This window comes from Sturnira hondurensis, unplaced genomic scaffold, assembly GCF_014824575.4.
Source record: "Sturnira hondurensis isolate 20B ecotype Veracruz unplaced genomic scaffold, ASM1482457v3 Scaffold0020374, whole genome shotgun sequence".
Taxonomy (NCBI): domain Eukaryota; kingdom Metazoa; phylum Chordata; class Mammalia; order Chiroptera; family Phyllostomidae; genus Sturnira; species Sturnira hondurensis.
Genome location: NW_028093005.1, coordinates 373,879 through 443,223, shown reverse-complemented (window position 1 = coordinate 443,223; position 69,345 = coordinate 373,879). Strand labels below are relative to the sequence as shown.

At 49.0% G+C, this 69,345-nt stretch overlaps 3 protein-coding genes across 6 annotated transcripts in view; all 3 read left to right on the top strand.

The window, feature by feature from the left end:
- The window catches only part of P2RX1 (purinergic receptor P2X 1), a 29,068-nt gene extending 19,957 nt beyond the window's left edge, over window positions 1-9,111 (top strand). Inside the window, exon 13 of one of the 2 annotated variants that reach the window (XR_005064095.1) lies at window positions 9,102-9,111. The gene's annotated coding sequence lies outside the window, so the exon portion shown is untranslated. Of the gene's footprint in view, window positions 1-9,045; window positions 9,062-9,101 lie in introns of those variants that run through there. The other variant, XR_005064094.1, reaches the window with a different exon arrangement.
- On the top strand, window positions 33-27,253 carry CAMKK1 (calcium/calmodulin dependent protein kinase kinase 1). 3 transcript variants are annotated; one of them, XM_037029571.1, is made up of 17 exons: window positions 33-147; window positions 6,610-6,697; window positions 6,962-7,364; window positions 8,222-8,269; window positions 8,687-8,740; window positions 9,149-9,200; window positions 9,464-9,597; window positions 10,172-10,208; window positions 11,004-11,025; window positions 12,300-12,388; window positions 15,515-15,714; window positions 17,810-17,863; window positions 18,548-18,621; window positions 20,325-20,412; window positions 20,593-20,721; window positions 23,063-23,166; window positions 25,225-27,253. In XM_037029571.1, exons 3-17 carry the CDS (start codon window positions 7,005-7,007, stop codon window positions 25,295-25,297), a joined length of 1,518 nt encoding a protein of 505 aa, XP_036885466.1. In that variant the 5' UTR covers window positions 33-147; window positions 6,610-6,697; window positions 6,962-7,004; the 3' UTR covers window positions 25,298-27,253. The 3 variants fall into 3 exon arrangements, with proteins under 3 accessions (XP_036885466.1, XP_036885467.1, XP_036885465.1); XM_037029570.1 differs by lacking the exon at window positions 33-147 and adding an exon at window positions 6,336-6,356; XM_037029572.1 differs by lacking the exon at window positions 6,610-6,697.
- Window positions 27,254-36,767: 9,514 nt separating this feature from the next.
- Window positions 36,768-67,549, top strand: NCBP3 (nuclear cap binding subunit 3). Its single transcript, XM_037029562.1, has 13 exons — window positions 36,768-36,979; window positions 39,005-39,070; window positions 41,423-41,528; window positions 50,252-50,377; window positions 53,326-53,454; window positions 53,682-53,758; window positions 54,506-54,614; window positions 57,452-57,551; window positions 58,025-58,128; window positions 59,868-60,159; window positions 62,087-62,241; window positions 65,646-65,801; window positions 66,648-67,549. The coding sequence occupies exons 1-13, from the start codon at window positions 36,797-36,799 to the stop codon at window positions 66,881-66,883; spliced, it is 1,839 nt and encodes a 612-aa protein (XP_036885457.1). The 5' UTR covers window positions 36,768-36,796; the 3' UTR covers window positions 66,884-67,549.
- The last annotated feature ends 1,796 nt before the right edge of the window (window positions 67,550-69,345 follow it).

Genomic DNA, 69,345 nt, shown 5'->3' with positions numbered 1-69,345 from the left:
GCGGGGGAGCGAGCGCGGCTCCGAGCCGCGGCGCCGGCGGTCTGAGTTGGGCGATCCCCGCCCGGACGCGGCGGGCGGGGTGGTGCGCGCGCGGGGGAGCGTGCCCGGCCGCCCGGCAGGCCACGGAGACTGTCACTCAGCGACGAGGTAGGGGTCTGTGGGGAGGGCACCTGGATCAGGGAGCCGAGGGGGACGAACTCCAGAACAGCGGAGACCAGGACCTCTACCGTTCGAGGAACCTCCCCCTTATATCTGCGGGTCCGGGTCTACGCGGTGCCTCTCGGAACCTGCTTCTGTCTGCGCTGGCAGCGGGGACAGTCTATGCGGGCACCCCGCCATTTGCGTCCTTCCCTCAGCCCAGGTCCGCCGGACTGCCTTCATACCCGGCGCACTACTCACCCCCACCCTAGCTCTTGGTGAGAGGCTGTGTCTTTTCGGAGTGGGCCCAGACGAGTGCACCCACGTGTAAATCTGCGCGGAGAGCATCTCCCATAGGCTCTCTTTTGAGTCTTCCTTCAAGAGCTGGGGTAGAAGGCGGGGGCTGAATGGGACTGATGAGGCGTGTGGCGTTAGCTGCGCCGTCCTCCCCTGGCTGGGGCCGGGTGGAAGGGGAAGGAGGGGGGCGGCGGAGGCGGGCGCTGCGGCTTCTGGGGCTAGACAGGCACAGAACTGGTAGCTGGGAGGGCGTGCACGTGTGTGGGGACCTGCGTGTGTGTGGTCTTTGGAGGCGGGTGTGTGTGTGTCACGTGGACACCAGAGTGTGCTTCTGTGTGTGTGTGGGTGCATTACTGGGATAGAGTGGTGTGTTAGGATGGGTCACTCGGACACTGGCACGCACCTGTCCCAGAGGGGTGTGTGTGTGTGTGTTTTGAGGGTATAGGGATGTGTGGAGAAGGTTATGTCCCAGGTCACAGGATTGCACCTGGCCATTGACTTGTATACCTGCCAAGTGGGCCCAGGAGGCCAGGAGGAGCACACAGCTTGTGTCCTTGAGGATCCTAGGGAAGATGCACTAGTCTCCCCCACAACCCTCACTCCCACACATACAGCACCCACTGTGTGCTCTATTGTGGACTGAACACCCACTACGTACCAGGGTGTGTCCTAGGCCCATAGACTCTGGTGACACCTACCTTTTCTTTGGTCTCTTACCCTCAATCCCCACAGCAGGCAGAAGTATCCTTTTAAAACTCATCGTTCTGAGTCATCCCCCTGCTCAAAATCCTCCTCTGGCTTTTCAAGCCCTTCTGGTTCCTGTCTATAATCCACCCCCCCCTCCGCCCCATGGCCCCAAAGCCAGTCCCTGAGTCCCAGCCAGGAAATGGCTCTCTGTCAAGCACAGTGTGAACTTCTGTCCTCTCCCCGCTCTGAAATCCTTACTGAGCAGCCATGAAAGAGCTTAAATGAAACCTCTTCCAGGGAGCCACCCTTGAGGCCAGGCACAGTGAATGGCAGGGCTTTCTCATCCAGGGGTAACTCTGATCACTATCAGGTACCTCTCCTGCTGAACAGCCCCCTCCAGCCACATTGGCCTCCTTGCTGTTCCTCAGAGTGAGCGCTGCTCGATGTCACAGCCTGTATAGGTGCTGGTTCCTCTGCTTGAAATGCCCTTTGCAGGTGTCCACATGCTTGCTCCCACACTTCCATCAGATTCTGCTCAAATAATGCATCAGAAAATCCTTTCCTTACCACACGGTATAAATAGCACCCCTACTCCAGCCCTTCACTCTTGGTCCCCCTGCACAATTGTCTTTTTCTCCATAACACATAGCACTTGACATATCATCTGTTAATTACAGGCTTTCTTGTTTGTTTCTTCTTGCCCCCAGTAGAAATTAAACTGCAAGAAAGCAGGAACTTGATCTTTTTGGTTCGTGGCTTTATCTCCCAGTACCCAGCACACGTAGCAGGTGTTCAGTGCGTATTTGTTGCATGAATGAACAACTCTGGATTTGCATCCCAGGAGTCTGTATCCCTGGCTGCTCCCCAGCCTCTGAGCCCCCAGTCTGAGGCTAGGTCTCTTGCCCTTCTCTCTTCCAGATTCCAAGTTCCTGGTCTGGGACAACTGTGACTGTATTTGCATGATAGAGATATTACCTCTAGTAACTGGTTTGGAGGATGGGATGGGGTGTGGTCGGGATGTGAGCCTAGAGGTAGGGAGACCTGTGTGACAGAAGCAATTGGGAGGGAAAACGGAGGCCTGAATCTGGACTTTGAGAGGCGATCCACTTGGTGACCTCCCCTGGCAGTGGGGAGATCTGGGAGGGACTCCAGAGGAGATGTCTGAGCTGTCCTCTGGCAACAAAGGAGAGGGAGGTGTGTTCCTGGCAGAAGGCACAGCTTGTACAAAGGTCTGCCAGCAGAACCCAGTCTGCAGTTCAGGAAGCTGTGAGTAGTGTGGTGTGGCCAGAGTGCAGAGTAAGTACAGGGTCGGGGAGCAAAGCTGGGAGAAAGGGCGAAGATGGCTGATGAGGAGGGCTCCTCGGTTTTTGTCCTGGGAGAACTGGGAGGATGGGGACGGAGGAGAAAGAGCAGACTTGAGGGGACATGCTGAGTTAAATCGGGGCCTGTTGAGTCTGAGCTGCCCAGGAATGGGAGGGAAGGAGACAGCCGGCTGGAAAGAGCTGGACTGGAGGCGCAGACCTGGTGTGGAGATGAGGAAGTGCAGAGGCAGAGGGTGAGTCCTAGAGACTGGCAGCCAAGATGCCCTGAGGGTGTGCTGAGGGCTGCCACGCAGAGCCAGGCAGAACCCATCTTGGTGCCTGGGGCCTCCCCAGGGGTAGTGGAAGGGGGTGTCCTTCCAGCAGGCATCCTCAAGCATGACTTGGCACCAGCCTCCTGGGCCTCCCTCGGGGGGGGGGGGGGGACTGAGTCATCCCAAGCAGAGGCGGGAGCCACCAAGGGCACCCGTTGCCTGGGCCATCCAGACACTTGTCGGGAGCAAACATGGCTCAGCAATGTCAGGCCACCGTCTGTGTCTGGCACGGTGGCTAGACCCACCTCCTTCAGCCTCCCTCTGCTAGCCCTCTGCCGGTCAGGGCTGTGTCCCGTCTGCCTGGATCATGGCTGGTCTCCTGCTCAGCCTGGCTCTGAGGTTCACAGCTACTTTCCAGAACTCTGAAGGAGGCCTGGTTGGTGTCTGAAGTCCCCCCAGCCAAGGCTGCTTGGACCAGCAGTGATGAGAGCAGGATCTGCCTGTTCTGTCCTGCTCTGAGGGACCCAGGTGGATGGGACACATCCTAAGGGGAAGGCCTGGCCAGACAGGATCTGGAGCCAGAGTCTGCATCCCGTGGGAGTAGCCAGACACTTGCGGGTGGGGGCCGTAGCCTGGGAGGATGAGCCTGAGGGGAATAATATGCCAGAGCCAGGGGGGCAGATTTGGGGTTGTAATTTGTACATTGAGGCTCTGGTTGGTGGCTTCCCAACACTGACACATCCCAGTCCCACATTGCTCAGGCATAGACTGCTTCATTGTCCACAGTCTTATCCACCTTGTAGCCCTGGGAGGTGGCAGGATGGTAGCCGTCTATCTGATGCACATATAAGGAGACAGAGGCTCCAAGAGACTCTAACTTGTTCAAGACAACACAGCCCCAGCCTGTGAAGACAGGACCCAGGTAGCCTTTCCCAGTGAGGGAAGGACTGAGTCTGACCATTCTCAGACTAGGACTAGGCTGAACTCTGGGAGGTGCGTCATGCCCAGAGGAGACCTTGCCCTGCCCTGGGCCTGGGTCTCAGCCTGTCCATCCTCTTCTTTGCCCATGTGGCCTATAGCTATCTGCTGAATCAGTTTCTACAAAGCTTCTACTGGGGCTTAGGCTTTGGGAGGACCCTGAGAGATGTCCCTGGGGGAGCCTCTGGAGAAGCCTGGGTTCTTCCCAAGACACATGGCCCAGCCCAGTAGGCAAGGCTAGTGGACAGGCGATGGTGTAGGACGTGCAAACTTGACCCATGTTCAGGTTCTCAGTGCACACCATCACATTTATACATCCCTATAGACCACACTGACAGATTTCTGTCTCCACACAGACACAGGGCTCTGGGTGAACCCCCTCCCACACACACATGTGCAGACACATGCCATCACCCCAGGCCCACAACCCTGCTCATACACATTCTGTCCCGTGTGGGCACATGCCCTCACATGCACAGCCTTGGGCGCCAGGCCTTGTCGCCTGGACTGGAGGCAGGAACCCGGGGCCTCCCGAACTGCCTACGGCACAGAACGTGCTTAGTCACCTGAATTTGATCCAGGCAGGAGGGAGGGTGGAGGACCTGACGTCAGCCCTCAAGGCAGCCCGGTGCCGCCCGCGCATCCATCTGGGCCACAGCTCGTGCCAGGCGATCACGGCGACAGCAGCATAACAACAGCTCGCTTTCCCCGAGCCTCCTTCAGGCAGCTGGTCCTGGGCCCCCACCTGGGCCTTCACTGCCTCACTCTTCACAGCTCCCGGCTCGAGCCGGCAAGCAGCCCCACTCCCGCAGGTGAGGAAAACCCAGTTGCACAGTGCAGTCACCTGCTCACCAGCCAGGCAGGTGCAGAGCCTACACCAGGTAACAGGGCCCCAGGCTGGAGCTGGAGTGGGAAGGCTCTGCCCTCACTTGCTGTGTGTCATCCCTGCCCCTTGCTGAGACTCTTACCCCTCGGAGAAAAGGGGAAGGGAGATAAAGCGGGATGGCCTCTGGTTGGGGTGACAGCCTCAGGAACATCATGCAAATTTGGTGATCTAGGGCAGCCTTTGCCCTCTACGGGTAGTGGCTCTGTCCCTTGGTGCCTGCCCTGGACCATAGGACAGGAGCTCCCAACACTGATTCATTCCCTCTTGTGGGCTGGGTCCTTGGGTTTGTTGGGGTCCCTTCTCTGAGGCTGCTTTCCCAGTGTCTAAAGGAACAGGGCTATAATGATCACTATGGCAACCACTCATTCATTCAACAAATACGTATCAAGCTCCTACTCTGTGCCAGGTGCTGCTGCAGACACCAGGGATCTTATGGAGACAAGGCAGCCAAGAGCCCTAATGTATGGAGCTTATATTCTGGTGGGAGAAAGAGGGCCTACAGAGTGAGGTAGCAACAGGGTCACCCACAAGGAGGAATGGGATGGGTGGGCCAGGCTTGGAGGGCTCCCTTCAGCTTTGGTTTCTTCCCTGCCAGGGGCCTGGTTTGCAAAGCCTCCCCAACACTCTAACCCCATTCACTGCCCCTTTCACCCACTTCAGGGAGGCCTCTCTTATGTTTCCACCCGATTCACTCCTCCCTCAGCCCTTTTAGGGAGACGTCCCTGATGCCCCAGCTCTACTCACTGCTCTCTCACCTCTTCCCGGGAGGTCTCCTTGATGCTCTAACCTCACCAACGCCCCCCACTGCCCCCCCCCCACAACACACACATGCTCCGCTAGGTGCATCCTCCACACCTTTTCCTGTTACCAATCTGGATTCCCTTCCCCCTTCCTTTCTGCATATCTGTATCAGCTCCACCACTTCCAGGCTTCCACTCCTTCAATACCTGTGTGCCAGGCACGGGGGTCTGGAACACACCTGTACCCATGATCCATCTCTAAGCCTTGCTCTGGCCCTAGGGAATCTGGGAAGGGATGGTTTGGAATCCATGGTACAGATGGAGAGACTGAAACTCAGGGTCAGGAAGGAGCCTGCCCAGGGTCCCACGTGGCTTGGCAGGGAGGATCAAAACCCAGGCCAGGCTGTGCGGTGGCCCGTGGACTCCAGCTGGCCCTGCCTTCTTGACATCTGTCAAAGCAAGATGATGGGGGAATGAGGGGTAAAACAGAGACCTGTGTTCCGTGTTCTCAAAGTCACTGTGTGGGGACAGAGGAAGTTGCCACCATACAGGAAGAGCAGAGGGTCAGGAGTCCACTCACTTCCTATTCTTGAGAAAATGTCTACTTTGGCCCAAGAAGGGGGAGGGGCATTGAGCTGGGGTGGGGCCACTGCTTGGCCTGGGGCAGAAATGGAGTCCAAGTCTGAGTGTCAGGATTCAGCTTGGGGTCAGAGTTCAGCCCGGGACAGTGGGCTGGAGATCGGGGGGTTGATGTGGGGTTCAAGTTCTTGGCCTCTGGCCTGGTCTGGGGCTCAGCCCACAGTAGGGCCAGGGATGGTGCAAAGCCAGGCCAGGGGAGCAGCTCAGCCTGAACAGATGTGGCGAACATTTTGGCCATACAAACTGGAAGGAAAAATAAGGAATGACCTTTTAGTACAGTGGAGTCTCTCTTGACAGTCACCAGTGCAGCAGCCCCCTCCCCTGATAGACCCTGTGCTGGGCTGCAGGCTCTGTTGGGGCAGAGAAGAGAGTAATGGGAGACTTGCCCTGTGGCCCTTCAGAGACCTCCCTGGAGGAGGTGAGAGAGGCTGAGGGAAATCTTCCAGGAAGCAGTGAGAGGGCTGGGGGTAGGGGGCTGGAATGTCAGAGAGGTTCCCCGGAGGAGGTGTGTGGGCCTGGAGCATCAGGGAGGCCTCTGCACCCCCAGTGCCCAGCTCAGCTTCCAGGCAGCAGTGCTGGAATGCTCTGCTGTCAAGGGGTGGGGTTGGTGAGTCACTGGGCTGTCTGCTGGATCCCGGCCTGGGCTGACCCTAGACTCTGTTTCTCCCTAGGCTGCCAGGTGTCCAGCGTTCTGCCCACGTCTGTCTGTCCTGACTCCAGAGTATCAGATTCTGCCCGTTTCCCTGTGAGGCCAGCAAGGTAGACATGAATGTGCCTGTTTTACAGATGCAAATACTGAGGTCTAGAGGGCTGGCGGGCAGTAGAGGCAGATGAGTTTCTGGAATTTCTCCAGTTAGTAGGGACAGGCCCAAGTTTGGATATTGGCAACCCAGGCAGAGGGAATAGTCAGGGCAGAAGCATGGAGGTGGGACCCATAGGGTTGTGGCTAGAATGGGAGAGGGCCTGGAAACCTGACCTTGCTCCATGGCCAGAATTGAAGCCTCTTCTGCCCTCATTTCTCAGGTTCTCAGTAAGGCTGCACAGAGGAACCCCCTTGACTGTGGCAATGGAGGGGGGCCCAGCGGTCTGCTGTCAGGACCCTCGGGCAGAGCTGGTGGAGCGAGTGGCAGCCATTGATGTGGCCCACTTGGAGGAGGCAGATGGCAGCCCAGGGCCTGCCAGGAACGGTGTGGAACCCCCGCCACGGGCCAGAGCTGCCTCCATGATCCCCCCCAGTGCTTCAAGACTCCCTGTAGCACGGCCCAGCCTCTCAACGAGGAAGTTCTCCCTGCAGGAGCGGCCAGCAGGAAGCTGCCTGGAGGCCCGGGCTGGGCCTTACACCACAGGGCCTACCAGCCAGATCTCCCCACGGGCCTGGCGGAGGCCCACCATCGAGTCCCACCACGTGGCCATCTCAGACGCAGAGGTTGGTGGGGAAGAGCTACGGGGCATTCATTAGCTTTTTAGCAGTTCTCAGTGAAGACCCATTCTATTCCTATGCCTGCCACACAGATGTCTAGCCTTTGGTTTGCACACCTCCAGAGTTGAGGAGCTCACTACCTCACAAAAAGGCCTCTTCCCACCCAGGGGAACTCGTCTGAGCCAACCTGGGGGTCCTCTAAGCCCCACCATTCCCACCCTCACCCAGTCCAGGTTTCCTAGTCCCCCCAAGAAGTCCTCTTAGAGATCTGAAGATAGAGATAGTATCCTTCCACTCCAAGACTTCCCCGACCTGAACCCCCAGCTCTAATCCTGCCTCCTTGAGTCTGCTCTGGCTCAGAAGCTGCCAGCAAGCTTCCAACCTCTGGGCTCCCCCTGGCTCTGTCATTGCCACTTAGATCTGAATGTAAACCCAAGTACTGAGCAGTTTACAGCCTTCAGAGGCTGAGCTTTTTACGGCTGAGCCAGGGCTCTGGTCTCTTGTCTCTTTTCCTTCTTGTCCATGTGCTCTGGACTTCACATTCAGCTGCTTCTGGGAACACTTGCCTCTGGGCTTCTTACAAACTTGGGTCTCCCAAACTCCAGCATCCAGGCAGAAATCAGTGCCGTTTTCCTTTACTGCTTCCACCAGAGCAAAGCAGAGCTATGGCTCCCCCTTCATGAGGCTTCTGTCACTGTCCTTGTGTTGGCGCCACCACGTTTCTCTGTCCCAAATTGGAAGGTTGATGAAGGGTGGAGCCTGGGAGTGAGGGGCCTGGGGCCAGGACTGATTCCTGAACAGGTTCCTGAGGCTGCCTCTGGATCAAGCTTTACCTGATACTTCCTCCCCGCTCCACCCCCCAGGACTGTGTGCAACTGAACCAGTACAAGCTGCAGAGTGAGATTGGCAAGGTAGGACTGGGGCAGGCCAGCCACAGTGCTGACTTCGTTTGGGGCTTTGTGTAGGCAGCCCGTCAGGATCCTCTGCTTTGTGCAGTCTCTTCTCCCCTCTGGGAATATGAGGCAGAGGCAGGAAGGCCCAGGCCTGGGAGGGAGGAAAATTTCCTCTTCCATAGGAAAGTAGGAAATAACTGGTGTGGGTGTGGCGGGTGGGAGATGAGTCTTGATTCCTGACTCCCCAGAGTTTTTGATGGAAGACAGGGAGGGATGGGGGGAGGGGGCGTGGGGCTGCATTGAGCCCATTGGTAGTGGGGGTGGAAGAGGGATTGCAGCAGGAAGGGGCCAGAGCTGTTCAGGTTCCTACGTTCCTGAACTAGCCCTGGGGGAGGTTGCTCTGTCCAGGCAGGCCTGACCAGTGCCTATTCGCAGGGTGCCTACGGAGTGGTGAGGCTGGCCTATAACGAAAGTGAAGACAGGCACTATGTGAGTCTGGGGACAGGAGGGAGGTATTGCCCAAGCTGGGCTCTAGGACCCTGGGGGATGGGCAGAAGCTGTGCTTGGAACCCAGAGGGCAGCACCGCCTCCTAAGGCAGTGAGCTCCCTCTCCCTGGGGGTATGCAAAGGAAGTGGGCTTCCTGATCCCAGGAATATGCAATTAGAGACTGGTACCTCTGAGGGAAGAGCTCCAAAAAGGCTTTCTGGAGAGTAGGGGTAAGGCCTAGACTCAGAAGTGGCTGCCTCCTCACCCAGCTTAACCACATCCAGCCACCCCCTTAGTTCCCATGTAGGGGCCCACCCAGGGTGCCTTTCTGGACTCAGTGCACATGTATCCAGCCTGTTCTAGGCCCTGGTGGCTGCACACATGTGACATTTCTGCCCCTCCCTCCTCAGGCAATGAAAGTTCTTTCCAAAAAGAAGTTACTGAAGCAGTATGGCTTTCCACGTAGGTATCTACTGGGTTCTGTGCTTGGGGGACCCCAGCCAGGGGGCAGAGGGGGAGGAAACCTCAGTCCCTAGCTAGCCTTCTTTAGGGATGGGGGTGGAGGGGAGACAACATGAGCAGAGGCCTGGCGCTGGGCAGGTGTGTGGTGGGTTGGGGACAAGACCATGCATGGTCTTGCGAGATTTTTGCTTGAGGCTGGTTGCAGGTCTACAGTGAAGCCCAGGCTCCTGCAACAGGGACTTGACTCCCCTTCCTGGCCACAGGTCGCCCTCCCCCAAGAGGGTCCCAGGCTGCCCTTGGAGGACCAGGCAAACAGCTGCTACCCCTGGAACGGGTGTACCAGGAGATCGCCATCCTGAAGAAGCTGGACCATGTGAATGTGGTCAAGCTGATTGAGGTAGGAGGTGGTGGTGAGCGGGTAGATACCTGTGCCCAAGTCCTGTAGATCAGTAGTCCCCCACCTTTTGGGCATCAGGGACTGGTTTCATGGAAAACAAATTTCCCACAGACAGGGGGTGCAGGGGATGGTTTGGGATGATTCTAGCGCGTTACATTCAGGCTCACCCCCTGCTATGTGTGCACCTGGTTCCTAATAGGCCTGGACTGGTACTGGTCCGTGGCCCAGAGGTTGGGGACCCCTGCTGTAGGGCACAGACCCAAGGATCCTGCCAAGAGAGCAGATGTGGCCCAGACCTCCAAGGACACAGCTGGACTTGGGGCAGGGACTGCGGTGGGGTTTTAGGGGTCAGTTCAGGCTGCTCTGGGATGTTCTCAAGGTCTCGCTGAGGGTGAGCATCAGTGATTCCTGAGGCCTCATCTATCTGTGCCTGCACAGTTCCTGCTCCATTGTCCCAGGTAGCTGCCAAGTGTACCGGGGGTCCTGGGGCAAGTGAGGACAAGTAGACCTGGCACTCTCACCCCACCTGAGAGGCCTCCTCAAGTCCTACCCTGTATCTGCTCCCTCTGACCAGGTCCTGGATGACCCTGCTGAGGACAATCTCTACTTGGGTGAGTGATGCCGCTCATTCCCAAATCAGCTTACCTGAGGTTGGTCCAAGGGCTCCTTGGGGATACACATGGCCTTCAATGGGGCAGGGAGGAGATACATGTTCTCCAGCCCTGGATTCCCTTGCCCAGCCTGTTGAATCAGGCTCAGAATATCCAGTTAGAATCAACAGGGGTTTCCAAGCCCCGACTCTGCTGACCAAACAGACAGTAAGTCAGGTAGATACAGGTAGCAGGCTACATGAAGTGGGGTCCCAGACCTTGTCTAATAGCTCCGTGCCTCAGTTTCCTCACCTGTAAAGTGGGGATAATAATAGCATCTACCCCACAGGGTTTATGTGAGGAGTGAATGAGTTGTATATGCAAGACGTATCAGCTATTAATACTAATGCTGTTAATGTAAGCTCATGGTGCCTGGTTCGCAGCTGGGCTTCAGAGGTGCTCAGGAAAAAGGGCAGAAGAAATGAACACTTGCTTACAGATTAAAGGTCAAGGCTGTAGTCTCCACTCCCTCTTCTACCTGCCTGTCTCCTATGATGTTTAGAAAAATTTCTGCCCCTCCTCTGAGTCTCATTTGCCCCACCTCTGCCACATAAAAGGGGTTCATGCTGAGTCAGATGAGGCAGATCCCTAGTAGACCCCACTCTTACCCATTTATCTCCGCTGATACCGTGGGAGCCCTCAAGTATGCCTGCATGCCTGCCCCCTGTCCCACCCTCCAGGAGAGGGGGGGCCCTGGCATCACCTGCTCTGCCAGCCTGGCTACACCTTACCTCCTCTTCTTTTCTTTTCTTTCAGTGTTTGACCTCCTGAGAAAGGGGTGAGTTCCCCATTCTGATCAGGCAGGTCAAGTCTCATTCAGACATTGCTTTCCCTTCCCGTGACCCGAGTCCTAGGGTGGGCTGCTCTAGGAGAAAGAAAAAGAGGCCCAGGCCTTGCCCTGGGGAAGCTGTGGTCGGGTGCGGGGTGGGGGGTGGGGTGGGGATGAGAGACCAAGAGGACCATTCTTTGTAGGCTGGTGGAGGTCAGTGAGGCGGGAATGGTCAGGGAGGCCTCTGGAAGAGGGGTGGGTTTTGAACCAGACCTCGAAGAACCGGAAGAAAGATTTTGGTGGAAGAGAGGGAGAAGGAAGGATTGTTTCTCGAGCAAAAGTGTAGAGAAGGGACTCGGCTCTTACTTGGATTCAGATTCTGAAGAGTTCTTTCAGCTGCGCAGGTTTGCGAGTTGGGTGGGCGGCACTCCGTTCACTCCCCTTTACAAGAGGGGAAGCAGAGGTTCAGAGGGGAGAAGAGGCTTGCCCAGCATCGCCGGCGAGTCCCCGATGAGGCCCAGGGCTCTAACTCACGTTTGCCGTATTAGGCCTTCGCAGGGCATCGGCAAAGCAGCAGACACGGAATAGTGGGCCTAGGCCTGGGTGGACCGGGGGCCCTGACAGCGGAGGCCATGAACTCAGGCGCTGGCTTGTGTTTCTGCTGAGGGACCTGTATGAGGAAGGGGCTGGGAGTGGTGTCCCTTTAAGACTCAGGGGCTTTTAAATGTTTTTGACCTCCATTCCAAGTGAGAAATATGAGTTTCACATTGGCCATCTATACCTGTAACTTAAACTAAAGTTTTACACAACAGCACACATCCTTATTATATATGGTGTAACTCTGCCATAGTCCACTTCATTAGGGAAAATGCGGGGTCAGGGTTCAGCCTGGGGCAGTCACCCACTGCACTGATTTCATGACCCTGCACTGGGTCTGGACCCACAATCTGGAAAACATTGCTCTATGTGACATCTATGCAACTGATTCATTATAGGTAATTAAGTACTTAGGAGAAGGAATATCAAGCCCAGCAGAAATTAAGATAAAGCTATTGAAATTATAGTGGTTGTAATAGGATATTTGTGTCTAGGTGTATTTTTAAGTTTTCATCACATATGGGAGGAAAAAGCTAGTGTCTTGGGTTCCAGATATCCATTTGAACATAGAAGGCTCCCAGGAGGTCCCGAGTGGCCTGAGGGTCTCAGCCCCTGTTCCCCTTTTCCTGCCACCTGCCTTTACTCAATCCCATTCAGTGGAACTTGCTTCTCCCCTCCCTCCATAGGCCGGTCATGGAGGTGCCCTGCGACAAGCCCTTCCCAGAGGAACAAGCTCGCCTCTACCTGAGGGACATCATTCTGGGCCTTGAGTACTGTGAGTGAGGGGGTTGCCTCACTGGGATTGCCTCACTGGGATTACAGGGGTTGCCTGCTGCCTGGGACTGGAGACGGGATGGGGGACACCGGAGGGGGAGGAGCCCAGGCCCAGAAGATTCTGAGCGGTTGTTGTCAGTCAGCACCGATCTGCCAATCAGCTTCAGTGGGGGCGGGGTCCTGGGCCCTGGCCAGATCTGCTCTCTGCTGAGTTCCTAGCCTAGCTTAGCCTCTCTACAGGGCTTCGAGAGATGTGGGAAGGAAGAGACTCATGTCCAGCTGCTCTAGAGTCTCTCCTGTCCTGGAGCCTGTGTGTAGTGGCCATGTAGATTTATTGCGAGGGGCCCAAAGGGGATAAGAACTCAGGAGGCAAGCTGTTAGCTTAGCCTGTGTCTCTGGATTTCCTTTATTCACTCACTTATACATTTTATTCATTCACTTATGAGTACCTACTAAGTGATGGCTAGGGGCAGAGAGATGACAAGGACCCAGATGTGACCTCGAGGGTCTCACAGCCTAGTGGGAGGGACCGTGGTCTGAGCAGGCAGGTGGTGCAGTGCAGTGCTGGGGAGTCACGGCCACCACAGCACGGAGGGGCTGCGGGAGGCTCCCTGGAGGATGCCACCTGTGACCAGGGTCCTGAAGGATGGGTAGGAGTTCCTTGGCCGGGCTTGAGGGGTGGTGGGAGAAAGTATGAGAGGCGGGGAGAACCGCCTGGTGGAGGCAGAGAGGAGGGGCAGTTCTCTTTGAGAATGGGGAGAAGTTCAGTCTGGCTGAGGCACCAGGGTGGGAGGGTGGTGGGAAAGGACGCTGTTCAGGCCACACCTGGAGGGCTGGGAATGCCTCCATAAGGCCGCTCCTGTCAGCGTTGTGAGCTCAAAGCAGAGAGAGGTGTGATAGGATTTGCCCCTTAGAAAGCTCTGTCTGGAAGCTGTGTGGTGGCTGGATAAAGGGCCGACTGGTTAGGGAGGAGGCTGTTTCTACAGCCAAGTGACAGATGGTGAGTCCTGGATTAGGACAGTGGCAGTGGGGAGGAGACATGAAGGAGGTGGGGTGGCCAGCACTAGTCATGGGGAGGGCCCCCAGACACTGAGGCCTCTGGCCTGGTTTGGGGAGCAGGAGTGGGGCCCACCTCTCCAAAATCCTAGCTTACCCTGGCTGGTGTGGCTCAGCGGACTGAGTGCTGGCCTGCAAACCAAAGGGTCACTGGTCGGATTCCCAGTCAGGGCACATGCCTGGGTTGCAGGCCAGGTCCCCAGTTGCGGGGGGTGTAAGAGGCAACCACACATTGATATTTGTCTCCCTCTCTTTCTCCCTCCTTTCCCCCCTCTCTAAAGATAAATAAATAGAATCTTTTTAAAAATTAAAAAATCTTAGCTTGGTTTGTCAGGAGCACATTCCTGCCCTGGGGGAAGAGGGTGGGGACCCAGCTGGGTGACAGAAGCCAGTACCGTCTCTGTCTCATTTGAACTGCTCCAGTGCCCTCAGATTAATATTCCCTTTGTATGTGTGGGGAAACTGAGGCACAGAGAAAAGAAGGCTTTGCAGAAAGTCCTTAGCAAGGGCCCTAAGGTAGAGGAAGGGGGCACTGTACTCTCGGTGTGGGCAGTGGCACGCACCACCCTGTATCAGCCTAGCCTCCACCCCTTCCCTACCCTGGGACTTTCTTCCCATTTGAGGGTCTATCTCCCATCCTCTATCCCCACCCCCCCCATACAAAACCCCAAACCAAAAAAACAAGCTAACCTCATCTGACTTTTGGGTAAAGCCGCATCAATACCCAGCTCATCAGGGCGGACTGGTGAGCAGCAGGGGCTGGACAGGCAGGTGAATGGGGACACCAGGAGCTGAGCACCTGCCTTGTGGTTCTGGCCCCTGGAAGGGGGAATCAGGGCAGCCCGGGGAAGGCTCCAGCTGGAGAGCCCAGGCCTGGTTCTTACAGACGGGGCAAGTGCAGTGACAGAGGTGTGAGGCGGGGTTGGACCTTAGAGGCTGGGTCTGTAGGGCTGGCTGATGAGTGGGATATGGGGTCCGAGACACTGAACAGGAAAGACTAGCGGAGGAGCAGGGCCTCCCGTCCTGTTTGTTTGGTGGTGGCGGTGGTGGGGATTACTGACAGAGAAGTCAAGGTCTGAATTAGACGGGTTCTTAGGAAATACTGAGCTATTTATTGAGATGTCTACTGGATACCCATGTAGATAGAGAGCCTGGAGTTCAGGGGGCAGACCGGGATTTGAGATAAGAACGGGAGACTGCTTTCCATGGTCAAGTTTCCATAGCCCTTGAAACTCTGCCCTGCTAGGTGTCTGTGTCAAATCCCTTGCTGTTCACTTGCAGTCACTCTAGGACAATCGGTTTTGTTGTTGTTATTAACACTCATTCCCTTGGCCCCAGCCTTCCTCTCCTCCTGCCCTCCCCTCTCCTGCTTCCCTTTCCATCTTTCCTCCTCTCCAACATCCTGGGGTGTGTTGGTCCAGGGGAAAGTATTTGCTGAGGGGGAACCTATAGTGGATGGCAGTGGGGTGGGGTCAGCGCCTTCTCTCAGCCTGAGCTGCTCATCGCTTCCCAGCAGTGCTGAGCCCAGCACGCAGCCTGAGCTCCCAGCCTGCTGGAGAAGGCTGGCCCTTGCCCAGCCTTGCTCATCCTAGCAGTCCCAAGGCCTGGGATGCCCTCCTGCTCTGAATCTCCTTCAGCCCACCCTGAGTCCAAGGAGCAGGAGCATCTGACCAGGCTGGGGGCGGGTGGGGCTGGGTGGTGACAGCTGATGGGCTTTGGGCCTGCAGACCGCAGTCTCGTGGGAGAGCGGGAAAGGGCTTGTGAAGACCTTCCCTCTGGAAGGTTTTTCTGACCTGCACCCTCAGCAACAGGTGCCTTGACTGCCATGGAGAGAGCGCTGGACTTGGAGTCCAAAGGCTCCTCAGAGTCTAGTCCTGGCTCTGCTGCTGACCTCCTGGGCTGACCTCCAGGCCTTCACTGCAGAGTGAGCGGAGGGCCCTGAAGTCCCCTCCCGAGGTCCTCGTGCAAGGAGTGTGTGTGGGCTCCTTCCCACCTGAAGCTCCAGACGGCTCCCCGGCGGGTGGGGCCTGGGCCGCAGCCCCGGCCGACGCTGTAGCCGCTCTCTCTGCAGTGCACTATCAGAAGATCGTCCACAGGGACATCAAGCCGTCCAACCTGCTCCTGGGGGACGACGGCCACGTGAAGATCGCCGACTTTGGCGTCAGCAACCAGTTTGAGGGAAATGATGCCCAGCTGTCCAGCACGGCCGGGACCCCGGCGTTCATGGCCCCTGAGGCCATTTCTGATTCTGGCCAGAGCTTCAGTGGAAAGGTAGCTTCCAGAACCTGGGCTGGGTTGGCTGGCGTTCAGGTGAAGGGATAGATAGCTTGCAGCGAGGCCTGATTTCCAACCTGGGGGTGCCAGGTCTTTGTGTCTTGGAGGCGAACACCAAACACAGCACCCTTCTGCATGTTTCTCTCTTTCTAGAGTCTGACAAACACCCCAGCTTTGATCTCCTCTCTTGTCCCAGCGAAAGGTCCCCAAGTCTCCCCTGTAGGTACTTCTGCCAGCTGCTCTGTGCTGAGTTCTGGACTGGGCGGGGAAACAGAGAGAGCCCAGACAGGCCAGCTCTCTGCCCTCCTGGACGTGGCAGAAGGTCGGGAGAGCCCATGTTCCGGAGTCGCAGGCCCTCCTCAGACGTCCCGGACGTGGAGGGCTGGAACTAGGCTTGGAAGAACGGGCAGGGTCTGAGGAGGAGGTGGGGCCCAGTGAACGTATAAGAGAACGTGGGGGCACAGGGCTGGGGCACGGTGGGGCTTGGGCAGGGTTAGGGCCTGGAAGTTTGGGCTTTCCCCTCAGTGACAGAGGCAGTGGGTACAGCCTCCTGGCAGGGGCTGCAGTCCGGTGTGTCCCCTGGCATGGGGCTGTGCTCTCCCCTGGAATGCCGGCACCCCTCCCCCCCCGCCCCCGGCAAGGAGGCCGTGGGCGAGAGGCATCTGGGTTCGCGTGTCGTGTGGAGCTCAAGAGAGAGGTCAGGGGTGTAGATAGAGATTTTTTTTTAACTTTTAATTTTGATACAACTCCAAATTTACTAAAAAGTTGCAAGAATAATACCAAAAAACTTTCCATATATCTTTTTACCCAAATTCGCCGATTATCGACATTTCAGCCTGCTTGCCTTTCATCAGCTCTCCATACGTTCGTGTGTGTGCATGTGACACTTTTCTGAACCATTCGAGTTTTGCCGGTGCCGCCACCCCCTGTACCATTAAATGCTCCAGAGAATATCTTTTGAGAACGAGGACGTTCTCTTACATAATCCCTGTACAATGCACAGAATCAGGAAATTTATCATTGATAAGAGATTAGTCTCTGCCCAGCCGTACTCAGATCTCACCCGTTGCCCCACTACTGGTTCCTTACAGCCTTGTCTTTCTCTGGGTCAGGGCCGCATCCAGAGTCCAGCGTGTAATTCACTTGTCACATCCCTGGTGCCCTTTAATCTGGAAGACTTCTCGGCTTCTCTCTCTTTCCTGACCTTAACATTTGAAGAGAACAGGCCTGTTATTTTGTAGAATGATGTCAGTTGTGTTTGGTATTCCCTGATTGGACTCAGATGAGGCATCTGTGGCAAGAGTATGTAGGTAGAGATTTGAGAATCACTCACGTGAGAGAGAAAGCAGCTACAAGGAGAGGGGGTGGAGTTCCCTGAGGGAAAATAGAGAGAGAGCACCTGTTAGAAGCAGAGCGTGGAGCGTCTGGGAGGAGTCACGGAGGCGGCCAAGGATGAGGGCCTTGGCATGGGCAGGGTCAGAAAGAAGGTGTATGCTGGCTTCTTCAGGGGATCAACAGGATAAGGGACGATGAGCTGGTTTGGCGAGTATATGTTCCATACAGCCATCATTTTGGGGGTGCATCTGTGTGGTGGGCACAGCAAATATGACCCTGTAGGACCAGGGGTGTCCAACCCATGGCCCTCATGCTGCATGTGACCCAGGGTGGCTATGAATGCAGCCCAACACAAAAATTTACTTAAAACCATTTTTTTCTCATCAGTTTTTGTTACTGTTTGTGTATTTTCTGTGTGGCCCAAGACAACGCTTCTTCTGGTGTGGCCCAGAGACACCAAAAGGCTGGGCACCCCAGCTAGAGGAAGGAAGTTTTGCATCTGTTGAGTTGAAAATGTCTTTGGTTTGGGCCTGTTACTCGGTGCCCCTGAAGGGCAGGGGCCCTGTTCCAGTCACCCCTGTGTCCCAGGGCTCAGCCAGGGCCAGCACAGGGCGAGGACCTGGAAGTGCTTGCTGAGCAAACGCATGGCTGAGGAAGGAGGTTCCCTCCCCGCTCTCCCCCACACCCACCGGCACTGGCTAGGCAAGGAGAGATGGTTCCTTTCGAGGGGGACTGATGTGAGCTGTCTCCTTTCTAGGCCTTGGACGTGTGGGCCACTGGGGTCACGCTGTACTGCTTTGTCTATGGGAAGGTGAGTCCTGGCTGGGCCCAGCTGAACCGGGATGGATTATAGGAGTGGCCTTTCCTTTGTGTCCTAAAGTAAAGGGGTACTTGCAAGAGGCCGCTTGCACAGAGAAGACCAAGAGAAGAGAGGCTTTTTCTGGTTTTCTCTTATTCCCTTGGGAGGGAATTCATGTGCAGGCGTCCTGGGCCAGCAGCCATCCCAGGGGCGGTGGCGTCACCCCTTCCCAGCCAGAGTGCCCCTCTCTGTCTGTCCCTTGATGCCATTTGTTTATTCATTCACACATTCACTCACTCCTTCATCCATGTAACAAGTTTTTTGACCCCTGCTCTCCGTCAGGCTGTGCCCTGGGGGCACCCCACACTGACTTGGCCAAGACCCCTGTCCTCAGGGGCTCCCACTCTAGTGACTGCACTGAGGAGCAGGAGGGAGCCTCAGTGTACATGCGCCCCAATTCCAGCCCCTAGAAGTGGAGGCCTTTCTGCGGGTGGCTCACGGTTTCCTCAGGGACATCTTTGCTTGGTCTGTGTTGGTTCAGAACCTACAGTGAGCCAGGCCCTGAACAAGTTCAATGAGGTTCCTCTCCACTAATGGGGTCCCAGAGCTGCCCCCCAGCCCTGGAGAGATGGGGCTGGTCTCTAGCATGAGTTAAGGCCCTGGGCCCACCTCTTTTGTCTGCTTCCTCACCCTCAGTGCCCCTTCATCGATGATTACATCCTGGCCCTGCACAGGAAGATCAAGAACGAGGAGGTGGTGTTTCCCGAGGAGTGAGTCGTCCACCAGGGGCTCCCGCCCACCCCCAGGGAGGCGTGCTGTTAGCAGAGCTCTTTCCCTTTGAGGTCCCACCTCCACAGGTGGGGTTGTGTTCCCTGGGAGGGGCCGCTGAGCAGACAGAGGGTGAGACTGTGGAGCTGGGTCACTGAGACACCTGGGTGAATGGTCTCATCGTGCAGACGGAGCTCTGAGACTGGGAGTTGGGCACACACCACACTGCTCCTTCACTGAAGGCCTGCGGGGGACAGTGGCACCATTCCCATGCAGACCCGGGACCCGGGGGAGCTTCTGCTGCCCCACAAGGGGTGGGCAGGGGCTTCGAGATGCCAGTGTGCTGCCCCACTTCACAGATGGATAAGTGGAGTCTCTGGAGGAGGGGTCTGGGATTTGAAGCCAGTCCCTCCTCCCTCCCTCCCTTCCTTGGTGACGGAGGTCTCTGAGCCCAGAGGGGCGGGGCAGAGAGGCCTTCCTGCACCCCCAGCGCTCTTCTGACAATGACTTTGGCTTCCATGGCTTCCCATTTTCCAGGACCCTTCTGCTGTTCACTCAGAATGCCCAAGGCAGGTCACAAACTGACCTGGGAGTTATCCTCAATGACCCCTGCTCCCTGTGCCCACTTCCTGTGTGCCCACTTCCTGTCTGGTTCCCAAGCCCTCTCAGGTCCACCTCTTGGGTGTCTCTTGGCTGCATCGCCACCTGGGCACCTGCCTAGTTCAGGCCTCAGCCTCGTCCAGCCGCCGTCTCTGTGCTCTACCTGCCGGCAGCCTACGTTCAGTCCAGCACCACGGTCAGGCTGACCCTGAAAAGCAGATAAATCTCAACTTATCTTCTGCTTAAAGTTTTTATGGGCCCTCCCAAAGGCCGCTGAAGGAGGCCACTTCTGCCACCACGTTGCTCCCTTGCCCTGCAGCGCCGGCCAGCCTGGCGCCCACCCCTTCCTGCAGCGGCCTGTCTCCTGGGCCTTTCCTCCCACAGGACCCCTGCCCGGGCTGTCTCTCCCAGCCCAGGCGTGTTAAAGGGATTCAGTATCTAGGATGGCAGGGAAACCAAGGCCTGTGGTCCCGGGAGTGGGTTTCTTCTTTGCTGGCTTGGAGGGGTGGGCTCCCCAAGAATGTTGGTAGCAAAGAAGCCTCGAGCCTGGGCAGAGGCTTCTTTGTCCAGGTGGATGTGGGGCCGAGAGTTGTGGTCTCCTCCCTGTGGTCTCTCCTCCCCGCCCTCACCCCTCTGGGCAGCAGTGTGTGTGTGGGAACGCACCCGCCTCTCTGGGACTCAGACTCCTCCGTCAAGGAGACTCTTTCCTGGCCACCTCCCAGGTGGGGGAGTGATAAGAGGGTGTGTGGCAGGTGTCCTGGTGTTCCATGAAGTGACTCTTTTCATATTATTTTCAGCATCTCTGCCACACAAGGGGGTGTCTGGTACCCCTGGACCTCTGTTCATGTTTGTGGCCTCAGCTTCCTGAGGGAGATTGCCTTCCTTCCTTCTCAAGGAAGAAGGATATCCACACACTTGTTCTGAAATTGTCCTTCTACCCTGGCACCCTGGGGGTGTCTTGCCTGCTTTCTGAGATGAGGGTTGGGTGTATCTCTGCCCTGGGGTGCCAATCAGGGGACCCCCCGAAACAGGGTGGGGAGGGAGGGGTGCGAAGGAAAGAATCATCATCAACCATCTCCTCTTCATCTCTTCCTTTCCTCTTTAGGCCAGAGGTGAGTGCGGAGCTCAAGGACCTCATCCTGAAGATGCTAGACAAGAATCCGGAGACAAGAATCGGGGTGCCAGACATCAAGGTGGGGGGACCATAGGTCTTAGGCTGGGACGCAGCAAACAGACCTCAGTTTCTAGCCCTACCCCAGGACATATGTGGCTTGGGTTTGAGTCTGTTGCTGGTGGAATGCCCATGGGCCTTTGCTCACGCGGTGTCTGTCTGCCTGTGGCCCTGACCTCTCCCTGCCCTCCCGACTCCACAGTTGCATCCCTGGGTGACCAAGAATGGGGAAGAGCCCCTTCCCTCAGAGGAGGAGCACTGTAGCATGGTGGAGGTGACCGAGGAGGAGGTGAAGAACTCGGTCAAGCTCATCCCCAGCTGGACCACAGTGGTAAGGGGAGGGGCTTTCTTGTCCTAGGAGGGTCTGGCCACTGCCCGAGACTCACCCTGGGCTGGACCTTGTGTTTAGGAGGCCGCTTGAGCAGCCAGCCTCAATGTCAGGCCACTGAAGGAGGCCCACTGTTCTGCTGGAGGCTTGGTCAGGAGAGTGAATGATTTTTTTTTAATCGTATTTATTTGTAGAGAGAGGGAAGGGAAGGAGAAAGAGAGGGAGAGAAACATCAATATGGGGTTGCTACTTGCATGCCCCCTACTGGGGATCTGCCATGAAACCCAGGCATGTGCCCTGACAGGGAATCAAATCTGCAACCCTTTGGTTTGCAGGCCAGTACTCAGTCCACTGAGCCACACCAGCCGGGGTGAGGATGAATGATTTTATGAAATCATTCAAGGGCAAGATTGCCCTTGCCGAGTCCAGCATTCACCATGGCTAGAAGTGGCATTTCCTTCCCCCCTTCCTCCCCAACCCCCTGCCTTCCTTCTCCCCTTCCTCCCTAACATTTATTGCACTGCTGTGTTCCAGGTACTGTATTAGGTGCCAAGGCCTAGAAAGCCTTTGAATTGGAGAAGTGGCCCCAGAGCCCCCTGACATGTTAGTTAGGCACCACCTGTATGCCCCCCTCCTTCCCCTCTCTCGTTGTAGTTTTTCTCATCTTCCTCTGGACCTCTTCCATATTCACAGTTGGAAGTTTCTAATGTAGCCCCTTAATGGCCATTTGGGGGTTTTGGGAAACTAAGAGCCATGGTCTACCCTTCACTGTGGCACCACAGCGAGTCCAGGCGAGCGCAGGGCCAGGAGAGAGCCCGGCTGTGCTGTGGGTGGGTCAGCCTGCTGGGTCTGGGCCTGGCTGGCCATCTGGCTACAGTCCTGTGCTCTGTAGAGCTCCTGGGCTCTGTGCGTTTCCTGGAGCCAGTCAGCTCCCACAGGGTCCCTACGGCCACTTCCCTGCTCTTAGCCATGTCCCCCCTCTCCTAAACCACTGAAATAGCCTCCCAAACTGTCCCCTGGTTTCCACCCTCACCTTCACCCTTAGCCAGGGTGGTCCTGGTGACCTGACCATGCCATGTCTCACCTTAGACCCTGCTCTCTCAGGCTTCCATGTCACTTAGAGTAAGAGCCACAGCCTGGCTGTCCTGCCCACCTCATATTCCCTAATGACCACGGCTCCAACCACATGCGATGTAAGCGGCTGCCTACAAAGTCCAGGGCCTACTTTGAACGTCTGTTCCCTGCCCGGGTGCTCCAGCCCAGCCATCCACAGGGCTTGCCTCCTCACTCCCTTCAGGTCTTTACTCCACAGTCAGCTTGTCAGTGAGGGGTGAGCCTCTTCTGGTGCCTTACCTAAAATTCTAGCCTCTTGGTCATACCTTATCCCCATCCTTGTTTTGTTGTTTTCTCCTTAGCCCTCAGCTTTAACTACCATGTATTTTACTGATTTGTCTTATATTCGGCCTGTCCCACCAATTAGAATATAAGCTTTGTGAGAGCAAGAACTTTTGCCTCAGCAGTATCACTGGTGCTTAGAATAGTGTCTGGCGTATGGTAGGCACTCAGTAAATACCGAACACCAGTCACTGTGTTGATTGACAGACTGAGTGGATGAACGAGCGAGTGCACCCCGATGCTGGCATGCGTGTGTGAGTTGGTGTGTGTGCAGGCGGGGGCATGGAGTCGTCCTTGTTGCAGGAGGAGGGACAAAGTCAGAGAGCAAGGGTACAGCAGCCCCTCCTGACGTGTTCCTCAGGCCACCACGCAGCGTCCTCTGCGCTGCCTGGCACAGCCCATCTCTGAAGTCTTCCCACCTCAGCTGCAAGGCATTTCCCATGCCCTCAGGATAAAGGCCCCACTTTCAGCCTGGCGTCCCTGACCCCTCATTTTCTCCCCCAGCCTCTTAGCCCCCCATGCACCAGGCATACCGGGTTTCTCCCCATTCCCAGAATTCACCCCAACCCTCACCTTCCATGCTCCTGTCATTTTCTTTCCTGGAATACTCTTCCTTCCTCTGCCAATTGGCCTCAGCCTTGGCCTGTGGCTCCATTGGTTGGAGCATCATCCCATATATCAAAAGGTTGCGGGTTTGATTCCTAGTCAGGGCATGTATGGGAGGCAACTGATTGATGTCTTTGTCTATCTATCTCTCTGTCCTTCTCTCCCGTCCTCCCTTTAAAATCAGGAAATGTATCTTCAGGTGAGAATTAAAAACTAATAATAATTTAAAAAAAGAAAGGGAGCCAACTGAACAGCTGCCCCCAGGGAGTCAGAGCAGAGGCTGCCGGTGTGTTTGGGAGCCTGGGGGCCGTGTTCCTTGTGCTGACTGATGTGTCCTCCCTAGATCCTGGTTAAGTCTATGCTGAGAAAGCGTTCCTTTGGGAACCCCTTTGAGCCCCAAGCACGGAAGGAAGAGCGATCCATGTCTGCGCCAGGAAATTTACTGTTGTAAGTACTGGTGACTGAGACCTGCAGGTACTCCCCAGGGTGGGGCGGGGGTGGTAGCACAGCCCCCCTCTCACTGTCATTGGGCTGTGCAGGCTGAGCCCGGAGCCTGGGGACTCGGTTGGGTCTCAGAGCAGGGTCCCATCTATACCTCCTCCCTTGGCCTGTGGCAGCTTGGTAGAGGTTTACAGCTAGGCCTCATGGCTGCTCCTTGTAGGAGGATGACTCAGCTCAGAGGGAAGGTACTTCTGCCGACTCTTCCCTGTGTGGGGCAGTGCTAGCTGCTTTCCTGAGTGGCCTGTGCTACCTCCAGCCATTGCTCAGCGCCTTGTAAACACTTGTGCAGCAAGTAAGCATGGACAGGCCAGCCAACTGGGCCAGGGAAGAGGAACCCCCATTTGCTGAAGGCTTCCTACTATGAACAGGCATGTGTGCCCAGCACCTGCTAGAAGAAGTCAGAAAAGCAGTTCCCCAGACCTCTGAGAGCCTGGTCTTCAGCATGTCCATCTTCCCCCACTAACATAAGGCCAGTTTGGGATGCTCACAAGGTCTGCTGGACTTTGTGCATGGTTCTGCAGGCAGAAGGCCATGAGAGGGCTCTGGACCTGCACATGGCCCTGGGCAGTCAGCTGCCCTCCCCCGGCCTATGGGGGAAGCCACAGGGAGGAGGCTCAGTGTCTCCAGCCCAGGTTCGGAGATGGCGTGCTCTCCAGAGCGGGTATGCCAGACACGGCCCAGGTACCTTGGCCTCTCTGGAAGGAGCACTTTGACGGGCACCATCCAGCAGCCCAGACACTGGTGCTCTGTGAGGGTGTCCTCTTCTAAGCGGGCTCTGTAGCAGGGCCAGGTCCTGTTATCATGCACCAGCTGGTGTCTGCTCCCTTCCAGAGGCAGCTTACCCACAGGGCTGTCCCTATACTAACTTCTTACCCTCTTCTTGACAAACTCTGGTCAGTGAGGGGTGAGGCCTGGGAGCAGCCTTGATGTCACTGAACTTCCTGGTCCCTGTCTCTTTTGTAAGTTGGCCAGGGCTGGGGGAGGGGCTTCCTTGGTCTCCTCTATGTCTGCAGGCCTTGATGCTGCAATTGGGCTTAGTGGAGGGGATCACGTATTTAGCATCCAAATGGAGTCACTTCTGAGAGGGAAAGAAGGAGCTATGGCTAACTATGCAAGGACCATATGCCTAGCCAAAACCATGACTAACAAGCCTGGACAACTGGTCACAGTTGCTCAGTGCCTATGACTCTGTGCCCCCTGGTGGTGGGACAGGCCCATCACTGGTTAAAGATGCATCCAGTGCCTACCTAGCTTACCTTACATTGGGCACAGGGCTTGGCTGGATTTAAAGTGAGGAAGATGGTCATTGTCCTTTCATAGGCATATCCATGGGGAGACAGGCCAGTTTTCTTGTGTTAAGCACTGGACCTAATACTTCCTAGCTCCAAAAGTCTATAATTCTGTGACCCAAGTTTAATTTTGAGAAGTACGTTATATGTCGTAACAGAGTCCCAAATTTGTCCTTGATGTGTTTTACGTTTTGGGATAATTGTTGAAGCCCTACAGTGGAGTTAAGTGGGACTGATTCTTTTTTAAGACATTGAAACCCATTCATTCTTCCTTTTAAGAAGAAAAGTCTTAGGAGAAACATCAGATGCTGGAATCTGTTGAATATGTTGATATCACCCTAGGAGAGACAGGCAGACTTTACCGTGTGCATAGGACAAAGAAAATGTAAAGCCCCCCTGCTCGGGGCTGTGGGGGCTGATGAAGGTCAAGGTGGGAGGCCTGCAAGGTGCTCGAGGACGTAGGGAAGTCATCGGAGTCAGATGGTGAGAGACTCCAGAAGGCAGGCTGGGTAGGGAGCCCTGGAGAGCCGTAGGCTGAGATTTGGGGTTGAGAGGACCGGCAAGGGGCACAGTGTGTGTGGCAAGCCTGGGGAAGTGGGTGAGGGGGATTTGAGAGCTGGTGGGTCTGAATGCCTGTGAGTGTGCGTGAGAGTGTCTTTCCTGAGTGCACATTCTGACCTCTGAGGTCCCTCCGCCCCTTGTATCCCCTGAACAGGAAAGACAGCTGCGGTGAAGGGGTTAAGAGCCCGGAGCTCCCTGGTGTCCAAGAAGATGAGGCTGCGTCCTGAGCCCCTGCATGCGCCCCGGGCCGCCCAGCAGCACGCTCATCCTGCGCCTCCAAAGGCCCACCACATTCATGCCAACAGTCACCCCCGCGGGTGGGGGCTGGGGACTGCGGACCCCTCCTGGCTCCCCTTCCCCTGTTGTGCTGCATGACCTCTGCGCATGTCAAGCGACAGGATTAGAACGTGTGCCTCTGGGGTTTGGCGGGCAGGGCTCCCTCAAGGCCGTTCTCCTCGTCTTGGCTCTCCCTGGTGGGACCCGTGCTATGGGGAAGGAAGATATGTGTGGTGCCTTAGAAATCCCACTTGGCTTGTTAGCAAGGCCCAGATGCAGGAGGCAAGAAACGAAGATGGGAGGGGAAGCCTGGCTTACCACCACAGCAGACCCCCACAGGGGCTGGGTAGGCCTGGCTCAGCTACCACACCCACATGGAGGGGACACCCTGCCCACCTCAGGGTGGGGGCTGCCAGAGCTCATGTCTGCTGAGGACACCGATGTGGAGTCTCTGAGTCCCTGGCGGGTGTTCTGGGCCTCACCAGGGCGGGGTCAGTACTGGAGAATTCAGATTCATGTTTCATTGTCTTTTACTTTTGTTTCTAATGTGGGGGGAGGGTAACAAAGACCTGCTTGGGAACATCAGATGACCTCTCCAAGGCTTTGGTTCCTAGTGCCCCCCACCATGACTTGCAGCTGTGTGAGCTGGATTGACCTTCCTAGGTTGTGTTTCACACTCAGCACTATCCAAAGAATGGGCTGAATTTAAAGCTCTGAGCAGAGACCTGAACGAGGAACACCCCGTCTTCCCTGTGCATATCCCTCCCTCCCTCTGTGGCTCCTCAGAGCCATGCTGCAGGAGAGACACCAGGGGCCGACACCCTGGACTCACAGGGCTGTGGCCTGACAGGGCTGAAGTAATTGGAATCCAATCTCCAATCCCACGCTGGCCTCACCATCTGGCCCCAGAAGCTGCCCTCACATTCCTACGATGAAGGACAAGCTGCCCCAGCTGGAGGCCATGCTGGAAGTGGGGCCTTGGTGGGACGTGCGTGCTGGCCGGCGGCCACAGGGAGGTGGGCCTTCCCCCACTGCCTCTGCCCCAGGACAGCCTCCATTCCGCCGACCCCCAGCTGGAGTGCCAGTGTACGTGTGGAGTTAGCCAGGCCGGAGCAGACGTCATCTCCTCTGGGATTCCCCGATGGCTTGGTGTTCACTGGCCAAATGCTCGAGAAATTGACCCTCAGAGGAGACTTAAGCAGGCCTCAGATACCTCCCCTGAAAACGCGGGCCAAACGAGGGATCGGGGTCACCAGCATGGGTTTCCTATCACAGGAGGACTTGTGTGGAGAGGGAGAGGGAGGCTGGGCTGGAGGAGGGCCTGTGTCCTGTGCATCTGTGCCTGTGGGTGTACGTCGCGCCTCCGCGCACATTCGCATGTGCGTGCCCATCTGCTGCACACAGCACACTCGCATGTCTTGTACTGGCACATGCATCTGTAACATAGTTTCTATGTCTATTTAAGCTATGAGCTGAATGCGGCCCGTTGTCAATGGGTCCACGTTTCTCCCTGGCTCATCTCCACTAAGGCATTATAACCCAGGGCTTAAAAACGTAATTCGGTACTGTCTTAAGAACACTTTTATAGAGTTCACGGGAAGCCAGTCACAGATCTGCAGGTTTTCTTTTCGATCATCTCTGTGCTGGGGCCTGGTGGTGGAGTTTCCGGGGGCGTTGGGGGGTGACATCCATTGGACTTGCCCTCGCAGAGCTCGAAGATGGGCCTGGCTCCACTGCCCCGCTCACAGCCCTGAGGGAGGGCTTACTCCATCTCTGAAGGTTTGGTTGGCATCCTTGTTTTGAATGTAGCACAAGTGACGAACAAACTCCATAAGAGTGTTTTAAAAATTAACTTCTCAGGAAGTGAGTTAAAAACAATAAAAGCCCTTTCTTGAGTTAAAGAAACAAACAAACTTTGCATGTACATACCGTGCCTCTGGGAGTATGTGTGTTCTCACCCGCTGGCTGTGCTGGCTCTTCCGACCAGGTCTGAGCAGGACGGTGGTGGGAGGAGCTGGGGGGTGGCAAGGAGGGTGGGTCCAGGCTCCCCAGCAGGTCCTATGGGCCCTGCTTGGAAGGACAGGGTGTTTGTGAGCCGACGGGCTGCCCACAAGGTGCCCTGCCTGATTTATAGGGGCCCAGGGGTACTGGGGTCTGGTCCTGGGGACCTGTTCACTCCTCATGGAGCAAAAGTCCCAGTGGAGCCTTACAGAGTCCCTGTGACATGGGCCAGACGTTCTCTCTGTGCTCCCTTGGCCTTGGGCCCTGATACGGGGTTCTTGGACCCTGCAGCTCCCTGCTCATACTGGAGCCTGCATGGCCATGATAAAGAGTCAGCTGCGAGGTCAGACAGCCTTGAGCTTGAATCCAAGCTTGGCCATTTAATAGCTGTGTGACTTCGCAAGTCATTAGAGGAATCTCGCTTTCCTTATTGATTGAGTGAGTGGGGATAATAGTACCTCCTCAGGGCTCTTTGAGGTTAAATGAAGTCCTTGTGCTAGGCTTCTGAGGTAGTGCCTGGCATAGAGTGAGTCCTCGGTAAGTGAGACCCCGAAAAGAAAAACAGAGCTTTCTGCCTCCTGAACGACCTGAAACCACCCTCAGAGGCCTCAGGCTCAGCACATGCTGCGTGATATTTGCCTGTCTGTGGAAGGAACCCCCGGCTGGATGCAGTGAGACCAGACAGAGGCTGCCTGGCGTGGTGATCAGTGTTTCCATCCGAGGAGAGGAGGCACAGAGCTGCTTCCGCCTGCTTCCCGGTCACGGTTACCCTGTGAGGGTCTCCAGTGGGGCTGCGCCAAGACCTCTCCAGAAGGAGTCCTGGCAGCTAGGTAGAGGTTCCCCAAATGTCAGAACTGATAAGAGAGTTCCTGTTTGCATTTTTCCCCACCATTGCAGCCCCTTAACTTGGGGCCCTGCCATCGCTCGCTTCCTCACTGGTCTCCTGACTTTGGTCCTCAGCACTCCAATCCACCCTCTCACTTGGGTTCATCTCAGGTGTTGGTCACCAAACCCTGAACCAGGGTCTGACAGGCCAGAGCATCATGCTAATGAAACTTTGAATAGGACCATGGCACATGGCATCACTTCCTGACAAGGACAGCCACTCTAGGGGGCACAGTGTGGTAGGGAAACCAAGGCCCAGGGACCAGTGACTCACTCAGGAGCACACAAGTCAGGGAAGAGCCAGGCTATCGCCCAGGTCTGTCCATCCACCCACCTACATCCTCCTGCACCAGCGGCCAGGAAAACCCAGAGCCTATAGGGAAGGACTTCCAGACCTAACCACATGGGCGAGCTGCGCCCAGGCCACAAGTGTCCCACTGAAGACTGGGGGCAGCCCCGGGCTGGCCCTTGGAGGCCCTGGTTCCTCCTAGAGTCTTTGAACTCTGGCTCCCATAGGCACGTTGCCTGCTCTCTGCTCCCCCAACCTCTAGCATCCTGTAAGGTCTCAGCCCAGGGCCAGGGGACAGAGGGAGGGTCAGGGCCAGCAAGGGGACACTCAGACATGTACTAGAACCCATATAAACACATCACAGGTTACAGAGGTACCCCTCCCCGACACACACACGGGCGGATACACCTTCACAGCCTCTCATGGGGCAAACCAGCAGGCCTGGGACTTGAGGAAGGAGGCCGAGGAGCCATGTGCAGAGCGTCTGCCACTGGGCCCCAGGTGTCAGCCAAGGCCGAGGAGGGAAGCAGGAGGGCCAGTGTTGGGGCCTGTCCTTCATCTCCCCTACAAAGCAGTCCTGGCCTGCAAGGACTCCCTGTGCCAGCCTCCTGCTGGATGGGCATCAGTGGCTCACGTGACTATTTCCTGCCCTTGGTCCCTTCCCCCAGACACACACAGCCCTGGCTCTGCCCCCTGGGGTCTTGGACACATTCATTTCTCCAGATAGGATGACCAAGGGAGTAAAGTCTTGGTCATCTCACCCTGCAGAATAGCTGCCCGTCCCCATGCAGATAGGACCGACCAGTCTGTCATTAGCCCATCTGGCTTTGCAGTCAGGCTCCCTGCTCTCCCCACTGCCTAGACCCCCACTGTCTGCAAGTCACCTTCTCCAGGTAGTCTTCCCTGGTCCACCACCCCAGAGGCATCCTTGGCCTATGGACTGGTGTCTGGTCCATCTCTTACAAGACAGAAATCAGGGACCAGAAACTGCAATCTGGCCCCCGGCCGAGTCACTTGCACAACCTCCACCGGCCCACTCGCTGTTCCATCGCGGTGAAGGCCGTCTGAAGGGCTGCTCTCAGCTGAAGCACAGGAATGGGGCCTTCCCCATGGGAACCCCATTTCCTCCACCTGACCATTGTAAGTGCTTCTCTGGCCTGTGTATCTGTGGCCTTTTCTCGTCCTCTCTTCCTGCTCCTCAGCCTGCAACTAGCTCCGGCCTCCCCTGCAGCTATAACCCAGACGTCTCCCACCTCGGTTTTCCAGAGGCCACTGCCCCTACTCTAGGGCCTGCAGGAGGCAGCCCCTCCCACTTTCTCTCTCAGGTGCTCTCGGCACAGGCTCTTTGTCACCTGTCACTGCCCAGCTCACTCTGTGCCATCCCCAGCAGGACTGCCACTGTTTGTTCTAGCTGCAGTCCATGAGCTTGGCTGATGCTCCCTACATTGTATGCCCTTTGACCCCAACTGTCCTTTGGTCTCCCCAGGATCCTCCCCTGTGGCCCAGGCACAGGTTCGCACTGAAGGACCGGGCCAGGACGATGGGGGACTGTGACACAGAAAGGGGCTGGTTAAACTCCTCTCCACTTGGTCTCCCCTGAGTCCAGGGGACCGTCCTTGAGGTGGTGGGGGCCCAGGAGAGGACCCCTTGCTCTCAAGTACTCTCCTCTCCTCTTTTAGGCAATCTGTGCCAACATCCACCCACCCCCTCAGGAAACCCCCTCAGACAGGGCTCCCAGCTGCGGTCTGGCCCCTCCCAGTTCAGTCTAAACAGTAGTTAGCAACCTGTTGGCCACACACTGGCATCACCGGGGGACTTTTATAAAGTCCTGATGCCTGGGCTCCACCCCAATTTAATTGGTAATCTGCACGTCAGAATTATTTTGAATTAATAGACTTTTTAAAAAAAGTTTTATTCATTCATCGTATAGGGAGAGAGGAAGGAGGAGGGAGCAAGGGGGAGAGAGAGTGAGAGAAAAACATCAACCTGTTTTTCCATTCGTTTATGCATTCATTGGTTGATTCTTGTATGTGCCCTCACCAGGGATCAAACCCACAACCTTAGCGTATCTGGACGATGCTCCAACCAACTGAGCTACTCAGCCAGAGCTAAGAGTTTATTTAAAAAAACAAACAAACAGTTTTAGGCCCTTGCTGGTGTAGCTCGGTGGATTGAGCACGGGCCTGTGAACCAGAGAATTGCGGTTCGATTCCCAGTCAGGGCACATGCCTGGGTTGCAGGCCAGTGTCCAGTGGAGGACACACGAGAGGCAACCAAACATTGATATTTCTCTCCACCCCCTCCTTTCCTTCCCCTCTAAAGATAAATGAATACAATCTCAAAAAAAGCAGATTTAGGTTTATAGAAAAATGGAGTGGAAACTACAAAGAGTTCCCATATACTCTCTCAACACTCCCTTCCTGCTCCCCGGTTTCTGGTTAGTGTAATTTCTAACAACTGATGAGCGAATACTGATACATTCTTATGAACTGAAGTCCGCGGTATACTTTAGGATTCACTCTTTGCGCTGTACATTCTGGGTGTGACAAATGCATAATGTCATGTATCCACCATTAGAGTCACACAGAGTAGTTTCATTGCCCTAAGAGTGCCCTGTACTCTATGTGCTCATCCCTCCCTTTCTCCTAACCCCCACTTCCCACCCCACCCCCTGCCTCTCATGCCCTCTGATCTTCTTCCTGTCTCTGTAGTTTTGCCTCTCCCAGGATGTCATATAGTGGGAATTGTACTGTATGTAATCCTTTCAGCTTATAGGTGATTTTTAAGTTGAGATATAATTGATATATTACATTGTATAAATATAAGATGTATTTGATACATTTGTATTGCAATATGATTACCACTATAGCATTAGCTAACACCCATCACCTCTGTCTTATCACATAATCATCATTTCTTCTGGTGGTAGGAACAAATAAGATCTAGTCTCTTAGCAAATTTAGTGTTTGTAATAGTTCTGTTGTTTACAATGACTATACTGCGCATTAGATCTCTGGGACTTACTTATCTGCTAGCTGCAAGTATGTGTCCTGACCGAGGTGATTTTAATGAACAGTGATGGTTGACATGAATAGCTGTGGTCTAGAATTTGGAAGGGTGGTTGTTGGGGGGGCGGATTAGGTTCATGTTTCTAAATCTAATGTGTTAAAGGTCTGATTTCCTTTTGATATGTCCACTTGTCCATCCATCCCCTCATTCTGTCAATATTTGTCTAGGGCCTTTTATAACTGGATTTTAGTTCTGTGCTGAGTTAGACATGGAACCGAATTGACACTGTTCCTGCTCTCAGGGCCTTTACAGTCCATCTCAAGAGTCAGACGTTAACACAGTCTCCATGCACGAGTCGGGGTGGTTTTGAACTGACACGGGCAACTCTATAGGCAAGGCTTGTGGTGGTGGCGGCTCTCTGAGAATAGTTAGGGAGGCTTCCCCCAGAGAAAGGGAAGCTCCAGCTGAGGTCTCCAGTTGGGGAGGAACTAGCTAGGCCAAGGAGGGGGCAGGAAATTCCAACTAGAGAGACCGGCTTGTGCAAAGGCCCCGTGGTTAGGAGGGACATGATGCTTTCTAAGAACTGAAGTGGTGAAGCTGAGAGTGAGGAAGAGAATAGTGCAAAATGAAGCTGGAGAGGATGGCAGGGCTGCATAATGTGCTGAAGAGGTCGCTCTGGCTAGTGTAGGGGCGGGAGGGGAGGAGAGAAAAGAGAAGAACGGAAGAACCAGGGAGGAGGCCATGGCAGTGTCCAGACAAGAGGTGTTAGGATGGTGGCTGGGATGAAAAGAAGCTGAGGGGTGGCAGCTGAGAGGATGAGGAGAAACAGATGGACATGAGGAATGTGTGGGAACCTGAGTGACCAGGTGCTGTGTGGCCTGGCTGTGGGCGTGGGGGTGTGTCAAGGGTGGCTTCTAGCTTCCAGGCTTGCATACCTGGATTGCCCACGGTGCTGATCAGGGAAGCAGGGAACAGGAATAGACCTGGCTTGTAAGGAGGATTCTGAGTCTCAGGTAAGTTGAGTCTGAGGTGTCTTGAAACATTCAAGGGAAGGCGTCCAGTAGGCAGTTGGACATGCAGGACAAGAGCTCAGAGGAGAGGGGAGAACTGGAGACGGAGATATGGAGGTCCTCGGGGTTTGGCTGGCAGTGGAATGGAAGCTATGGCTGTGCTGGAATGGCCTAGGAGGTGTGCATGGGGTGAGTAGAAAGAGGATCCAAGACAGAGCCCTGGGGGACTATTAATGTCAGGGGAGGAGAAGAACCTTAAAGGGCCCTGGAGCAGGGGGGCCTGGGAGGTGAGAGGAAAACCCAGTGTGACCCTATAATGGAAGAGTGTGTGGGGTTTCAAGAACTGGGGAGTGGGCGCTGGCTAGTGTGGCTCAGTGGGTTGAGTGCCCACTTGTGAACCAAAGGGTCGCTGGTTCAATTCCCAGTCAGGGCATGTGCCTGGGTTGGGGGCCAGGTCCCCAGTAAGCAGAGTGTGAGAGGCAATCACAAGATGTTCTTCTCCTTCCTTCCTCCCTCTCCTCCATCTAAAAATTAGTAAATAATTAAAAGTCTTTTAAAAAAGGAAGAACTGGAGAATGTGCATCGTTGTCCATGATGCCTAGTGGTCAAGTAACAAGGAGAAAGTGAGAGAAGACGGTGCGTTTAGGAATTTAGCCACGTAAGGGTGGGGAGCAAAGATACATCGCCTACATCAGCTGCTTCAGATCATTTCTTTAACCGTGGAAACTTTTCCTTGACTACCGACCTGCAAATATTCCAAGGACATGAACAGGGGTGTGGGGTTATGGGTGTCCAGTTTAGAATCGCGTCAGCACTGGCTGGTGTGGCTCAGTTGGTTGGAGCACTGTCCCATACACTGAAAGGTCACAGGTTTGATTCCCTGTCAGGGCACAGGCCTGGGCTGCGAGTTCGGTTCCCAGTCTGGGAGCTTACATGAGGCAACCAGCTGATGTTTCTCTCTCTCTCTCCTCCTTCCTTGCTTTCTAAAAGCACTGAAAAAATGTCCTCTGATGGGGATTAAAATAAAATAAAAACTGTATCAAAGAATACCTGCACTGGAATCAGCAAGACATTACCTGAGGCCAGTGGTCCGTGTTACCAGTCCTCAAGTAGAATTTGATTCCATCATAGGAACTTATATCACCATTGAAACAAACAAAAAAGGACTTTATTTTTTCAGAGTGGGAAAGGGAAAAAGAGAGGGAGTGAAACATCAATGTGTGGGAGATATGTCAATCGGTTGCCTCTTGAATGTGCCCCAACCAGGGACCAAACCCACAACCCAGACATGTGCCCTGACTGGGAATAGAACCAGTGACCTTGCGTTTTGCAGGATGATGTCCAGGCAAGTGAAGCACACCTTGGGTAGGAGGTCAGGGTAGGAGCTTATATTATCTTTTAATGGCTTTTCCCTTTGTTATCCCAACTCTCTAGGGGAGGCAGGATTCCATTATTTGTTCTTCTCCTCCCTGGAAGGGAAAGGGTGAGAGAAAGGAGAGAGAGTGGCCAATTTCAGTCAAGTTTTTTTTTTTTAAGGGATCTTTTAGGAGATGCTTAATATCCTTTTTGTCCCCTAGTCTCCATCTTCACAAACTTCCCCAAAAAGTTGTCCACACTTCCTCAAATTCCATCTCTAAGCTACCTTCGCCTTCATAGACATTTGTCTCATCAAAGTCACCAATGGCCAACAAACCCAAGTCAAGATCCCCTGTGAACTTGAGGCTGTCTTTGATACTTGATCACTTCCTTGGTGCAGCTCTTCCTCCAGTCTGTCCCATTGTCCCACTCTCCTGCTTTCTTCTGTGAATAAAAAATTACCCAGCCCTGGCTGCTGTTGCTCAGTAGATTGAGTGCTGGCCTGTGAACCAAAGGGTTGCTGGTTTGATTCCCAGTCAGGGTGCCTGCTTGGGTGGTGGACCAGGTTCCCAGTTGTGTGAGTGTGAGAGGCAACTGATCAATGTTTCTCTCCCTCCATTTCTCTCTTTAAAAAATCTTAAGAAGCCTGGCTGGTGTAGCTCAGTGGATTGAGCGCGGGCCCACGAACCACACGATCGCAGTTCGATTCCCAGTCAGGGCACAGGCCTGGGTTGCAGGCCAGTTCCCAGCAGGGGACACACGAGAGGCAACCATACATTGATATTTCTCTCCCTCTCTCCTTCCCTTCTCATCTAAAGATAAATAAATAAATATTTTTAAAAAAAACTTAAGAAAAAGTAAAAATAAAAAATTATCCAGACTTTGGAAACAGAAAAAAAGGAACAGGAAAACGAAGTACACTGATATCCTCTCAGTGTTGTGCCAACTCTTCTCCAACGCTCCTGTTCCACTGGGGACCATCCAGTTCCCTAGGGACATGTCTCTTTGATTGCCTTCCTATTTAGCATTGATTCAGGTATTTTACAACTCTGTGAGAGTAGACATTTCACCTACAGACAATTCATAATGAGCAAATAATTCTTGTCCAACAACAACGAAAGCGTTTTCTCTCTGGTGGAAAAAAAAACCCATGGTCATAGCTCCCTGCCTTGTGGGGCACCAGCCTGTGTTGTTAAGTTCAGGTCTGTATCCCTTTGACTGACCAACTCTGTATTCATTTTCAGATTCTCTTTTGTACTAGTCTGAATATCTAATCGCTGTCGTCATTCACTAATGAATAAATAAAAGCTCTGACATGGGTTCATTTTATTTGAGTCATTTTTTAACTATAAAAAAATTATTTCTGACTGCTCCTAATACTGTGGGCCCCACCTTAGCAGACCATGCTGAGGACAGGAAGGTGGTGTGGGGATGAGTTAGGTGACTAAAAAGGGCCTGGCATGAAGGGTTTTCCTGATAAGCATCTAGGCCCCTGGTATTTGCCCGCTGGCCCGGCGGGCTGTGCCTCTTCCCCTCTGCCCGGCTCCAGCCTGTGGGCCTCTCAGCGTGCTGTGTCATCTGTGACTGTCATCCGAAGCTGGCCATCTCAACACAAACCTCCTCTGACGTGTTCTTAAAAATTCATGTTGACGCATCCCGACCCAATTGTGTAACTACTTGTCCCTTTCATCAAAACTAGCTCTCAAAAGAGCTCCAGCTGTTTGTCTCACACTGAAGAAACACGGATGCACTGTGTCCCTTCTGTTGGGTACTTGTAGCTATCTCATTTAACCCTCACCACCTCCTTTGCGGGTGCATAGCCCCTATATGGGGTGTCCCATATTACTGCGGAAGGAACTGAGATTCTGACTGTTAAGTGGTTTGCCCAAGGTCACACATGGTGTAAGAGCCAGCCAGCTTGAAACCCAGGTGTCTCTGATGCTGATCATGTTCTTTCTTGGTTTATAATTATTTGTTCCTCCATGGTCAGAGCTGGTAGGCCTTCTGAGAACCTAGGGTCCCACATATGCTCTCCTGAGATGGGAAGACACGCCTAGAAAGGGGCAAGAACTAGCCCAAGGTAATACAGCGAGGAAGGAAAAAACTGACCAGTGGAGCCGTCTGGAAGCCTAAAGGACATTCCCTCTCTCCTAAGCAGGCTCTTGCTAGAAACGACTACAAGAAACCATGTTCAGAACTTCACAGAAGATCAAGCTCTGGGGAGTCAGGAAAGTGCTGGCCACATTGGGCAGCTCACTATCCTCTTGGAGCCTCAATTTTTGTGTATGCAAAATGGGTCAATTATTTGAGATTTGAAAGAGACATAGGCTGGTAAGGCAAGTACATTGTAAACTTACAGACTGCCTAGAGGTGACAGATCAAAGTTCATACTGGGCTCTAGAGCCACACTGTCTAAGCTGATTCAGGTTTTATCTCTTAAATAGCCTGTCACCTTGGGAAATTTGTATGCCTCAGTTTCCTCATATGTGAAATGGGAACACCAGGAGCTACTTCATAGGGTTATTGTAGGAGCAAGCCAAGCGCTTGTAATAGTCACTGGCACGTAGCGACCCCTCTGCGAAGTTAGCTTTTATTACAGGTTTACTGCTAGAGGCATGGCTGTTTTCTAAACCCAGACAACACTTATTTTCTCCAGGCTCCGCCCCCTTCAACAGGCCCCGCCCCGTCCCCATTCGTTCCCGCCTCCTTCTCCGCAGGTCCGGCTCCAGCCGGCCCGGGTTTCTCCCGCCACCAGGGGGCGGAGGCGCTGAAGGGGGCCTTTTAGCCGCAGCGGACGACGCTCTAGGTAGCGGAGGCGGCTGCTCTCTGGCCAGTGGCGGCGGCGCTCTAGCTAGCGGGTGTGCGGGGCGGGCTCTCAGTGGTGCGGCCGGCTGGCGGCGATGGCGGCCGTACGGGGCCTGCGAGTGTCCGTGAAGGCTGAGGCCTCGGCGGGGCCGGCCTTGGGAGCCCCGTCGCCTGAGGCGGGGTCAGGTTTGGAGCGCGGCGAGCCAGAGCCCATGGAGGTGGAGGAGGGCGAGCTGGAGATAGTGCCGGTGCGGCGCTCGCTGAAGGAACTGATCCCGGTATGGGAGGGAGGCGGGGGGCGAGGAGGAGGTCGCTGAGCGAGCGAGTGCCCCGCGCCGGAACGGGCCGAAAGGGGAGGTGGCGGACTCCCCAGCTGGGGGAAGGCAGGGGAAGGGGAGGGAGGGAGCCGAGCCCCCGGAGGGGCAGGGGCGCCGGGCAGGAGAGACCCGAAAAGAGATAAAGGACGCAGGGGAGCCCGGAAATGGGTGTGAGGGGGCTGCAGGAGGTCGGAGAGAGCCGAAGGGTAGTTGAGGTCGCCCCCTTCGCTGCCCCTCTGAGCTAGTCTGTGCAAGAGGGTGAGTGAGGAGGGCCCAGGATCGTCTAGGGGTTTGAGATAAAGGATGAGTCGGGGCGGGAACAGAACCAGGAGCGGCCCAGAAGGAACTGTCGGGTGGCGCCAGCATCCAGGTCTCCCCGTGGGTCCGTCTCTGGTATCTGTTAAACGTAGCTCTCGCAGTTCCTCTCGGGAGGGCTGGTCTTGACAGCAGTAGGAACTCAGTATTCCCGTTGACTTGAGGGTCATCTTGTCCCCGCACGACTCTACTGCTGGGGAGCACCCATACCGTGGCCCATACATCTGGCCTTTCATGAAACCAAAACATCAGCAAACCATCAGCGAAGTAGCTGGCAGTGGTTCTTGGTCCGCATTTTGCCACAGTGGGGATGGTGAGAGGTGTTCTGCTTGCGGTTTGGTGGTCCTGGGTCCCGTTCTTGGGCTGCTCTCAGGCCTGCATGTCTCTTCTCGTGCACTTAATTTCTCGCCTAACACGAAGGAACTACTTTTTATCTCATCAGCAAGTCTTATTTTTAACTGGAATGAGGGGAAAAGGTGAAAGTAGGATTACTAAAGATAGTAAATGATAACGACAATTAACATAGTGTCTTTTTACCACTTACTACACTATATCATGTATACTGAAGTTGTGAGGTATACATCATCCCTCTATTCATTCATTTTAACATCTACCGCATCTCCCACTGTGTGCCAGGCACAGCCCTAGGCACTTACTTGATCAAGATTAAACTTCTTCCTGAAGTTTACGTTTCAGGTGGGGGACACAGGTAAACAAATAATTTCTCATAGTGTTAAGTACTCTTGATGAGAATAAAGCGTGTTAGTGGGATAGAGAGTGTGGAGGGCAGGGAGGGTCTACAGAGCTGGAAGCTGAAGGGGATGGGATGGTCAGGGAAGTCCTCTGAGATAGTGACATTTAAACCAAACCCTAGGTGACAAAAAAGGAGGCAGCAGTGTACAGTGTTCCCAGTAGAGGGCAAGAATAAGCCTAAAGGCTCTGAGATGCAACAAGATTGGTTGGTTGGGGAAACAAAGTTCTATAGCACAAATATGAGAGCAATAAAAGAGGTCAGGAAGGAGGCAGATACCATGGAAGAAACCTAGCCCCAGACAGGCCAAAGGAACTGTAAAGTGTGTATAATCCGTGAATGTCAGAGCTGCCATTGCAGCCCTGGGTTTCTGGATCCACCCTCTTTTCCTTGCACTGGGCTGTGTTTTCTGTAGGTCTAGGTGAGTCTGGTGGCCTGGCATGATGCATTTGGCTAGTCTGGGTGGGGGAGATAAGTGACTGTGTCTCATCTTGGATGTTTTTCTTTTTTAAAGATTTGGGGAAGGGAGGGAGAAAGAGAGGGAGAGAAACATCAATGTGTGGTTGCCTCTCCCGTGCCCCACACTGGAGACCAGGCCAGCAACCCAGGCATGTGCCCTAGACTGGGAATGGAACCAGCAACCCTTTGATTCGCAGGCTGGCAGTCAACCACTGAGCCACACCAGCCAGGGCTCATCTTGGATGTTTTTCATAAAAGCCTTCAGATTTTCATTTACATGGGTACCCTTGGTAGATGGAATTACAAGATTTTGTGATTTAGAAAAGACTTCTCCTTAGAGTGGTTGATTGCTACCACAGTGTCACTGGGATGGGCTTTCTCGTAATATGGGGTTGTCAGGGTTAGGGTTGAGTTTTTTGTCAATTGTTGTCAGCATTTCTTACCCTTCCTCCTTGTGATAGGACACGAGCAGAAGATATGAAAACAAGGCTGGCAGCTTCATCACTGGAATTGATGTCACTTCCAAGGTAAGACAGACCATGGTCTATTTATTCATTTTGATAAGTGCGTGAACTTGGTCCCTGGTACTTGCAGAACTGTAATTATTCTTTTCCTTCTATTTTCTCTTATTGGTGGATTAAAATTTATTTAACTTAAATTTCATCTTATATAATGATGCCTTTGTGCATTCTGAAAACATCCGGGTAGTGTTTGTGTGTGCTCGTGTTCACAAGGTAAAATCACTATAGCTAGGTGCTTTTTTAAAACCATATCCAAGGAAGGCTTCTGCACTGGGAATGCTTTTTTTTTATGCTGTGTCCATTCTTTAAAAATGATACGCTGTTTCTACTTTAAATGAAATAAAACATGAAAAGTGCCTGGCACATAGTAGGACCTTAGTAAATGTCTTTATTCCTCGCTGGTTGCAGGCTTAGAAAAGTAGGATTTCCTGATTGTGAGTGGTTGCCTAAACTTTGAAGACCAAGTCAGCGTAATTATTCTCAGTACCTGGGAGTGTGATCTTTTATCTAGTGATGGCTGTTACTAGATTACCAACCCTCACCGTAACTCCTCCTCACAGAGCCAGACCTATTATTCTCCTTCTTGTAGTCAGCGCGTATTTGCTGTTTTAATTGGTGATGTCCAGTAAAGGAATTCTTTCTGACTTTAATGTATACAGTTAAGTTTGGAATGGAATTTTGAATTAATTCTGAATAACAGTATAATAATATTGTCATATTGGATGTATAAAAGGAAAAATAAAAAATATGTCATGCTTACATTTTTACATTTTATCTGAGGCTCAGTCTGTCACAGATGGCTTGAAGGCCAAAAGAAAGAAATGATCTTTTAGACAGGTAAGAAAATAAAGTGAGCGGCCCTGCAAACCAAAGGATCATTGTTCGATTCCCAGTCAGGGCACATGCCTGGGATGCAGGCCACTTCCCAGCAGGGGATGCACGAGAGGCAACCATACATTGGTATTTCTCTCCCCCTCTCCTTCCCTTCCCCTCCAAAGATAGATAAATAAAATCTTTTAAAAAAGAAAAAGAAATTACACATTTAAAAAAAATAAGGTGAGGATGTTTTCTTTCTTTCTTTTTATTTTTTCCCCACCCACTCCCCTACTTACTTATTTTTAGACAAAAGGGAAGGGAGGGAGAATGAGAGAAACATCAATGTGCAGTTACCTCTTGTGCACCCCCCACCAGGGACCTGGCCCGCAACTCTGGCAGGTGCCCTGACTGGGAATGGGGAATCGAACCAGCAGCCCTTTGGTTTGCAGGCTGGTGCTCCATCCACTGAGCCACACCAGCCAGAGCAAGGTGTGTTTTTTTTATTGTCATTAAAAAGAAGTAGACTGTTGTGTTCTGAATCCTACACAGTTTGCCATTTCATGAAACAAATATTCGGGGAAAGAGTGGTGGTCTCAGAATTGGTACTTAAGTTGTTACTAAGGGAAGGTAGATTAGTTTGCACTGGGATGACTTCAGTGAAATTAGCATCACTATTGGGGAATAACAGATGAGTTGCTGCTTTATGGAACCCTACAAGCTTTCTATAGCCCTCAGACCTTTAATTAGTGTGGCAAAGTCAATATGTAATTAGTGAGAGATTCCTAAGAGCTATCAGAAACCCACAGTTAGGTCTGCATTTATTTTAGCTCTTAGTTAAAAACTTGTGAAGCTGATTATTTTGTTTTTCAGTGAAGCGTCAGTGCTTCTTGTCACTTAAAGATGAAAACAGGCAATTCCATGGACATGAGCCTAGAATAGAGGAGAGTGTTTCTTTGCCTCTGTTATTTTTAAACCAGGAAAAAGCCTTAGGGAGTGGGCTGCTCACGCAGACGTAATGTGGACGAGTGTGATAGGTGTGATTACCATGCACACAGACAATGTGGAGTGGGGATGCTGGTGGGGCTCCTAGAAATAGCACCAAGATCAGAAGTTCTGCCCCCACTTACCAGCTGAAGTGCCTCTAGCAAGCCTTTTAACTTTTTTGTGCTTCAGTTTCTGCACCTGGATTTGAGATTGTTGAGTTGTAATTTGTTCGAAGCTAATAATAAATGAAATGCCAGAGAATTAAGCATCATTTATTACTTATTGAATCAACTGATATTCGTTGAATTCCTGCTCTGCCCCAGACACAGTGATAGGTGTTGAATCATGATGGAGATTATTGCAAATTAGAGCAGCATCAGCATGTACCCTCCCAGTCGTTGACTTTGGGTCCAGTTCTCTACAAAAATTATTAAAGATGCATTGTTGCTTATGTCTTCTGATTCACTTCAGGGTTGTCACTGATGCATTTTTTTGTGTTTGTGATTGTGTGTGTGATTTACTTGTTCATTGAAAAATGGCTTTTTCTGTACCTTCCAGGAAGCAATTGAAAAGAAAGAACAGCGAGCCAAGCGCTTCCATTTTCGATCAGAAGTAAATCTTGCCCAAAGAAATGTAGCCTTGGACCGAGACATGATGAAGAAAGGTACGGGGTGGTTGAGGCGGATTTTTTCTCATTTCCCCAGACACTATAACTTTGTCCTACCATAGCCTTGTGCTTCTGGCCTTGCCTTTCTCTCCCAAAGGAGAGAAATTTGTGAAGTCTCCATTTCTGAGGTGGCCTATTTAAAGTTGGGTTAGCTGTGTCTCAGATGTTACATCTGGAAAAAAGGGATTGTCTTGTCAGAGGAGGCCCAGAGAAAGTCACCCAGCTAGTGGCAGAGCTGAGGTTAGACCTGTACTTCCATGGGCTCTTACCTATTTTCTGCTCTTATCATAGAAAGGTTAACTTTTCTTTGTCTTTAAATGTATTGGAAGTATATCACAGTGAGACCTTCTTTCAGGGGAGTCAGCAATATTGGGATTGGTGGGGGAAAGCCATCAATACTTCTGTTGATACAGGCTTATGATTTTATTTTTGTGTTCTGTTAAGGTAAGTGTTTTGCTTTCTAGAACTCACCCTGAATAATACAGAGTGATCTGCCCCAGGGTTCTGAAGGAATTTATAAATAAAAGGGAAAATTACTATTTTTAGTGAGTTCATAGCCATATTTATTATCCCACACTAATTTGAGTCCGTGAGTACAGGAGGTCTCCTCCCTCTGTTGTGTTTGCAAATTTTGGTATTTGTGAAGGGCTGAAGAGGCAGCCCTCTGAATGCATATTAAAGGTTTGTGTTCTGCTGTGTGAGTTTCTCTAGGTTTGCTTGATTGATAAAAAACACGTTAAATGAATGAGAGAATAGCTACTCTCTTTTGGGAACTTTGCTGTCTTAGTAGGCACTGTGTTAATGAACATATTGCATATTCGTTTCTTATTTCTCACAATCATATGAGGAATATATTTTTTATTTCTGTTTTACAAAGAAGTAGAAATAGGCCCAAAGAAGTTTAGTAAATGCCCAAGGTTATGCAGCTACTAAAAATGGAGTCAGGAGTTCAACCTAGGTTTTTCTGACACGAGCCTAGCTCTGAACTACTTTGCTCTGTTGCCTAACAATATGTGATGTGATAGCACAGGCCCAAACCTCCTCAGGATATCCCAGGGGATAGAGTAGCTTGGATACAGGGCTCAACTCTGGATGCTGCTTTACTCTTTTTCCTGCGTCGTGAGTTCAAGCTGGAAATAGGACCTTGCTTCCCTTGCAGGTTGGGTTTCCAGGCATCTGCCTGAGTGGACTTTTGTTTCAGGAAAAGCCCTGTGAAGGCCAAGGACAGCTATGCAGCCTGGTATTCGTGTGCCTGCTCAGTCTGGGCCCGAGCAGAGCTCTGAAGCCTCTCTCATACCTCCCCCGTGAAAGCACCATAGTTCCACCATACCTGTTTACTTCTGGTCCACATTTGTTGTAGCAGTTCATGCCTTTCATTCTGTGATTTTGTCTTTCCTTGTCCCATGCTTTGTCTTGTTCAGATGTCATTTCCTCCGTGAAGCGTCCCTAATCACCCACTCAAATTTCCCGCCTCTGTTGTAGCTCTTTAGGGTGCTAAAGCCCTCCTGGAATCCAGTCTGAGTTCCATTGTGAATGTGGACAAGTTATTGAACCATTTTAGGTCTCAGTCTCCTTGTCTATATGGTGGGAATGTGATACCTACCTGAATAGGATCACTTTGGGGCTTAAATTTTAATTTAATTTAATTTAATTTAATTTTAAAGATTTTATTTATTTTTAGAGAGAGGGGAAGGGAGGGAGAAAGGGGGGAAGAAACATTGATGTGAGCAACATCAGTTGTTTGCCTGTTACACATGCCATGTTTGGGGACTAAACCAGTGACTTTCCACTTGGTGGAAAGGTGCCCAACCAACTGAGGCGATAATTAACCAATAATTAATAAGTTTTACTTATTTTTGAAAAGCTATCTAAATCTCATAGTTCTAAAGATATTCCTGAAAAGCAATAAATTTGCCTAGATGTCAGTAGGATCAGTGGCTTGTTACAGCCTGTTTTTCATCCAGGATGGCCTAGGATACTGTTTCGGAACTCAGGAGAACCCTGCTGCCACTACAAGATCAGCTTAAATTAGGATGGGAGGTGGGCAAGGGGTTTGGATCGGTCCCAGAGATTGTTATTATATATGCCCCTAGGAAGTCCTAATGTACAGTCACGACTGAGAAAGCACCGCTGGTGTGGGGAAGATCATGGGTTCTGAAGCCTGACTGCCTGTGTTCAAATCCTGACCTGTTACTTTCTACTCTGTGGCTTGGGGAAGTTATTTAGCCTCCAAGAAACTCAGTTTCCTCATGTGGAGAGACACATAACAGTTGTTCTCACAGGGTTGTTGGAAGGGTCTAACAGTATGTTACAGTTCTTAGGGTGGTGTCTGGTACACAGTAAGGCCCTGATAAATGTCAGTCGTTGTCAGTCATTGTATGGCATTTTCCGTCTTCCAAGCAGTCATCTAAGTGGCCTAGCCTCGTGGGAGAATGGGGACATTGGAATAAACTTCTAGACTCCTTCAGCCACGCTAGCTGTCAAGTTATTTCTTCTTCCTAATACCAACAGCAGTAATAAAAGATGCCATTGATAATGGGTACTGTGTTCCACTCTGCTGTGTGGTTAACTTGTCTTTTCAAGAGCCCTGTAATTATCTTTTCTGTTTTACTGATGGGGAAACCAGGGGGCTGAGGGGTCAAGAAACTTGTCCAAGTACGTGCAGCCAGGTAAGTAGAGAGGCTGTAATTTGAAGGCCAGTCTGACTGAACTCTGTGCTCCTGATCTCTCTGCCAGCACTTGGGGACAGAGTGTGGGAAATGCTGCACTACACCGTTCAGCATCAAGAGTGATTTGCTGCTTACTCCTTAGTGACTCCCATCGTCCAGCAGCTTTGGCTTCCTTATCCCCGAGAGCAAAGCTTTCATGGTTAGAAGGGACCCTGGAGGTCATCGAAATTCTCCTCCTGCCCAGCCCTGCAGGCCTTTTGGCAAAGTTCCCAGTGGTCTTTTGGCTTCTGCCTGAACCTTTCCTAGTGATGGCAGAACTGTTTATGAAGCAGTTGTTTTTGGTTTTGGATACGTGTTAATACACGTTCCTTGTGTTAAACAGAAATAGCTTTCTAGTAATTTCTATTAGTTTCTGTGTGACCCTTAGAACAACGTTAAATGTCCTTCATGGAGTGAGTTGTAGATTTCAGATGTGGTTGGATCCATGGACAGTTTGGCAGGGCTGTACCACAGTTTCTGTCTTAGCCACTTCAGTGTTGTACTTGCCTTCCAGTCAACCAAAGCACCCATGTCTTTGCCCCAAGAATTCTACCTCTCAAAGCAGACTTTCTTGTCCTGTACTCGAGGCCCTGTTTAAAAGTTACTTTCCTACTTACTCCATCAGATTACATCTCGTTAGTTTCAGGTGTGTCGAGTTCATTTTTATCGTCACTGTACCTTTCAGTAGTTTAGCTCTGTTCCTCGATGTGGTATGCTGGGCTTCTGCATCGCCACCCAGGTGTCCGTACAGGTTGATCAGGGTAATCCCATTTCATGCCATGAAACGTAGGTGTATGAGTTACAAGTCTTAATTTATTATCAGACCCATATTTTATTTTATTGTCTTGAGGAACTAAATTAAATGCCTTAATGATCTCGAACACCATCTATGAATTTCTTGGCCTGGTAATGCTGTCAATAAAGAGAAGAGGTTAGTGTGGCTTGCCTCTTGAACTCACATCATTTCCTATCGGAAAGACTTGGTTCCTTAAGGCATCGTAGATTGTTTGATAGGCCACTTTTCAGAAATTTCTGAGAATGACATTAATCTTTTTAATCTCTTGTTTAGGAATTTCTTTTTTCCTCTTCTATGAAATTCAGTAGTACAAGGATCAGTCCTTCTCAAGGCTTTAAGGTACTTCACTCCTTTTCTGGGACTCTTTAGAGATTACTGCCTAATCCTGAAACCACAACTACATAATTCAGTCAGTGCATTGGGATGTAACTCTGGACTAGTAGATTTAAATTTATTAAAACTAATTCTTTTGCTTTTGTGACCTGTCTTGGATTTTAGTTCTTCTTCTTTCTTTCTTTATTTATTTTTAGAGGGGAAAGGAAGGAGAGAGGGAGAGAAATATCAATGTATGGTTGCCTCTCATTTGTTCCCTGCTGGGAACTGGCCTGCAACCCAGGCATGTGCCCTGACTGGGAATCGAACCGCGATCCTTTGGTTCACAGGCCCGCGCTCAATCCATTGAGCTACGTCAGCCAGGGTCTGGATTTTAGTTCTTAGTGATAGCTATTCTATTGCTAGTTATAGAAATAGATCAACAGTTCTGTGTTTTTTCTTGCATCATCTTCCCAAAGCAGTGTTGTTCTAATACTTTCTTTTAAATGCCATCAGCACTTTTTTATTACTGATTTCAGAGAGAGAGAAAAAGAGAAACGTCAATGTGAGAAAAACATGGATTGTACATGCCCCAACCAGGGATCAAACCCATAACCTAGGTATGTTCCCTGACCAGGTATTGAACCTGCAACCTTTTGGTGCATGGGACAGTGCTTTCAACCCATTGAGCCACTGGCCAGGGTGAGCCACCAACATTTTTGATGAATCCGTATACCCTGGACTGTACCGTTTTCTTCGTTAGATGTTATGCAGACAACTCATGTCCACCAAAAAAAAAAAAAAAAATGGAAAGGAGAGTAAGAAGAAAAGTTGCCCACTATCTACCACCAAATCCATTGTCCACATTTTCTGTATTTCCATCTAACCTTTTCTGGGTGTGGACTTTATTTTTGTTTTTCCCTTTCCTTTTCATTTGACAGTCTGTCATCGGCATTTTGCATGTCTTTAATAGTCGGGTGTTAGTCCTTTAGAATCTTACATTGCTTACATTCCTTCTTTTATGTTTGTCACTAGCAGTTTTCCCTTTACATGTCTCCTGTGTATGCTCTGTGGCAGGTTGTTCTTACCCGAGCTTTGCTGCCTTCTCTTTCTTTGGGATCGCCTCTCATACTCTGAGTTACTATATTTAGTGTCTTCCAATTTTTTTTATCATTCTAGTTTGAGGCCATAGGATTGGCTTCTCTTTCTCTGGATTTTTAGAAATCTGCTTTCCTATTATCTGTCATTCGTTGTCTTCTTTGGTGTTAGGAAAATTCAAGATGATGCCTTTACCACCTTACTTATAGTCAGCATTCGGTGAGTGTCCAGTTCTCATTCCCTAATCCATCTATACTGGCATCTCAGCAATTAGTTCTTTCTCATTCATTGATTGGGCACAAATCTGGGCTCCTGCTGGATTTTATTTTAAGCAGTGACATTGTCAGCAAGTGAGGAAGCACTGAGCCTTCCCCTTGGCGGTCTTTCATCGGCTCTGATGAGCTTAACTGTGTCTTGCCACTGTTAGTTTGATTCTCTTTTGAGAATGCATGTTTCTTATCCTCCAGTTGATTGAGACTAGTTTATCTCTGTGGTGATATGGCTCTTTTCTTTAATCTTATGTCTCTACCTACTTCTTTGAACAAGTTTTTCCATGGCCCATTTCTAGATGTGTACTGTTCTCTGCATTAAATAAAGACTTCTAGGCCAGAGGTCTCATTACTTAGCTTCTTTTTTTTGTTTGTTTTGTTTTCAAGCTATTTCCTAACTGTAGGGTGTTTTTTCTTTTTCGTTTTTTTAAATAAAAATATTATAATGCTAGTCCTGGCCAGGGTGGCTTAGTTGGTAGTTGGTTAGAGCATCATTCCATAAATCAAAAGGTCACGGGTTTGATTCCTGGTCAGGGCACATGCCTAAATTATGAGTTTGGTCCCCAGTCAGGGCATGTACAAGAGGCAACAGATCGGCCCTGGCTGGTGTGGTTCATTGGATTGAGTGCTGGCCTGTGAACCAAAGGGCCACTGGTTCAATTCCCAGTCAGGGCACATGCCTGGGTTGCAGGCCAGGTCCCCAACAAGGGGCACATGAAAATCAACCACACGTTAATGTTTCTCTCCCTCTCTTTCTCCCTCCCTTCCCCTCTCTAAAATAAATAAATAAAATATATTTTTTTAAAAGAGGCAACAGATCGGCGTTTCTGTCCCTCTCTTCCTCCTTCCTTTCCCCTCTAAAATCAATAAGCATGTCCTCTGGTAAGGATTAAAAAAATGTTGTAATGTTAGAATAATGCTGCGAGGCTCTTGATATTTATTTTTGTCATTTCTTTTGGTGTCATCCTTTCTTTGCTTATTTCATTTATGAGTAAACCCTTGTTATCAGGCCAACAAGTCTCTTACAAGATATTTTTGCCCTGGTCCTCGGTCTCCAAGAGCTCTCCCCATTGTTTGTTATATCTGTTTACTTGGGCTCTTTTTCATCCATACTCGTGGCTGTTAGCTCGAAGAACTGAGAAGGCCGCTGGTCTGACCCCCGTGTCTCACTCTGGATGTCCATGGTGAACACTCACCTCGTGGGGCCTTTGTTCACTGTAGCGCTGCTGTCACTCAGGGCTTGCTGAGCATCACAGGTCTTGGTCTGTCCACCCTCGGGGACCTGGGTGGCACGAAGGGATCACCTCATCGAGTGTGGACACACCACATGGGCTCCCCTTAAACCTTTACTCTTCAGAGTCACAGAGCAACTATTTAAATTTTTTTCATCTGAAAGTATTTACATGTATTTTAAGTTTACTAGTTTTAAATAAAAGTAATATGTGACCTCAAAACATAACATAACAGATACTGAGTTTTGGACAGTTACTGCAGAGAAGGGAGGGGAGGGGGCGGGGGTTGCGCTGGCCCCGGTTTCACATGGGGGTTCTGTTTGCCTCGAATCTTTCAAAGAAATTAAGCGTGAAGCTAAGCTTAATTAAGCTAAGCTAAGCTAAATTAAGTGTAAATATACAAGTATTTTACATTATTTTTTGTATTGCCATGCTTACATATTTCATAATTAAAATGATTAAATGAGATAATATACTTAGGGTACTGAGAAAAAAATTAACACAACCGTGGAAGGGCTAAGGTTCTGTTTTTGACCACGGCCTTTAGTCTTTCTTCCTCCCCAGAGGTAGCAAACTGTTGATGTGGAGCGAATCGTACTAGGCCTTTTCCTAGGTATTGGTTTACCCACACAGGTACCCTGAGAAAATACATGTTGGTATTTATGTTACAACTTTTTTAATGTCATCACATTATATGTATTTTCTACAGCCTTTTTTCCCCACTTTGTCTTAGAATCTTTCCATGGTATTTAACTAAATAATATTCTATTATATGGATAAACCACAGTCCATTTAATGTGGATAAACCGTAATATATCACTCTGATAGCTAGTTGGTTATTAGCAGTAGTGCTGCAGTGCACATCTTAGTGTGAGCTACTGTGTGAACCCACTTGTATTTAAAGATTTTATTTAGAGAGAGGAGAAGGGAGGGAGAGAAACACGATCATCAGTTGCCTTTTGCACATCCCCAACTGGGGCCGTGGCCCACAACCCAGGCATGTGCCCTGACTAGGAATTGAACTGGCGACCTTTTGGTTCACAGGTTGGCACTCAACCCACTGAGCTATACCAGCCAAGGCTCCCATGTGTGTTTAAAGTGGGTACTGAGGAGTACTTATGCCCGTCGGGCATGTGCTAAGGGATAGTTACAGCAGACACTCCCAATCTGTCCTTCAGAGTGGCTGTGCCATTTCACACTCCCACCAGCAGAAGGAGTGGGTCTTTTCCCTCACACAATCAACAATTGATAATAAAAGACACGAGTTTTTAAAAATTCTATTTAATGAAAACTGGATATCTTGTTTTAATATGCATTTTTCTGATTGTGAGATTAACCATCTTTCCATATGTTCAATGTATTTCCTGTGGTGTGAATTGCCTGCTTATGTTCTTTGCCCAGTTTTATTTTAAGCTGTCAGTTTCTTATTATTTGTAGAATTAAAAAAAAAAATCTATAATCGCCCTGGCTGGTGTAGCTCAGTGGATTGAGCACGGGTCTGTGAAGCAAAGGTTCGTGGTTCAATTCCCAGTCAGGGCATGTGCCTGGGTTGCAGGCCAGGCCCCCAGTAGGGGACACATGAGAGGCAACCACACATTGATGTTTCTCTCCTACTCTTTGTCCTTTTCTTTCCCTCTCTCTAAAAATAAATAAATAAAATATTTTAAAAATCTATTATTTATTTTTAGAGAGGGGGGAAGGGAGGGAGAGAAACATCAATGTGTGGTTGCCTTTCACGTGGCCCCCACTGGGGACCTGATCACAGTGCCCTGACTGGGAATTGAACTGGTGACCCTTTGGTTCTCAGCCCGCACTCAATCCACTGAGCTACACCAGCCAGGGCTGTTTGTAGGATTATTTTACTCTAGTTTTCTTCTTTGCTTTATATCCAGGGACAGCATCTCTTCTTTTTCAGAAATTGTCTTTTAACTATTGCACATTTTTCTTTGATACACATTTAAACACTTCAGAATCAGATTTTCAGGTTTAATGAATCATACTGTTGAGTTTGGTATTGCTTTAATTACTGCAGGCTGCTAATTGGGGGAGAGGTATTGTGTATTTTATTCTCAGCCAAAGTGCCTGCTCTGACTTAAGTCATTTGTTTAATGCTGTTGGGTCTGTGATAAAAATTAAAATAGTGTGTACCTTGGTGTTGTATCTTTTTTATTTAAATAAATGTCATCTCTTCTGGCATATTTCTTTCCTAAGCGCGTGTGATCTGAGCTGTGCAAGGGGGTACTGGTGGGATGTGCAGTAGTGGGTGGGAACGTTCTGTCATCTTTTCTGTGTCCTGTTTTCCTAGCAATCCCCAAAGTGAGACTGGAGACCATCTACATCTGCGGAGTGGATGAGATGAGTACCCAGGACATCTTTTCCTATTTTAAAGAATATCCTCCGGCTCACATTGAATGGTTGGATGATACCTCCTGTAAGTACAGCCAACTTTTCTGTTGAATATACTTTTATTTATTATTTTAAAAGTGTTCTTGCCATCTCAGATGGTGAACAGTTATGGCCCAGACTACTTGTTTATACTTAACCTCTGCTCATAGCTTAGGAGAGGAAAAAAATGCCCATTGATGAGAACAAAATGCATTAACCAGTTTACCAAATTATACCCCATGAGTATTCCAGGTCAGCTCAGGGGTGGTGACCAGGGCTTGGGAAGCTGGTTGCTGGCATCTGATTCTGGTGTACACAACTGAGGCCTCCTTTAACCCCCACAATCCCCAACAAAGGGGTGGATACAGCTGTGCAGACTTGGGCTGAGGACTGCGTTTTTAGGGCTTTAGGATTTGTCATTGCAACTTGCCATACAGTCATGCAGAGAGCTGGCTTCGCCTCAGTGTCTTTAACCTAGAAATGTGTCAGAACCCTCTGACCCTGCACCAGACCTCGCGTCTCTGCTTGTTTTGGACTGTTTTCTGGAACTTCACCTGCTTGCACTAACCTGTGAGCTGTTTAACCTGTGAGCCAACTGTAATTTTTAACTTGCCTCACCACTGCAAGTCTGTCCTGACCTCTGGTGGCCACTCTGCTGGCTTCTTGCCTTTTTTTTTAATTATAAGAGTTTATTTAGAAGGTTACAAAGGGTAGTACAAGTGAGCCAGCTGGGCTGCGTGGACTCAGGAAACAAGTTACATAGACAGAGGAAGGGCCTTGGAGCTTAGGGAAGGCCAAAGCTTATGCACCTGTGGGGAAGAAGAGGGAGAGGGAAAGGCTCGGCATGCTCCCCAAGAGGAAGAGGGAGATTGAGAGTATGTTCTGGGCCCTTTGTCTTGAGGGTTTTATTAATGGACAGGAGTTTGGGAAAGGTCTTAGGGCAGGATCCCAATAGAGTATTTGTCAGCTTTGTGTTGATGTGCCAAAGTGAGATTTATTCTCTTGCCTGTGCCTGTCATTGGATGTGGTTGGCACAAATGGCACTAACTGGCTTCCTGCTCTCTGTCTCCTTGAGGAGGGTGGCTTAAGCTATTTACCCTCTGGTTGGGGAGAAGTGCAAACCATTCACACTTAAGCGTCCTTAGTTAGGAAAGACGCTTGTAAACTGCCTGGCCATTTAACATCCTGTTTTAGTTTCTCTATTCCAGTTGCCCTGGCTTATTGGCCTCTCTTGTTCCCTCTTCAGAGACTTCCACGTCTGAAATTTTTCAGGGATGAGGGAGGACTGTAGGTCTTCAGTAACTGCTTCCTGCTGACCAGGACGTGGTCCTTGCCTATATAGGGTGTGGAAGTCTCTCCCCACCTGATCTAAGAGACAAGGGAATGGGACCTGAGACTGGAACAGAGAGACTATTCTGTGATTCTTCCAGTGTGGGCACTGGCTGGAATCCCCGAAGCATCATCATCTTGATGTGGAGTTGTATCCAGAAGCAAAGTCGGTTGGCTTCTTGCCTTGACTCACTTCTAGTCTGGCTTTACTTACTGCCAGCTTGCTGACCTACTAGGTTGTGCCCTGTGTGTAGCAGCCTGGTTTTTCTGACTGCTTTCTTTGAAAGATGTCGATTCAGTGTTTTCACTGAAAGAAGAAGATGCATGACCGAGTGAAAGATTTTTCTCCTTTTTTCCCTTAGTTTACATTGTCCAAATTAGGGGTTGCCTAACTTTTTAAAAATAAAGTACCGGGTGGTAACTATTAGGCTTTTTAGGTCATATAGTCTCTGACACATTTGTTCAGCTCTGCCATAACTGCATGAAAGCAGCCATATATGTCATTGAATGAGCCTGACCGTTTTCCATAGAACTTTATTTATAAAAACAGGAAGTGGATGTGGTTTATTGTACAATAACTATACCTAAATAAAGCAGGTGCAGATATAAATAAACAAATAAATAAATGACAGATGATGGGCTGGATTTAGCCCGCAGGTCATTGTTTGTTAACCACTTGTTTAAGTCATTAGAACTAGGTAAGGGATGTTATAATTGGAGCGACCCTTAGAAACCCATTCACCCACCTCACATTGTGTACCAGAAACTGAGAAACAGAGAAGGGAGACGTTGCCCAAGGGCACGTGGCATGTCAGTAACAGAGGTGAGATTCTTAAGACCTTCATTTCCCAAACTGAGATACAAATGACGTTTTAAATAGTTTGATGTGTTTCTTTTTTGTAAGACTTCTCAAAACATTTTTCTTTCTAAATTCTCTTCCTTGAAGAAGAAGATTTGATTAGTTGCTACAGAGCCCAGTGCCTGTCATGCCCCCGTTGTGCAGTGTGCCCCATGGTGGTGCCAGCGTCGGCGGGGACCTCACTCGGCAGCACATCTGGATGATAAGCTGCAGCCTGGGGCTTCGCTGTAGGGACAGTGGCATAAAGGATAATCCAAATTTATCGGATAATTTTCATTGTCATCCTCATCAAGAACTAACACATAGCACTTACTGTATGCCCATCAAAGCATACAAAATATATACAAACGTTTTTTCATGGGATCTTTGACTGTTATTTTGTAGAACTCAGTTTCAGAGTGTAGCTCTAGGCTTATTTCATCAGAGTTTTTACTACTTTCTATTTGTTAGTTAGTCTGTACATTTATTTATTTTTATTTTTTTTTAAGATTTTATTTATTTATCTTTAGAGGAGAAGGAGAGAAACATCAATGTATGGTTGCCTTTCGTGCGTCCCCTGCTGGGAGTTGGCCTGCAGGGAACCAGCCTGCAACCCAGGCATGTGCCCTGACTGGGAATTGAACTGCGATTCTCTGGTTCTCAGGCCCACGCTCAGTCCACTGAGCTACACCAGCCAGGGCTGTACATTTATTGATATCAGTTTATACCTAGACGAGGCTGTAACAGTGGATATGATGTAGTTTCTGTTCTCAGGAAACTTAACCATTCGGATGTGATGCAGTGTTTTATTTTACATTTTATTTTAGGCAATGTGGTTTGGCTGGATGAAATGACAGCGACACGAGCCCTTATTAATATGAGTTCTCTGCCAGACTTGGATAAGATAAGAGGCAGGGATGCCAATGAGGACAAGTCATCTGAGAAAAGCAAAAAAGGTAACTGAACACAAAGGAGGGACTTTGGGGCTGAAAGGCCAGTTATTTACTGAGTCGGCTTGAGTTTTTGCACAGAGCATTGCATAGCATCCCCTCACGAGTCATTTCTGAAATAGGCAATGATGTTTTGGACCATCAGTAAGTAGAAGGAGAAAATAATTGGACTTTCAAGTGGTATGAGATGGAGTTGCATTAAAGTTCACCTCGTCTCTCACATTCCATTTTAGGCAAGCAGGAAGACAGTTCGGATGATGATGAGGCTGAAGAAGGGGAAGTTGAAGATGAAAACTCAAGCGATGTAGAGGTTAGTCATAGGGGGCAGGTATATGTAAGGTTTTACTGTAAAAAAAAAACTGCTTACTCTCTTTTTATTTAAGGCTTAAAGACTTAGTAAGTTGTGTTCTTCCTCTGACTGTCACCCTTAGACCTCTTGAGGGTGCACCAGGCCCTTGGCCTTTTAGTTTGTGACTGGAATGAGTGATTCATCTTGAGGTCTTAGAATAGTACTCACTTAGAGAAGTAATCACTTTCTATAAAATAAAATGGTTTTATTGAGAAGTACTTTGAAGTGTTATCTAATCGGTACAATTAAGAAAAAGCAAGTAATGGCATGTTTCCTGGTGGATTATGTACTATTGTTGGAAAAATTAAAGTGTATTAATTTAAAAAATATGCATTGAGTGCTTACTATATACCAAATTCTAGGTGCTGGGGATATAGCGTCAAGCAGAACAAAGTCTTTGCCCTCTTGGAGCCTACATTCTAGTGGGGAAGCCAGACAGTGCACAGACACACAGATATGTAATGTCAGGAAGGGATAAGTGCTGCGAAGAAAATTAAGAAGGGTAAGTGGATAGAGAATGGTGGAGACCATTGTTTTCTTTGACAAGGTGGTCCCCTCTGACGTAGCAATTCCACAGAGGAACTAGTGCTGCGATGCTGCTGAGTGTTGGTAAAGGCAGAATGCTTTCTCCACCCTTGGTGGCTTTGCTGCTGAGGAAAGGCGGAAATGGCTTTAATGTTTATATTGAAATACTCTTTTTTTCTTAAGTTGGACACATTATCTCAGGTAGAAGAAGAGTCTCTGCTAAGAAACGATCTCCGACCCGCTAACAAACTTGCTAAAGGAAATAGGTTATTCATGAGATTTGCTACAAAAGGTAAATATGATATTTGGTATTGATTTTTATTTTTACTCAAAGTGGTTTATTACTGAGTAACATCCTTCTCTTTTGAATCAGAAGTTAGATCAGATAATCTCCAAGTCCCGTCAGACTACAATATTTTGTGCTTATGAAACGATTGCTTGCTGCCTGAGTTGCATTTTCTGACTTTGAATGTAAATATTAACTATTTGTATCCTTTTTTGATTTCTAAGTAAGTTAGTTCCTGTTAAAGCTGGTTTGTCCCATGTGCTTTTCAGCAAATTTATCTTCTGAACTATGGGCACCTTTTAAGATTGTGTGTTTTCTTTTGTATCCAAATGTGCTTATTGGGCTGGTTCCCCACGCGTCCTGATTCGGGGCGTTCTTGGTGCTGCGTCCTTCTGAAGGAGTGTCCTTCTGCAAGCCCGGTGTGTCCTCCTGTAGGCAGAGCAGCTACACAAAATGACCCTGTGTGCTGGCTAAAGAGGGTGGTGGTTTTATAGCATCCGGGGCACTTCACACCCATGGCACTTCACACCCATGGAGTAGGACCTGGGGCTCCGCACCAGGCGCTTCTTCTCGTGTTTCCTCTCCTCTCTGGAGAGGGATGGAGGAGGTCATTTGAGAGAGGCATGTTGCTGTGGGGAGGTCGTCACTGCTGGAAAGTAAAATTGTGTATTTTTCTTTATCACAATAATATCCTCCTGGACATTGCTTATAGTACCATTCAGCTCTCATTCTCTAAGGAATTAAATCAAGTATCTCATAATTTCTAAGGTTTTATATGCACGGTGATTTTTGGTGCATGTTAAACACACACACAGTTTCTTGAGTGAGTTAGAGATGACAGTCCTTCACCCTCGAATGCTTCAGTATGTTTCTGAAGAATGAGGACTTTGTGGGACACACAGCACAAGTTATCAAAATCAGGAATTTAACAGTAATACAATACTATTACACAATCTGTAGTCCACGTTAGGATTGTATCAGTTATTACAAGAATCCCCCACCCTGTATATTAAAACTGTGACGCTGTGAGTGGCGTGTGTAGCACTTCTTGATGATGACGATAGTTTCCAAGTAAATTTGGCTTTCCCTTTACACTTCTCCCCCACGGAACTGGATCCACTTCAGGACTGATCACTGAAGTATGCCGCTGTATCTCTGTAGTCTCCCTGAATCTGGAACTACCCCTCTGCTTTGTTTTCCTTGACTGAAACATTTTTTAAAGAGCTAGGCTAATCATGTTAGAGAGTGCTCTTTAGTGTGGGCGTGTCTCGTCTCTCCCCGATTCAGTTTGGGTTGCGCGATTTAGGCGTCGCCACAGAAGTGATGTTGTGTTGTTTTCCATGCATCGGATCAGGGGTCATGTGATATTTATTTGTCCCATTGCTGAGGTTATTAACTTATTGCTTGCTTTAGGTGATGATTGCCAGGTTTGTCTATACTGAAAGTTTATATTTTTCATTTGTAATTTTAAAATTTGTGGGAAGATACTTTGAGATTGATTATGTAAGTATGATTGATTATGTATGTATGATTATTGCTCATCAAAGTTTCACGCAGTAGCTTTAGCATCCATTGACTTTTTAACTCCATCATTTTTTAATTAGTTGGCAGTCTGCTGTAAGGAATGCCTTTCCCTTGTATCCATTTAGTTATTTACTTATATCCGTTTAGAGTCATGGAGTTTTATTCAGTGGGTTATCATACATTGCTGTCATCATTTTGACTCACAAATTGTCTTGGATTTGCCGAGTGGAGCCCCTTCTACCCGTGTGCTTCAGACACGTCTCCACGATCCTTAGATCACTTTCTTTACAGCACACCAAAACATACGGTGTTTCCAGACTCAATGTGTGTTTTCCCTTCCTCAGCTCTGGAACCAGCCTTTTCTCTTCAGGCATGTTTTTTGTAGTGGCACGTCCTAGTTGTGCTGCTGAGTTTCCCCGTAGCCCCGATACTTGTACATTGGGGTTCGTCCTCCTCTGCCATCAGTGAGCCCCCAAGGAGCTGTCGAAGCTCAGCTTTTTATTATGAAAAGTATGTGTGATTACTGACCACCTTTCTTTCCTATTAATTGGCATTTAAAAAAAAAATCCTCACCCAAGGATGTGCTTATTGATTTTGGTTTAGAGAGAGAGAGAGAGTGAGAAACATTGATGTGAGAAGAAACATGGATCGATTGGGTCCCATATGTGCCCTGACCCGGGATTGAACTCGCAGCCTTTTGTTGTGCAGGTTGATGCGCCAGCCAGCTGAGCCACCCAGTCAAAGCTGATTGGCATTTTAACTTAATTTGACTTAACAAAGGGATGTTTTTTACATTGACTCATTTGAGTGGTTATTTGAGTATATTCTAGATGTATGGTATCATGTTGTTCTTTAAGCCATTTTGAGAAAATCATATTAAACTGGAAAAAATGGTTTGTCAAATATATGGAATTATGTATAGTCTGTTTCTTTAAGTCCGATTCTGTATTATTGGAGTATTGTCATTCTGAAATGAATGTCAGCTTTTAGGGAACAGTGAAAATGCCTCCTCTCCTAAAAAGCCTTCTTTGATTCTTGAGTGCATGTAATGCCTGAAGCTCTTCCATGCTTCTTAGAACCTTGTGTATTGTACTGTTAGGTTTTTCTAGTAGTATTTCCTCTTCGAAGTCGGCTCCTTAACAGCAGCTTCACCTCATTCATCTGTTTTGTTCCACCCCTCACACTTAGTAGGCACAGGGAGTAGATGTGTTGATCTGATCCCAGCTATGGAAACACAGTCTTTTGTTTTTTTAAACTATTCCTCATTGTTTTCATGCCTAGGTATGAAACCTCAGGTAACTGTTGTAATTAATTTTTAGATGACAAAAAGGAACTTGGAGCAGCCAGAAGAAGTCAGTATTACATGAAATACGGGAATCCAAATTACGGAGGCATGAAAGGAATTCTTAGTAATTCTTGGTGAGTCTAGAAGTGTGAAATACCATAGTTAAACTTTTCTTAATCCTTTAGTGGGTATTCTGGAGTGGACTGTCAACACCATGTGTGGACTCAAAGGAAGACAAGAGGGAAGAGTACAAGATTCTTTTGGTTTTTGTACTGGTTTTTTAGAGAGGGAGAGAGAGAAAGATCGATTTGTTATTCTACTTGTTTATGCATTCTTGTGTGTTGATTCTTGTATGTGCCCTGACCGGGAATTAAACCCACCTTGGCATATTGGTACAACCCTTTAACCAATTGAGCTACTTGGCGAGAGCTGAGTGCAAGATTCTTAACTGTGGTAAATGGTGTGAGAATGCTGAGTTTCAGTTTTATTTCAGATGTCTCTGTCTCAACACCCGGCATTGTGTCAGTGTCTAGTTGAAATTAATCTGTGGGTTTCAAGGTCCTTCCTGGTGGTCTTTGATTTTGTGCTTATTTTGGCAATGTTGCAGGAAGCGAAGATATCATTCCCGTCGCATTCAGCGGGATGTGATCAAGAAGAGAGCCCTGATTGGGGACGATGTCGGCTTGACGTCCTATAAACACCGACATTCCGGTAGTTGCCTTGTGTCTTGGGTAGACACATGTTTGGCTCCCGAGATCATATTTTTATTCTTAATACAGTCTTTTAAGGTTCCAAACTTTATCATCCTCTCTTCCTTGCCCTCACCCTCTGCCAACATATAGGAAAGTAAGTCAAGTCACAGTTAATTTTAAATTGTCCATACAGAGAGGTCAAGTGATTTTATAAAAGCTGTTCTAACAAAAAAAGTCCAAATGTGACATAGGGAAAGTGAAAATAAAACTATTATTAAGAATCTAATTGTTTCTACTATTTGTATCAAAAGCTGCATGAAAAATTAAAAAAAATAGTTTATTAGATGAACTGATTTTATTGTTCCTTTATCTGAAAATGAAAATAGGCTGCTATGTGTAGTGTTTTATGCTTTATTGGCTTGTGTACATGGAGGTTTCCAAGAAGTGGGATGTTGTCATCACTCGGATCTCTCCTCTCCTCTCCTCCCCTCCCCTTCCCTCCCTCCCTTCCTTCCTGTGCTTATTATAGAAGAGCCACTTTCATTATGTTTTATAAAGATTTGTTTTATTTTGAACCTAATCTGTGGGATCTTCTACATGCTTTATAGGACTAGTTAAGTCAGCACACAAACATGGAGTAACATGCATATACATTTATCATTGTAATAGGGAGAGGTTGAACAACGCCTATACCTTTTTAGTTAATGTGTACATCAAAAATTGTGTATTTGAAATCTGTATCTTAATACAGTTACACTTCTCCAGTGTCATTTACTTTAGGATATTTTTATCATGCAATCTTTATATCATATTAAAGAAATTAAAAAGATTTCCCCTAATTCTAGGACTCTAATGTAATGCTGACTTCATTTTATGTTTTTCCTATTCATTTCATAATAAATATTATAATTTTTGTGAGCATATATTTTATATCTGCTTCAACTATTTCTAAGCAGTTTTCATGAATTTAAAGTTATAGTTGATTTTCATTATTTCTGGTGGTTATGGTCTATAAAGTTACCAGGATCATTGAAGGATCTGGTCATACCATTTTTGTCAGTTGATCAATATATATAACCCTGTATAATGTTCATTTCTGTTGAAAGACACCTTATTTTAACATATACATTTAATACTTTACTAACATGGATTCCTAGGCCATCAACAGCACTTTAACTCATGTCTGAACAAAGCTTACCTAATACACACATTTTCCCCTTAAGGTTCATCACATTGTCCTTGCATTTAGGAACAGTGGACAGTTCTAACATTACTAAACAGTGAACTCACCAAGAAAAGCCACAGACGTGTGGAAAACACGGCACACAGTAGGCTGCACTAAGCGCACTCACGTTCCGTGTGAGAGATGAGACGAGGAGGCAGAGCAGTGCCTTCTGTGACCTCAGCTGGGAATGTGCGTGTGTGGTGACTCCAATTTTTTTTTTGCCTCTCTGCACATGAAAGCACTATGAGTTAGAAATAAGTTTGGCGGATTTGTAAAAATAGAGTCTGTGAATAATGACAGTTGACTGTATTTTAGATAATTTTATAATATTCCATAGGCTGCTAGATCATACTTTACCTAGCCATTCTGCTGTTGTAGGTATCAGAATGGTAACCAGATTGGCACTGTTACAGATAATGCTTTAATAAAATCTTGGGCATGGGAGCCCCTTCTTTTAAAAAGGTCATTGAAGTGAATAGAAAATTAAACTTGTCAGTACTCTTCCTGATGTTCTTTTTGGTTAAATTCTTTAGGACTAGTGAATGTCCCTGAGGAACCCATTGAGGAGGAGGAGGAAGAGGAAGAAGAGGAAGACCAGGACATGGATGCAGATGACAGGGTGGTGGTGGAGTACCATGAGGAGCTCCCAGCTCTCAAGCAGACCCGGGAGCGGAGCGCATCCAGGCGGTCCAGTGCCAGCAGCTCAGACTCTGATGAAATGGACTATGATCTAGAACTGAAAATGATTTCCACTCCGTCACCAAAGAAAAGCATGAAAATGACCATGTATGCTGATGAAGTGGAATCTCAGTTGAAAAATATTAGGTAAAATTATTTTTTATTTTCATCAGTGCTTACTTTTAGTTTGTTAAACTGTTCAATTTTTCCTTAAAGTATGTAAGCGGAGATCCTCGTCATAGGCATATAAAAAGTGGAAATCACCTACATCATCCTCTCGTTTGATAAGGACTGTTACCAATTGAGAGAATAACCTTCCTGCTAGTCTTATGCATATATATAACACACGGAGAAGTTGTAGATATATTTGTACAAAAATGAAGTTATGCTATTTATATTATTTTGCTGTATGCTTTTTCTATTTAACATATTGTAGACATCTACTATCTTTTCAACTGTATGTAGTTCGTCATTTGAAAGTATTATAGTTTATTTAACCCACAGGTGGCAAACATAAGGCCTGCGGGCTGAATCTGGCCCTCCTCCTGTTTCTACCCGGTGGCAGCACTGAGCTCTCGCTTAACTGTTAAGGAGTAGTCACATTTATACAGTCCTAAAATGACATTCGGCCCTTTGGGGGCAACTACAAGGCTGATGTGTGGCCCCCAGTGAAAATGAGTTTGACACCCCTGATTTAACCCAGTCTTTCATTGATGGATATTTAGGTTTCTATTTTCTTACTATCACACTCATAGATAAATTTTTTGAATTCCAGTGATTACATGAAAAAATATACATGTTTTAAAATGTGGTATTGCTGCCCCAGCTGAGTGGCCCAGTTGGTTGGAACATTGTCCGGTACACAAAAAGGTTGTGGGTCAATCCCTGGTCAGGGCACATACCTAGGTTGCAGGTTTGATCCCTGATTGGGGCATGTACAGGAGGCAACCAACTGCTGTTTCTCTCACTTTGATGTTTCTTTCTCTCTCTTTCTCTACCCCTCTCCTTTCCCTTTCCCTCCCCTTCCTTCCCTCTATCCCCCCCCCCCCTTTTTCCTTCTTTCTTTCTCTCTAAAATCAGTGAACATATCTTTGGATGAGGATTCAAAAGAAATGTATGTATTTATTTATTTATTTTTAGAGAGGAAGGGAAGGAAAGAAGGAGAGAAGCATCGGTGTATGGTTACCTCCCGTGAGTCCCCTGCTGGGAACTGGCCTGCAACCCAGGCATGTGCCCTGACTGGGAATCGAACCGCAATCGTGTGGTTCGCAGGCCCGTGCTCATCAAAAAAAAATTTTTAATGTGGTATTGCTAGATTTCATTCCAGATCTTATTCACTCACATTGCCACCTGTTACTCATGTACCAGTGTTAGGTACTGGTGCTTTCTAATTTTTGCTAATTTCATGGACAAAAAAAAAGTTAACTTTAATGTACATTTCTGTGATGACTAGTGGGGATGAGCAGAATCCCAAGGGCAGCTAGCATATGCACAACTCAAAGGACTGGAATCTAGGGATGCTGTCTTTAAGTGTGCTTGGTGGTGTATTTGGGGAAAGGGGAAAAAACGTTCAAGCTGGTTTGTCTTTGTAACATCCTTATTTTCAGTTTTCACAGAACTTTGTAATGATAAATGCTGCCAAAATAATACTGATCCTTAAAATGGTAGCAGATCTCTGGCTGGGGCGTCAGTCGGCTCTTTAAAGAAAGGGGTTGTAGACTCTTGTGTCTTCACTCAAGCCAAAGCACAGCCTGGGTGAGCAGAGGCCCTCAGCCCTGCACTGACCTCTACCTTAATGTTTGTCTCGGGGTACAGGGACTCACAGTTACGTGCTCTGTGATAGCTTTACAGGTATCGTGTGTGGAAGCCACCCTGGAAAACTCAGGAACCTGCCCACCTAGGCCACTGTCTGTGCAACAGGCTGATCATGATTTTTGTAAACAATTTTTGGTGTGAGTGAATGATGGCTATTTTAGAGTGGGTTTTTAAAATTGTTTCCTCAAAAGTATGAGATTGTTATGTGGACATTGTCCCACAGTTGAAGTTGGTTAACTGTGCCCTTTTTTTTTTAAAGGAACTCCATGAGGGCAGATACTGTATCCACAAGCAATATCAAAAACCGAATCGGTAACAAATTACCGCCTGAGAAATTTGCAGACGTCCGGCATTTATTAGATGAAAAACGTCAGCACACGCGCCCACGGCCATCGGGCAGCAGCACTAAGTCAGGTATTGTTGTTCAGTTGTGTTTCTGGGCTTCCCTCTGAGCTCCACAAAGCAAACTTGGGGAGGGACAGGTTTTTAGATAAAATATTGCTGTTCGTGGGCCTATTTCGTTGTTCTGGTTCATCGTTTCTAAATTTTGAGTTAAGCATTAGACTTCAGGACATGAAAAATAACCCTAAGAGTAATAGAAATTAGATAGACTCCTGGTCAAGATGGAGGCCTAGGTAAACATTTCGCCTCCTCGCGCAATTACAGAAAAAAATTATAACTAGACTACAAAACAAATATCACTAGGGCCATCAGAAATTAGAAATCTGACAACCAAGGGTATAAAGAAGCCACATTCATGCAGATAAGTAGGTAGGAGGGGTGGTGTGGCCTGGTGAGTTGGGGGAATGGGTGGTCCCACATTCACATGTGGTGGATAAAAATTCGGAGGGATAACTCAGGAGCAAGTGATCCCAGCCCCAGGCCAGACCACACAGCCCAGGGTTTCAGTGCCGGGAAGATAAATCCCCATAACTTCTGGCTATAAAAACCAGTGGGGGTTGGGTCGGCTGAAGAAGCTGCTTAATTTTCAGGAGACTCCTCTTAAAGGGCCCACACAGATATAGGACTTACTCACATCCACCCACTCTGGGGTCCAGCACCAGGGCAACAGCTGGTGGAAGGGCACCAGTCTCATACAGGGAGAAAGTGAAAAGATTAGAAACAGGGCAAGTGCCAGGAAACAGCTTCCTCCTGTGCAAACCTCCAGAAACCAGGCAGTGGCATTGTCCTCTCTCCAAGCCCTCCTCCCCCACACAGAGCCATGAAGTGGTGAAGCAGGTTGCCTCACCCTGGTGATTACCTAAGGTTCGGCCCCACACAATTTATGCGGGCCTTTTCTATAATAGGCCGTGCCACTAAAACAGAATCAAAGCTGCTCTACCTAATACACAGAAACAAACACAGGGAGGCTGCCAAATTGAGGAGACAAAGAAATATGGCTCAAATGAAAGAACAGAACAAAACTCCAGAAAAAGAACTAAGCAAAATGGAGATAACTCTCCTCTCAGATGCAGAGTTCAAAACACTGGTTATCAGGATGCTCAAAGAACATGTTGGGTACAGCAACAGCATAAAAAAAGACCCAGACAGAAATGAAAGTTGCACTAAGTGAAGTAAAGAAAAAGCTACAGGGCACCAACAGTGGAGGGGATGAAGCTGACAGTCAAATCAAGATTTGGAATGTAAGGAAGAAAAAAGCATTCTATCAGAACAGCAAGAAGAAATAAAAATTAAAAAAAAAAGAATAGTCTAAGAAGCCTCTGGGCTATCTCCAAACATACTAACATCTGAATAACAGGGGTGCCAGAAGGAAAAGAGGAAGATCACGAAATTGAAAACATTTGAAAAAATAATGAAAGAAAACTTACCTAATTTGGTGAAGGAAATAGACATACATGTCCAGGAAACACAGAGAATCCCAAACAAGTTGGATCCAAAGAGGACCACATCAAGACTCATCATAATTAAAATGCCAAAGGTTAAAGATAAAGAATCTTAAAAGCAGCGAGAGAAAAGCATAGTGTTACCTACAAAGAAGTTCCTATAAGACTGATAGTTTATTTCTCAAAAGAAACTTTGCAGGCTAGAAGGGATTGGAAAGAAGTATTCAAAGTGATGAAAAGTAGGGACCTACATCCAAGATTACTCTAACCAGCAAAGCTGTCATTTAGAATGGAAGGGCAGATAAAGTGCTTCCCAAATAAGGTAAAGTTAAAGGAGTTCATCATCACCAAGCCTTTATATAAAATGTTAAAGGATCTTACTTAAGAAAAAGAAGATCAAAACTGAATAGTAAAATGACAACAAACTCACAACTATCAACAGCTGAACCTAAAACAAAAAACAAAAAAACTAAGCAAACAACTAGAATAGAAATAGAATCATAGATACAGATTTCATTTGGAGGGTTATCAGCCAGGAGGGGGAAGGGAGAGAATGGGGGCAAAGGTGCAGGGATTAAGCATAAATTGGTAGTACAGAGTAGACAGGGAGAGGTTAAGAATAGTGTAGGAAATGGAGAAGTCAAAGAACTTACGTGTGTGACCCCTGGACGTGAACAGAGGGAGGATTGCTGGAGGGAATGGGGAAACTGGATGGAGGAGAGCAAAGGAATAAAAATTGGCCCAACTCTAATGGCAGAATCAATGAAATATATTTTTAAAAAAGAAATAGAAATTAAATTGCTGTTGTAGAAATAGTTAAGAATTTGAACTGGATGCCCATATAACAGGTACTTGGCTATGCCTGCTGCGTGCCAGGCCCTGGGCTAGGTGGTGGGGGTGTTTGAAGTCTTTGGAGGGAATGCAAAGTCATCATAGAACTCTGATGGAGAAACACGCAAGTACACACATTCAGATCATTCCACCCAAAGCAGAGTGGAGGAAGGGCTCTGGCTGTTCTGTAAGCTGTGTGCCGTAGGAGCAGAGGGAAGCCGGATCTACAGGCGGAACTGTGGAAGGTGTCTTAGAGAAAGTGGCTTTAGGGTGAGGGCCTGGGGAGGGAACAGGATCTCAGTTGGCAAATGTAGTTTTTTGAGGAAGTAACCTGATCCTATATCTATTTGAGAAAGATAACTTGGGAGCACAGTGGGTTGGGGTATAGAGTTCAGTAACAAGGGCCTGAACTAGGTCAGGGACTGCAGAGACGAGAATGTCAAATCTTGTGGAGGAAGAAGACTCAGCACTGAGATGTAAGAAAGGGAGAGAAGCCAGGGGGCCCAGGCCTGAGGGACTGGAATGCTGGAGATGCGGCTCTGAGAGCGTAAGCAAAACGGGTACAAGCTCCAGGACAGTGTCTTGGCTAATAGATAAATGGAGTGTTGTTGTTGTTGTTAGAGGGAAGTCAGGAGGACAGGCGGATTGTTGGGGGCAGGGGTGGTCAGAGGAAAGATACATTGGATTTGGGACATCTTCCCTCCATCCTTTGTTTTTCACCACACACATCACATTTGTTGTTGAGTATAGTAAGTTTATTGAGAACTTGTATGTTCAAAGGCTGTGGCTTCTGCCACCAGGTGATTTGCAGTATTGCTTGTTAGCTGAAATGTTTGTAAATTCTGTGGTCTGCTTGGTTCTACTTAAAAAACGAAAAACAAGACAGTTGATTCTGTCTCAGAAATTGCTTTCTGGAGCAGTGAGCTGAGATTTTTTTTCCTCCACTGAGAGCTCCTATGTCTGAATTTTCCTAAGGAATCCAGACTGATTGCAGAGAGAGAAGGCTTTTAGAAGCTCAAATGTGTCACGTCCTTTGTCCTCAGTCGGGGAGATCTGAACCAAGTTCTGTAGTGACCTCAGGTTGACAGTACAGATAACAAGCACACATGCCTGGTAACAATAGTATTTTTTTTCTTTTTCTAGATATACGCCAGCGGTTAGGAAAAAGACCACATTCTCCAGAAAAAGCCTGTAACCCCATTGTTCGGAGAGAGCCCTTTTCTGATGTACACAGCAGGCTAGGTGTTCCCAGGCAAGACACTAAAGGCCTCTATTCTGATACTCGGGAGAAGAAATCAGGTTGGTAACACTTAAAACCAATGGGGCTGGGAACTGGGTAAGAGCAGGTACAATGGGCAAAGCACAGAAATACTTCATTAGCAGAAGACAGTAAATAGCAAATGCTAAAAATAAATTATGTTTCTTCTTCCGTTATAATCATTGTAATAATAACTACAACAACGATGACAACAGTAATAATGGCAACAGTATGGAAAGTTTAAAAAATAGAAAGAGACTCACCCTGGTGCTTTCTGTTTAGCACAAAGAGTTTTCAGTTTCATGTACGGTGTTCTTAGTTTTTTTCTATATATGTGTCCTACTTATGAGTATAGCATTTTATTGTCATCATTTTCTACATTGTAAAACTTGTCTTTTTAAACAAATTATTTATAAATAAAATTTAATTGCCTTATAGTGTGGCTATATTGTGAAATTCTAAATACATATTTCTCTATTAGATATTAATAAAATATATTTTTAAAATTAATGGGGAGGTGGGCAGAATCTCTGAAAGTTTACAGTGTTGTAGGCCCCTCTGTTCATAGAATGTTATATCTGGGAATGATCTGGGGATGGCCCACTCCCAGCAGAATGCAGCTGTACGAAGGCTGGTGAGTCTCACCAGGGAGGGACAGGCGTAGCATAAACAGACTCCCCAGTGATTCCGAAGTGTCTAGTGTTGTGGGGGATTGCAGCCAGGAAATGAGATTACCTGCCCAAGGCTGCATGTGGTTGCAGGTGCCTCAGGCCTCCCCCTACCCAGGGTTTTCTGCCCATCAGGTGCTGACAGTACCTCTGCATCCTCAGTACTACCCTGCTCTTAGCACTGACTGCCAGAACTGACATGCCTTCTCATTCAAACAGGTAGTTTATGGACTCGCTTGGGATCTGCATCCAAGACCAAAGACAAGAACGTGAAGAAAGTGGATCATAGGGCTCCTGGCACTGAGGAAGATGACTCCGAGCTGCAGAGGGCATGGGGGGCTCTGATTAAGGAGAAAGAACAGTCTCGCCAAAAGAAGAGTCGGTTAGATAATTTACCATCTCTCCAGATTGAAGTTAGTCGGGAAAGCAGCTCTGGTTCAGAGGCAGAATCCTGATGCCCTTGGGGCTGATGGCAGCTGCCCTAAAGCTTGACATTCTTGTGCAGGGTGGGGCACACAGTAGGAGCCTCCCCTGCAGGAGTCGGTGCCCCTCCTGCTTTTGCTCCTGCAGCACCCTCAGCTCTTGCTACTTTAGCAGGACCTCTTAAGAATGTGACCTGTTCTGAAGGGCTCTGTCTTTTGCTGCAGAGTTATAGTTCTGGGCCCTCAATTTTTTCCTACCACCCCACAAGCTTTACCCTTTGAGAAGAAGGCAGTCCTCCAGATTTTTGTAGACGTTTTTCTTAATATTTTTAACATTGTGTCTTTTAAAAGAAATGTTTTACACAGTTCATCCAAAGAGCAGAGAACTGAACTTCTCACTATTGCCTTGGCCCCGACAGCTGTTACCAGCACCCTTTTCCCAAGAAAAGTCAATTCCCAGGTGCTTATTGGACAGCCTTCAAGGGGGAAGATGAGGGAAGCTGCCAGTTCACCCTTCCAGGACCCTAGTGTGGGGGCCGAATCTCATGGACCTGACCTCAGAGGTGCACCAGTGCTGCCCAGGTAGATAAGAGAGACACAGCCTCGATCGTGCTTCCGTTCCTCCCTCGGGGTTTCTGTTAGGGACCTCTTGCTAGTGATAGCTTGAAGTGAAGATCAAGTTCAGTGCTGTGGGATTTTTAGGAACAAAAAACTGACTTCTGGATTTGGGGTGGTGTTTTTTTTTTTGTGCTAGGGGTGGGGTCATGGGGTAATGTTGAACAATTTTTAAGTTTGTATTATGTTTAAAAATATTAATGGTTTAAAAGTTAAAATTTTTAATTTTTATATGTGAAAATACTTCCTGTTGGCTAGAAGGGAAGCTCAAGTGGTGTCTAATGTGCTGTTAAATATATATTATATACTTTGGAAGAAGGCAAAGAGAGGAGTCTCATTATTTTTAAATGATCCTAATTGTATAGTCTGTTGTACATAGAGTTCAGCTTGCTTTTTGGCCACTGTGGGAAAAGACCGTAGCCATCTGAGATGGGGCTCTGCTGTTTATCATCACTCTAGAAGTAATACATTGTTACTCTTTCTGTCTCCAAGTTCTGGCACCTGAAAACGTCTTCAAAATTGGTAAATAAGAAATAGTTATAGAGATTTTAGTTCATTTATTTTTAAACTCCTTTCAGATCATTTTAACCACAAAAAGGCAATAGATTGTTTTGTTTTCCTATCTGATTTTTATTTTGAAGTATTTAATATTTGCATTCCTCTGTAGACTTAAAAATAGTGTTTCACTTCAGTTCATCAGAACTTAGGAGTTAGAGATAGAAAAGCCTTTGTCCTTTTGGTGGTGTCATAACTTGTCACCTGCCTGGAGCGTTTTCCATCCCCAGTGCAGCCCTGGATTCTGGACATCTTTACCTTGGGCTGAGTTAAACTAACGGTCACGTGGGTAGTTGATTAAACCAGAATGCCGATGTTAGTAAAGAGCTGTGAGACTTGAAAGCTGCAAAAACTCTCTTGTCCCTGTTTTGTTGGTTAACCTGCTTTTTTTCCCTTCTTTTAGAAAAATTAGAGCATATAAACATGATATGTTTCAGCTTCCTAATAAGATTCTAGGAAAAAGATGATTTGGGTTTCTCTGCCAGTTGAGACTCAAGGTTTCTGTGGCTTCTCAGCTCCTCTTGCCATTTGCAGCACGCCACTGAGAACCAAGTTCCTGAGGGGGCTTGGGGAGTTGGTCGAGTGAGAATTCTAAGGGCCCAAGAGTCAGAGACCTGCATGCCAGTCCCTGGCTCTGCTGCGTGGGCCTGGGCCTTGGTTTCTCCTGCTAGCAAATCAGTGGTACAAGAGCTTCTGGCTGTGTTGGTGAGTTTAGTGGTGTTTGCCTCTTTGCTACAGTTACAGCCACAGTGAGCCGGCCAGTGCTGGTTTCTGTTGCAGGTGGGGGAAGGGTCAAGGAGACAACTGAGGCTGTGCATGAGGCTGTGGATGGGGGCTTAACCCCATCCCATTCTTGTCTCTGGGTAGGATACAAGTCTTTGTGGTCAGGGTCCCAACTGACAAGGTCTCTTTCTCATGAACATACAGAGCCCAGAAAGGTGTCTTTAAGGACTTTAAGTTGATTTCTGAAAGTTACTGGCCTTCACCTCTCTTGTTCTCCGGTCTGCACTCAGGCACTCAGATTTTGCAGGATCTCAGGCGTGCCCAGCATGCCCAGGCCCTTTCTGTGGGGTTTGGGAGTGCGGCTGGGCAGTGGGACAGTCCCCGGGCAGGCAGCTCGGTGGGCCTTTACCCTGGGCCTCTTCGTGTGTGCGCAGCAGGGCCGTGCACTTTCCGTGCTCCTCTTAGTGTTTGCACGCACCAGGGTTTACATGTGTTTTTGCTGCTTGATGATAATGAGATACCTCACTTCGACTTCCCACTCTTCCCCTCGGGAGAGGTGTCGGCCACCCCTGGGGACTTGTGGAGCTCTCCCCAGGATGTTG

Bases quoted from the DNA above. Each gene is read 5' to 3' on its own strand.
- CAMKK1 (XM_037029572.1), top strand. From the start codon at position 7,005: ATGGAGGGGGGCCCAGCGGTCTGCTGTCAGGACCCTCGGGCAGAGCTG. The intron at 8,270-8,686 runs GTAGGACTGGGG...GCCTATTCGCAG, and splicing joins TGCAGAGTGAGATTGGCAAG to GGTGCCTACGGAGTGGTGAG. The intron at 8,741-9,148 runs GTGAGTCTGGGG...CTCCCTCCTCAG, and splicing joins AAAGTGAAGACAGGCACTAT to GCAATGAAAGTTCTTTCCAA.
- NCBP3 (XM_037029562.1), top strand. From the start codon at position 36,797: ATGGCGGCCGTACGGGGCCTGCGAGTGTCCGTGAAGGCTGAGGCCTCG. The intron at 53,759-54,505 runs GTTAGTCATAGG...TTTTTTCTTAAG, and splicing joins AAAACTCAAGCGATGTAGAG to TTGGACACATTATCTCAGGT. The intron at 54,615-57,451 runs GTAAATATGATA...ATTAATTTTTAG, and splicing joins CATGAGATTTGCTACAAAAG to ATGACAAAAAGGAACTTGGA.